General features: G+C 41.3%; 1 protein-coding gene and 1 pseudogene across 1 annotated transcript; both read left to right on the top strand.

The window, feature by feature from the left end:
* The first annotated feature begins 13504 nt into the window (after positions 1-13504).
* LOC136163194 (glycerol kinase pseudogene) lies at positions 13505-15166 on the top strand (annotated as a pseudogene).
* Positions 15167-16851: 1685 nt separating this feature from the next.
* MOGAT1 (monoacylglycerol O-acyltransferase 1) lies at positions 16852-49048 on the top strand. Its single transcript, XM_065930467.1, has 6 exons — positions 16852-17093; positions 27116-27294; positions 27843-28047; positions 34416-34590; positions 35141-35340; positions 43472-49048. The coding sequence occupies exons 1-6, from the start codon at positions 17000-17002 to the stop codon at positions 43624-43626; spliced, it is 1008 nt and encodes a 335-aa protein (XP_065786539.1). The 5' UTR covers positions 16852-16999; the 3' UTR covers positions 43627-49048.
* The last annotated feature ends 23041 nt before the right edge of the window (positions 49049-72089 follow it).

The following is a 72089-nucleotide window of genomic DNA, read 5'->3' as shown; positions in this document are numbered from 1 at the left end:
TGAATTTCTTGTCTGTCCTCTAGTCCATTTCTATTGATTGGGGAAGGCCAAGAACCTTTTCGGCAACAAAAATGTTAAGACAATCTAATGAGAAAGGGAAAACTAGGCTACAAACACGCATAAAAAATGGCATTAGCTGACAGAGAAGAAAGATATTTGGAAAATATTGAAATAGTACATCACAAAATATAGACAGGTGTTTCTCTTGTCTAATTTTAAAGCCAGCCCAAAAGCAAAAATGAGATGGCAGTACTTCTAGGACTGAAAGATGGGCTGGCCAATAAACATGAAAAGTTCTCCAGACAATGGAAATTAGGAAGATGCAAATTAAGGCTTCCCTGGTGGCTCAGCAGTAAAGAATCTGCCCACAATGCAGGATACAAAAGAGATGTGGGTTCAATCCCTGAGTCAGAAAGATTCCCTGGAGAAGGAAATGGCAACCCATTCCAGTATTCTTGCCTGGAAAATCCCTTGGGCAGAGGGACCTTGCAGGCTACAGTCCATGGAGTCCCAAGAGTTGGACACGACTTAGCAACTACATAACATCAACAAACAAGATTAAAATGAAATACATTTTTATACACCCCAGGTTGGCAAAAATGTGAAAGTCTAACAAAATCAGATGTTGGTAAGAAAGTGGGAGTATAAACTGGTACAGCCACTTTGGAAAACAAGACCTTACCTATCTAGCAAGGCAGGGGATGTGCCTGCCCTACTGTCGAGCAGTTAGGAACCCAGAAATATTCCCCAAAGAAACTCTTACCCATGTGCAATGGACTACCAAATAAAAAAGTTCACTTATATTGTTTATTATAGTTAAAAACTGGAGATATCCCAATGTCTATCAATATTAGAACAGGTAAATAATTATAAACTCATACAATGAAGCACCACACAGCTTTGAAAATGAACTACAGCTGCATATATAAACTTGGACAAAAAATAAATAAACCATGGAACCATATATACAGTATGGTGCCATTTATATAAAAATGAAAAACAGGATAACCTAAAGGGTATATTATTTAGCCATACATCAATAAATGGGGCTTCCCTGGTGGCTTAGTGGTAAAGAATACTCCTGCCAATGCAGGAGACACAGGTTTGGTCCCTGGTCTGGGAAGATCCTCTGGAAAAGGAAATGGCAACCCACTCCAGTATTCTTGCCTGGAAAGCCCCATGGACAGGGAAGCCTTATGAGCTACAGTCCATGGGGTCACAAAGAGTTGGATGTGACTTAGCACCTGAATAACGACTTGTCAATAGATGGTAAAACTAAAGGAAAAGGGATGATAAACAGAAAACCTGAGACTAGTCAGTTCTTCTAGTCAACCTTCTCCATGAATAGGTAGAATTGAGACAGGTCTGTGGGATGGAAAGGACAACGCCTACGGCATTGGGATATCCAAAGGGTTGGGAAAATATTAGTAGTGTTCTGCTTTTTCTGGTATACCTTTATGGATGTGTTTTAAGGAAATTAAGATGAAATGAGAAACAAGAGTTGAATTGTGGTCTTCTTTTGGGGGGTGAGGGAAACAAATGCTTGGCGGCCTATAGCTGAGTAGAAACACAATAGGAAAACTTCAAATTTGATTTTAAGTTTTTTTTTCATAAATGGCATTAAAAAAAAATTATTTAAAGGGTCTAATTTATGATTCTTTTCCTTTGTAGATTCTGGATTTTATGTTCTAATAGAACTTTTACCATCCCAAGTTATTTCTTCTAAAAATCACATATTCTTTTCAAAGGACTTGAATGGATTTTTTTCCCTTTCCATTTAAATCTCAGATCATCCCAAAATTAGCTTTGGTTTTGAGACACTGAATGAACCAGCTTTTTTTTTTTTTTTCCAAACAGCTATCCAGTTAGCTCAACAAAATTTATTAAATAAACTTCTTTTTTCCCAGAGATTTGAAATACCTTCTTTAGCACATATTAAATTTCCATATCTATTTGGGTCTATTGCTGAACTATCCCTTTGCTAGTACAAAACTGTTTTAATTATTATAGCTTCATAATACATTTCAATATTTGAAGGAGTGTATAGTGCTTTCTTTTTCAAAAATTTCTTGACTAATCCCTCATATTACTTTTTCCTCCATGAGCTTTAAATTCTGTCAAGTTCTGAAAAACATTCTTTTGATGTTTTACTAGGAATCAAATGTATTTTATGGATTAATTTAGGAACTTTTCTATCTAAGAAACATAGTCTCCATGCAGGTATTTTGACATACCACACACTGGTCCACCTCAGAACTTTTGAATCAGCAGTTTCCTCTGTTAGAGTGTTCTTGACCCCAGACTCCTACAGAGCCAGCTCTCTCAGCTCCAACAAGTCTAAGAGAGACCTATCCCTGACTATACTATTTATTATGGTTATTAGATATAAATGTCTTTTCCTAATAAAACATAAATTTTATAAAGCAGAGACTTTGTGTTTTGTTCCATAATATATGCCAAGAGCCTTAAACAGTGACTGGCACAGAGCAGACCTTAGATAAATATTTGATGGTTTCCTTTAATGATAGGAATATTATATATTTATATCATTAATATTATAATATATATTGTTATATATTATAGAGAGTATTATCTTTTCTTTTTTTAAAATAGACACTTCAATAGAAAAAAAATGGGCAAAGAATTTTAACAACCAATTCAACCAACAGAAACAAAAAACAAAAAGTGAGGAGGGGAGAAGCAATGCAGATTAAAACCACAGTGAAAGCAGAGAGATTTTCTCCAGGGAGACTGGCAAAGATTAAAGAAATAAATTATCTGCCTCATGCTGGCAAAGATTTAGGAAGGTACCACTCTTAGGCACAGCTGTCAGGAATATAAATAGTAGCTTGACAACATGACTCAAACTTTTGGATGTATACTCTTTCATCCTGAAATTCCACACCTAGGATTATTCTAAGGAAATAATGAAGGGAGTATTCTTCTCTTTATAATACAGAGAATTTGGAGACAACTTAAAAGTCCAACAATATGGGACTTGATTAAATAAATTCTGATACCTCCATATAACAGAATACCATGCAAACATTAGAAATGGTGCTACATTTTTCAACATGAAAAAGTCTACAACAGGGACTTCCTTGGTGCTCCAGTGGTTAAGAATCTACCTTGCAATGTGGGGGACGTGAGTTCAATCCCTGGTCGGGGAACTAAGATCCTGCATACCTTGGAGCAACTAGGCCTGTGCCCCACAACTACTGAAGCCCACGTACCGCAACTAGTGTTCACACACTGCAGCAAAAGATTCTACATGACACAGTGAGGATTCCACATGCTGCAACTAAGAACCAAGGCAGCCAAATAAATTAATCATCATAAAATGATTCATTTAAAAAAGTCTACACTGTATTCTATGAAAACAAGTTTCTAAACAACATACTTAAAATAATTTTTCAAGGGCATGTATGTATGTGACTATGAACAAAAGTAAAACAGCTGGTATGGTATACACCAAAGTGTTAACTGGTTATCTTGGTGAGCTCACTTTCTTCACTGTACCTGCTGTATTTTACAGAACTGTAATTAGCAGCATTACTTCTCTTGTGAGGAAAAACCAATTGTGTTCCGTTCTCCTCTTTGCCTAATCAGTGGTACACAACCTAACTCTATCATCGCTACATAGCTTGTGTAGACTTGGGCGATCATGATTGTTTTTGTCCGTAAAACGTGTAACGTCCTCGGAGGAAGTTTCTGAAATGATTGTGCCACTTTCCTGTAATGCTTGAGGGTTGGGCAGCAGCTGGGAAATAGATGTTGTCAGATCTGAAATTCTTCCTACATAGGTCCTGAAAACGCAATGCTGTGTCTGATGACGGCTCACAGTAGAGCAGCATATAAAGGGACACTTTAACAGATCTATTAACAGATGAATGGATAAATAAGGTGTCACACACACACACACACAATGGAACACAACTCAGTCTAAAAAAGCAATGCAATTTTGCCATTTGCAATAACATGGATGACCTTTTAGGGTATATACTAAGTCAGAAAGAGAAAGACAAATACTCTATATATCACTAACGTGGAATATAAAAAGTACAATAAATGAGTAAATATAACAAAAGCAAAACAAACTCACAGATATAGAGAAAAACCTAGTGGTTACCAGTGGGGAAAGCGAAAGGAAGAAAGGCAAGATAGGGGTAGGGGATTAAGAGGTACAAACTACTATGTATAAAAAAATAAGCTATGAGGATATTTTGTACAGCACAGGGAATATAGCCAATATCTAATGACTAGAAATGTAACATAATCTTTAAAACTTGTGAATTATTATGTTTTACACATGAAGCATATAATATTATATATCAACTATACCTCAATTTAAAAAAAGGAAATGCAAAAATTTTATTAGAAAAAAAATAAAGCGGTATGCTGATATTATGTATGTGCTTTCTTCTTCAAAAACAAACGCTGTCCATTCCCAGCCTAATTTAGTCATCCATAAAGTGGACGTAGGACCTCATTGGATGGTTTGGAGACAAAAGTGTGTGGAAACAATTTGAAAGAGGCAAAATACCTTTTGAATACTAGGTATTAATACTCCGGGTGACAACCTAAGTAATCTGAGACTACAAATCCTTTCTGGTATTAAGTCTAGTAAAACTTGAGCTGCTGCCTCCAGGAGTGTGAGACAGGGCTGTAAACTCAGATGATAGATGATACAATTTATAGAAACAATGGCATATTTTCTTTTCTTGGGCTCCAAAATCACTGCAGACGGTAATAGCAGCCATGAAATTAAAAGACACTTGCTCCTGGGGAAGAAATTTACAACAAACCTAAACAGAGTATCAAAAAGCAGAGACATCACTTTCGCAACAAAGGTCTGTATAGTCAAAGCCATAGTTTTTACTGTAGTTATGTAGGTATGTGAGAGTTGGACCAATAGAAGGCTGAGGGCCAAAGAATTGAGGCTTTTGAACTGTGGTGTTGGAGAAGACTCTTTTTTATTTTTCATTTATTTTTATTAGTTGGAGGCTAATTACTTCACAACATTGCAGTGGGTTTTGTCATACACTGACATGATGGAGAAGACTCTTGAGAGTCCCTTGGATCGCAAGGAAACCAAACTAGTCAATCCTAAAGAAAATCAACCCTGAATATTCATTGGAAGGGCTGATGCTGAAACTGAATCTCCAATACTTTGACCTCAAGCTGAAGCTCCAATACTTGGGCCACCTGATGTGAAAAGCAGATTCATTGGAAAAGACCCTGATGCAGGGAAAGACTGAGGGCAAGAGGAGAAGGGGATGACAGAGTATGAGATGGTTGGATAACATTACTGACTCAATGGACATGAGTTTGAGCAAACTCTGGGAGATAGTGGACAAGGAAGCCTGGTGTGCTGCAGCCTATGGGGTTGCACAGAGTCGGACACAACTTAGCAAATGAACAAAACAGCAACAACAACCTTGTTTTAATTGCTATGTATTCAAAACTAGTTCTGTTCTGATGAAAACCTAATATGCCTTTCCTATAATTCTCCTGGAGCTTTTAATCTCTTGTAGGACATGACCAAAATCCGTCTGTCTTCTTGGGTTTCTACTGATGGATTCAACAGAACCAAGAAGGTCTGCTAGACTCTCCGAGCATCGGGTTGAATGTCCTGATTGTCAAGTCACTGGTCAATTTTAATTATATTTTTAAAATAAACTTGTTATATATATATATATATTATATAAAAGTAGACTTTTTATATTATTGACCATTCCCCCATTCTTAAAATTCTCCTTTCTTAATTTTCCTGACTCTCAACTCCTCTATTCAACTCTCTGGATTTTTCTACTATTGTAGGTGAGAAACCATGCAATTTCATATTAAGGGTTCTATAACTAGTCACAGATTTTGATTCTGTATCTACTGCTTACTAACTGAGACCTTAGACCAATTACTGAATACTGATAAGCCTTCGTTTCTTATGAAATGAAGATAATAATAATACCTACTGCATAGGTATACCATAGCATGGTTGTACAAATTTTAATAGAAGCAGATTATGCTACGCACGGGGCTTCCCAGGTGGTGCTACTGGTAAAGAATCTGCATGCCAGCGGAGGTGACACAAGAGATTCAGGTTTGATCCCTGGGTCAGGAAGATCCCTCGGAAGAGAGAATGGTAACCCACTCCAATATTCCTGCTGGAAAATCCCATGGACAGAGGAGCCTGGCAGGCGACAGTCCATGGAACCACAAAGAGGCACAACTGAGTGACTGAGCATAAACATACACACACTTGGCACATTGGGAACACTTGATCAGTGTTAGCGCTCATGGCCTCTTCCTCCTCCTGCACTGCCCTTTCTCTACCTTCGGTGTGGGGTACCCTCCAGAGGTATGTCTTTGGTGATCTTCTTGAAAGATCTCCACTTCCACTATCACCTAAACAGAGATGGTTGTCATTCTAGCCTCCAACCTACCTCCCACCTCTGTGCATATCTCTTGCTGGTTTCTCAACAGGCTGGCATGCCATATTCAAAACCTATACTTTCCACTCACCACAAAATTTGTTCTTCCCCATGTTCTTCCTATCTTTTTCAGAGTCATGAGCATCCACTGAGTCGTCCAAGCCAGAAATACTGAAGACAGTGTAACTCCTCTCTTCTAACCGGTTATGATTGAGGCAACTTGGGATAATCTGCTCAGCATTCCTTGTTTCTCTCCACACAGGGTAAACCTTTGAGTCAACACGATAAAGCAATGGGACACTGTATCTCATGCCAGTGAATTGGTCCAGGGGTAAACAGCTGAAGCAAGCTGAATTTTGGACTTGGAACCACTGGGGACATGAGGTTCATTTTTTCTTTTGTTTTCAATGGTGGAAACAGCAAAATGCAAGGCTAAAGCTATTGGTGTTTCTGTATGTTCTCTGTATGTTTCCCATCATACAGAGAAAATTAATCAGTAACTAGCTAAAATGATATTGACATGAAGATAGTGGAGAGAGACCTAGAAGGACTGAAATCCCTGGATATTCGTAAGACTCAAGTGTCTCCCTCCTCTTCCTGAAACTTGACTGTTCACCTGAACGAAGTTCAGAAGGATGAAAGCCTGGAGTGTAAGGGTCAGAGGAGGATTACAGCTGAGACTTGAGAGGTGAGTGCGTGTGTGTATGTGTGTGTGTGCACGCTCAGTCCTGTCTGACTCTGTGACCCCATGGACTGTAGCCCGCCAGGCTCCTCTGTCCATGGGATTTCCCAGGCAGGAATACTGGAGTGGGTTGCCATTTCCTTCTCCAGGGGATCTTTCTGATCCAGGGATCAAACCCACATCTCCTGAATTTGAAGGCAGATTCTTTTCCACTGAACCATCAGGGAAGCCCCAAGAGGTGAATAGAGGCCCTATAATGCAGGGTCTGAAGCTACTTGAAAGAGTTTGGACTTTAAGAGCAATGGGAAGAAACTGAAAGGTTTTAAGCAGAAAAATGACATGATTAACTTGGTATTTTGTTAAGTTCACTTTGGATACATTGTAGAGAAGGGATTAGGGATGGTAAACCAAGGGGCAGAACTCAAGGCAAGGGAATCACTTAGGAGATTGCAGTAATCCAAGGAGACATGACAACAGCCAGGACCGGGGAAATAGCATATGTTCCGGGGGCGGGGAAGAGGGGGGAGTAACAATATTAACAATAGACCAGAGGAACCAACAGGTAGTATATCCAGGAGCCATGAACAACCAGAAAGATACAAACATGAGTGAAATTCCATCCATTGGATTGGACCTTCTTGGAAACTTAAAGTAAATGATGGAGTTTGCTTTGCCATACCTCCAAGGACACTGTTGTTTGAGTTGCTGACAGCTTCTTTCAAGAGCCTGTCCGGACCCAGATAGTTGCAGTGGGCCTTCCTAGTTGCTTTCTCCTAGGTTCTCCCTTGTTTTGGTTGCTGGGGCCCCAAATAGGTTCCCAGACCACATGCAAACAAAAGTGTGGAGTGGATCATGAGAAGAGAAAGGATATTTAATGAACATTAGTGATTACCATAATAATTTCTAATTCATGGGGCTTCCTCCATACCTCAGTCAGTAAAGAATCTGCTTGCAATGCAGAAGATCTGGGTTCGATTCCTGGACCGGGAAGATTTTCTGGAGAGGGAAATGACAACCCACTCCAATATTCTTGCCTGGAGAATCCCATGGACAGAGGAGCCTGGCGGGCTACAGTCCAAGGGGTTGCAAGAGTAGGACAGGATTTAGTGACTATACCACCATCACCACCAGTTGTTCATAGTATTACATAGTAATTACAATAGTATCACATTGTATTACAATAATTTAAACCATCAACTACAGAAGGGCCTACTTTGTAGAGCAAATCATATACTAACATCATATGTAGAGCAAATCATATACTAACATTAACTAATGGAAAGATAACAATTGAACTTATATCAGTGGGACTTTCAAAGGAGAATGTGAAAGAAAATAGTATATAGAGTCTGAGAACTTGTACATGCCTATAATTTATTATAATGTGCTCAGTTGTATCTGACTCTTTGAGACACATGTGTTCTCTGTCCATGGAATTTTCCAGGCAAGAATACTGGAGTGGGTTACTATTTCTTTCTCCAAGGGATCTTCCCAACCAAGGGCTCAAATCCACATCTCTTACATCTCCAGCATTGGCAGGCAGGTTCTTTACCACTAGCACCATCTGAGAACTTGTATGTGCCTATAACAACAAGAAAATACAGAGAAAGGAAACCTTTGCACCATCATGGGGTGGCTACAAAGTTTCACTCTCTTGGGCAAGACTCCAGAAACTTTGCTCAGAACAAACATACTCCAGCCCTGTTGGACTGATAAAACAATTCATTGAGAAGATAATAAAAAAAACAGAGGGTCCTAAGCTAGTTTCTTGAACTTCATTCAAAAGAGCGTTGAAAATATAACTGCTTAAAGGACACTCCATTGAAATTGCCATAGTGATGGTCCTCTGTTTGACTTTAACCTGAGCTGGTCACTCTCAATGAATTATGGTAACTGTGATAGCTGAGTTTCTTGTGTGTACTGTGTGTATAAATGAGAGAGAAATATTTACCTTTATGATGAATGTACTTTATGAAAACCATAACAGTGACCTAAACTGTCCCCTTTAATGACTCTCAATGACTCTAGAGAAAATGCAGTTTCCTTTCCTAATAATAGGAACATATTACCTTAAATTACAGTAAAATGTCATGTTATAGAAAAACATTGCATCTTCTTGCTAATTCAGTTCAGTTCAGTTGCTCAGTCGTGTCCAACTCTTTGCGACTCCATGAACCACAGCACGCCAGGCCTCCCTGTCCATCACCAACTACAGGAGTCCACCCAAACCCACGTCCATTGAGTGGTGATGCCACCCAACCATCTCATCGTCTGTCATCCCCTTCTCCTCCTGCCCTCAATCTTTCCCAGCATCAGGGTCTTTTCAAGATTTTCTTGCTAGTAGAAGTTAGCTATTGTCAAATGCACAGGAAACAAAACAAAGAAGTGATTTTTAGTTACTCATTTCCAAGGGTAGTCTTTTGTAACCTATGATGCAATCTGAACTGTCACCTTCTCATTCCTTAATTAAAGATAAGACATGGAAAGAGGACCCACACTTGGTTGCTGGAATCTCAGATCTTCAAGTTGGACAGCTGATTTCCAACACAATGGCCACCTCAGGATTTACCGTGGCAAAGCTGCTTTATAAATTTTTGTTGAATTATTGAAAAGTTATGCATGTTTTATTCACTCATGTATACCCAATGCCAAGCACATAGAATATGACTGGCAAACAACTATTGACTGAATGAATAACTAACCATAACCCAAACTATGACAAATTTGACCCTCTGCATTCTTCCACTTGCTCTTCAGTGACTTATTCCTTGGTTTCAACAACATTCTCTTCCTTCCTTGTGATATCGTTTGAGGAGGAGCCTAATATGGTAGTTATTTGCTCAGGCTCTAGAAACAGACAAACCCATTTTCAAACAACAGAAACTCACTTCTACTACCTACTAGGTGAACAATTAGTTTGACTTCTAGCCTCACTTTCTTTACTGGTAAAAGGAATAATAGCATTACCCTGGAGAGTTGTTGTGAGGCTTAAAGCAAACACAGCATATGAAGCATGTAGTTCAGTACTTGGTGAGATACTGGTTCAACGGTAAAGAATCCCCCTGCCAGTGCAGGAGATGCGAGACGCCGGTTTGACCCCTGGGTCAGGAAGATCCCCTGGAGAAGGAAATGGCAACACACTCCAGTATTCTTGCCTGGAGAATCCCTTGGACACAGGAGCCTGGCAAACTACAGTCCATAAGGTCTCAAAGAGTCAGACACGACTGAGCGCACATGCATGACAATGACAGAACCTGGTAGATGGTCAGCACTGAGTCAGTGTGTATTGACTCAATGTATCAATGATGTATTGATACATCACATACAGTTACTTAACTGCAACCCTGTTTAAGCTGTGTATTTCTCCAAATATTAAATGACCCACTACTACCACCCCACCACACACACACACACACACACACACACACACACACACACGCACGCACAAAGTGGTTTTCAACCCATTTTGCCAGTCCCTCAGAGATTCTAAATGAGACAAAGTTGGTGATGAAATAGTTAATCCCATTTGGGTACTGTAAAACAGGAAAAGTGTGGGAGACACCTGTAAGTTAATGATTACTCAAGAAAGCAGGTTTGGGCTTCCATGGTGGCTCAGCAGTAAAGTATACTCCGGCCAATGCAGGAGACATGGGTTGAATCCCTGGTCCAGGAAGATCCCACATGCCTCAGCGCAACCAAGACTGCACTCCACAACAAGAAAAACCACAAAAACGAGAAGACAGCACACCATTACTGGAGAGTAGCTCTCGCTCACCGCAACTAGAGGAAAAGCCTTCACAGCAACGAAGACCCAATGCAGCCAAAAATAAATAACTAAAATTATTAAAGAAAAAAAAAGAGAAAGCAGGTTTGCTTAAGTACAAAATCAAGTAGAGTTGATTCACAACAAGACTATGCAAGAGAAGCACGAGATATGCCCCCAAACAATAAGACGATGGTGACATGAGACCCACATCCTGCCCAGTGAGCTTGGTAAGTTAGGACACACTATCTCTACATATTAAAAACAATAATTGTGAACCTAGCTTGACATGTAGGGACACCAAAACTCCCCTTCTCAGCCTGGAGGAGGAACTGATGATGGAAGCATGATGCCTACTCAAGAAAGACAAAGAAGTTCTTCTCCCCCTCCCCACTTTTCCTTTGATTATAAAACTGTAGCCCAGTAAGTTCTGGGAGGTGTGGCACCCCGCCTCTCCTACCCGCTTGTAAGCCAAGCCTCAGAAGCATTCTATTCTATTAAATCACTTCTTATCCATTCACTTTGCCTCTCGATGAATTCTTTCTGTGCTGAGACATAAAGGACTGTGGTACTAGAATTCTTTGGAGCCCCCCAAAATGACACTGAATGGTTTCAGTTCTGTAACTATTTGATGATATTAGTTTCATTTTGCTAAAGATACAGTTACCTCGGGAAGGAGGAAGATACTGACCAAGTGGCAGTCAGGGTCCCCGTTCATTTTCAATAAGAGCAGTTTCACTTTGATTTCTTTTATAAATTGGAGTTATTTGAAGATTTAAAAGAAAAGACTCCTGCTAAAGTCAAAGTTTGAAACCCATGATCCTACAAGACATCACTTCTCCTCACCTGTTTTAGTGCAATTATAAAGACATCTGGTCTACTCCTTGCCATTAACTAGCTGGGGTGCCATGGACAAATCAACCTCTCTGCCCTAAGCTCCCTAGGCCACAAAATGCGTAGTTTAGAAAGATAATGTCTAAGGTTCATGTTTTCCTATTAGTTTTATTTCTAGAGATCAACAAAACTCATACAGAAAGTTGTTTTGAATAGCTTGATGAATTAAAACTTTCTCACCATTTAACTCCAATAATCATTTAACTCCAATAACCTGGGACACAATACGTACACAATATGTACAAAATAAGTGTGTTGAATGTTAAGTGAATGAATGATTTATTTGCTAATTAAAGTGGTGATAGACCTTCATGGGTCCCTACTTTGCTCAAATGAGTTGTGATGAGATATGACCATTCTTTTCTACCTGCCGAGGGCTCCGGGAAAGTGACAAGAGCATGATTGAGGAGAGCGAACTCCAAACGACTAGGAATAGGAATTCTGGGTATCCCGCTTGCCTTACCTACCGAGAGATTGTGAATCCAATTAACCTGTCAGTCTTTATATCCCTCAAGCTTATTTCAAATCCATCTCTATTTGCTAACACAGTAGGCCAACCAGCATCGTCTATTCTCACAATAGCCTCCTTAGGGTCTCCCTTCTTCCACTCTTGTTACTTCCAATCTCTTCTATTAATAATTAGGTGTTAAAGATGGTAACCAAGACGCTATATGCAAGACAGCAAAAGAGACACGGATATAAAGAACAGACTTCTGGACTCTGTGGGAGAAGGCAAGGGTGGGATGATTTGAGAAAATAGCACTGAAAGATGTATATTACCATATGTGAAAGAAGCAGTCCAAGTTCAATGCATGAAACAGGGCGTCAAAACCGGTGCACTGGGACAACACTGAAGGATGGGATGTGGAGGGAGGTGGGATGGGGAGGGAGGAGGGAGGGGGTTCAGGATGGGGACACATGTACACCCGTAGCTGATTCGTGTCAATGTATGGCAAAAACCACCACAATATTGGAAAGTAATTAGCCTCCAATTAAAATAGATAAATTAATTTAAAAAAATAATTAGGTGTTCAACTTCTATCACTAGAACTTGTGTGTGTCTTTCAGGGCACTAGCACACATTTGGTTTATTTTGTTTCTCTCACTAGACTCTGAGCCCTATGAGGTCAGAGACCTTTCTTACTCATGCCCTCTTATTCAGCCCATCCCCATCCCCCACCTAGTGTTTAGCACGTGGACGCCTTTCCATAAATAGTCAATGAATGAATGCGTGTGAATTCTCAGTCTCAGCGACCCTGTCTTAATTCACCTTTGGATTATCAGGACCGAGGGCTATGCCTAGTGCCAAGCAGGTACTCCATAAAGACTTCTTCCACGTTTGGGTCAACTGAAGAAGGGAGGACTCTCCTCTCTATGTTGTAAACAAAGCTGAATTGTCACTCTGCCAGTTGCTTGACTTTGACCCTGGCCTTCATTAACTGACAAATGAGCTAATTTCACAGGGTTGCTTTACGATGCGCTCTGTTTGGTGAAGGGCTTTGCAGAATGTGTGACATGGTGTATACTCATATAACATTCCCAGTAGCAGTGGTGGGAGGTCCAGCGAAGAAGTCTAGAAGTGGAAGGGGCGGGGCGAGAAGCTTGGAGCAGATAATGCGTTCTGAGGCTGCGCGCCGCTTGGCCCTCTGGGCTCGCCGTCCTCCCCTCCCCCGCCTGCCGCCGTCACCTGGGAAACGGGATGCGTTCGCCCGCCCACCTACCGAAGCTAGTTTCATGGCAGCCACGAAGAAAGCAGTTTTGGGGCCGTTGGTGGGAGCAGTGGACCAGGGCACCAGCTCGACGCGCTTTTTGGTTTTCAATTCAAAAACAGCCGAACTACTTAGTCATCATCAAGTGGAAATAAAACAAGAGTTTCCTAAAGAAGGATGGGTGGAACAAGACCCCAAGGAAATCCTGCTGTCCGTCTATGAGTGTATAGAGAAAACGTGTGAGAAACTTGGACAGCTCAATATTGATATTTCCAGCATAAAAGCTATTGGTGTCAGTAACCAGAGGGAAACCACTGTAGTCTGGGACAAGTTAACTGGAGAACCTCTTTACAATGCTGTGGTGTGGCTCGACCTGAGAACCCAGTCTACCGTTGAGAGTCTTAGTAAAAGCATTCCAGTGAATAACAACTTTGTCAAGACCAAGACGGGCCTTCCACTGAGCACTTACTTCAGCGCAGTGAAACTTCGTTGGCTCCTCGACAACGTGAGAAAAGTTAAAAAGGCAGTTGAAGAAGATAGAGCGCTTTTTGGGACTATTGATTCATGGCTTATTTGGAGCTTGACAGGAGGAGCCCAGGGAGGTGTCCATTGTACAGATGTAACAAATGCAAGCAGGACGATGCTTTTCAACATTCACTCTTTGGAATGGGATAAAGAGCTCTGCGAGTTTTTTGAAGTTCCAATGAAAATTCTCCCAAATATCCGGAGTTCTTCTGAGATCTATGGCCTAATGAAAGCTGGGTCTTTGGAAGGTGTGCCCATATCTGGGTGTCTGGGGGACCAGTCTGCTGCATTGGTGGGACAACTGTGCTTCCAGGATGGACAAGCCAAAAACACGTATGGGACAGGCTGTTTCTTACTATGCAATACAGGCCATAAGTGCGTATTTTCTGAACACGGCCTTCTGACCACAGTGGCTTACAAGCTCGGCAGAGACAAACCAGTATATTATGCACTAGAAGGTTCCGTAGCTATAGCCGGCGCTGCTGTTCGCTGGCTAAGGGACAATCTTGGAATTATAAAGACCTCAGAGGAAATTGAAAAACTTGCCAAAGAAGTAGGTACCTCTTACGGTTGCTATTTCGTCCCAGCCTTTTCAGGCCTATATGCCCCTTATTGGGAGCCCAGTGCCAGAGGGATCATCTGTGGGCTCACTCAGTTCACCAATAAATGCCATATCGCTTTTGCTGCACTAGAAGCTGTTTGTTTCCAAACCCGAGAAATTCTGGATGCCATGAACCGCGACTGTGGAATTCCACTCAGTCACTTGCAGGTGGACGGAGGGATGACCAACAACAAAATTCTGATGCAACTGCAAGCCGACATTCTGTATATCCCGGTAGTGAAGCCCTCGATGCCGGAAACAACTGCCTTGGGAGCTGCCATGGCCGCAGGGGCTGCAGAAGGGGTCGGCGTGTGGAGTCTGGAGCCTGAGGATTTGTCAGCTGTCACGATGGAGCGGTTTGAACCTCAGATCAACGCCAAGGAGAGTGAAATTCGTTATTCCACATGGAAGAAAGCTGTGATGAAGTCCATGGGTTGGGCTACCACTAAGTCTTCAGAAAGTGGTGACACTGGCATCTTTAGTAGTTTACCCTTGGGCTTTTTTGTAGTGAGTAGCATGGTAATGTTAATCGGAGCCAGGTACCTCTCAGGTGTGCCATAAATAATACCAACTCCTGGATCGCAAAGATCTTGACTTAAGGAGAGAAATCAGTGATTCTGTCTCTCAATGTGCTGACACTATTCATACACTCTGATTTTATTTGCAAGCCACTTGCTGCATGACCCTCCAAGTAGACCTGTGGCTTGAAATAAAGAAAATGGGGCAGAAAAAAAAAAGTGATTTCTCAATTAGGAAAAAAAAAAAAAAAACCAGCAAGTTTTGCATACAAAAAGTCACAAACTACTCCCCTGAACTACTTAGGCGTTGTTGTTTTTATCCAACTTTCTATTAAAATGTTGAAGGAGATAGGGGCATGGTGGGGGGATTGGTAGTCAACTATGTTGATTTGCCCTGTTCCAAACTCCCTCTAGCAATGACTTGACAGCTACCTCCTACTTGGTGTTGGTCAACTCTACAGTAAGATTTATGAAGAAAATGTAGTGTGTGCTCACAGGATGAGGCACAATCTGTTGTTGCAAAGTCATGTCTGACTCTTTTGCAACCTCATGGACTATAAGCCCACCAGACTTCTCTCTCCATGGGGTTTCCCAGGCAAGAATATTGGAATGGGTTGTCCTTTCCTTCTCCAGGGGATCTTCCTGACCCAGGGGTCCAACCTGTGTCTACTGTGTTGGCGGGCAGATTCTCTGCCACTGAACCACAAGGGAAGCCAGAGGCACCATTTAGAATTTCTCCATTTATTTAACATATCATAAATGGAATCCTTCCGTGGCAAATCTTAGGGTAAAGACTTGAACCTGCAAGGATCTGATTCTTGGCCTCTGTTTTTTAGTTATTTCACTACAATCTCCTTGTTCCCTGAGTTCCCACTATATTGGTCTTTAGTTTCAGCCACAGGACCTTTGCACATGTGCTTCCCTTTGCTTGAGTTAGATTCACCTTTATAATTAAAGTCAAGGTCACTTCTTCTGAGACTGACCCTCCAGTCTAAGTCCTAGAACCTTCTCATTCATTCATAGTAGGGTTTCACTTTGCAATTACACACCCAATGGTGTTATTTTTTCTTGTTTCTCTCCCCGCCCCACCCTCACCCTCCAACCCCAACTTTTACTGAGAGCAGAATTGATGAATGAGCCAGTATATCCTCAACGCCCAGATTGGTTCCCAGCAAGTGCTAGGTATTCAATAAATGTCCATTGAATGAGTAAGCGAAAGGTTTTCAGGATAGGTGTGGGAATCTGAGACACAAAGGTGAGGAGTCCCCCAGAGTTTGGGGGTGGTTTGGGGACAAGTTTGGGGGACACAGACCAATAAACAGATGGGTACCAAGCTGCAGAGAAGCTAACTCTTGCGCCTACCTCCAGCTGGTGGGAGAGCCTAACTCTTCCCCAGCTGCAGACACTTTAGGAGGAAGAGGTGGGTTTAAGGGCGGATGCTGAAGCCGGGCGCACAGTAATCGATCTCTGAACAGTGGTCAGGGTTCGGTGGAGATCCCCGGGCTTCTAGGCTAATTGCAGGAACACTCGAGTTGCCGGGCTCGGGCAGTTTGCCAGCTGACCCCGCTTGCCGGCGCTTGTGCCCAGCGTTGCGCTCTCTCCTCGGCGCCCTGGCGAGTCAGCCAAAGCGCCCGGGGCGCTGCAGCTGCTCCCGAGCCCCGGCGCTCGTGATTGGCAGCCCCCAGGCTCGGTCCCGGCGCTCCCTCCCACCCAAGACCAAATCCAGTCCGCGCCCAGTGCGGGCGGTCGCCGCCTCCTCTGCTCCCGGGGGGCCGGGCGCTGGCCCGGGCGGCCGCTCACACCCTGCAGGCGCAGCGGAGCCGCGAGGTCCCAGGCGGCCGCGCTCGGCGTCGCTCTCGCTAGCCACGGGCGGGCCATGAAGGTGGAGTTTGCGCCGCTCAACATCCCGCTGGCGCGGCGGCTGCAGACGGCGGCGGTGCTGCAGTGGTTGCTGTCCTTCCTGCTGCTCGGTAAGGACGCCTGGCCGCGCAAGATCCAGGCGAAACCATGCGGTGCTTGGGGCTCCTGCTCCCTCCCGGACCGGCGTTGTCGGAAAGTCCAAGGACGTCCTTAGACCCTCCAGCCCGGCTCCCCTTGTAAACCTAATCTGGCAGGTCACACGGGGCGTGGGTAGCTAATCTGGGGTTCCCCTCTTTGATTCATCTTTTTACGTGAAGCTTGTAGCGAACGACTGAGTGCCGATTTAATTTTCCCCAGTGCTGTTTTTAAAAATAAAGGCGTAACTTTACCCCAAGGAAAAGGCCCAGATTTACGGCTCGATGGGTTTTGACACATGTATACATCCAAATGGAACCACGACCCAAGCGAGCTGGATGGAGGACATGGCACTTAAGCCTCTCGAAGTAGACAAACTCGTTTCTTGAATTACAGTTTCGGAAATGGACTCAATGACCAGGGATTTGAAACTTGATCCCTTCCTTCTCCCCACCCTAAGGACAAATATCTGGGTTAACTTCTCCGTGTTAAAGTTTTCCGGGATGCGGAAAGGTACCTTGCTGCGGATGCACCATACACTGGGCTAGGTGGCCTCTGCCTGTAAATAATTCAACCCCGGAGAGTGTTGTCCTCAGTTCAGTTCAGTTCAGTCGCTCAGTCGTGTCTGACTCTTTGCGACCCCATGAATCGCAGCACGCCAGGCCTCCCTGTCCTAGCCGGCTCTTAAATTAAGGCAGGGGACTTACCTGTGCGCATTTCCTCCGGATGTTTGTTCTGCTCTTAGGAGTAAAGGGGTTGAGGCGGTCAAGGTAAAGGGGGGTGGTTTGAGAGGACAGGAATTATTGGGAACCTAACCGCTCAGACACAACTGAGCAACTAACACACACAGCCGCTTCAGAAGCCTGGTTATTTGTATGCTCTTAGACCATGGGTTGTACACTGGAGCCCACAGTAACAGTAATAACTCATTGCACTGTAGAGGTTTACAGTTTTGAACCGTCTTGCATTTTGAGTGTCTTGGATCGATGGTTCTCAACCCAGGCTGCAATTAAAATGACTGGAGAAATTTCTGAAAAAAATAGGATGCCCATGGTCTCTCCCTAAGAATTGTGAATTCATTTATTGCAGAATGGAACCTGCACATGGGGATTTTTTTTTTTTTTTTAATTCTTCCAAGTGCAGCTGGAGTTTACTAAAAGAGGAAATTGAAAGCCTTAGCTCATTAAGTCCTCCTAGGCCAGACTGTTGAGACAGCATTATATTTTGTTTTGCTCTTGGTCAAAGTACCATTGTGATAATAGATAAGGGCTTGGTGTGTGCCAGTTACTCTTCTGCCAACTACAAATGGACACTTGCTGCCTCCCTCTGCAGTGCTAAGCACCATGCCCTATTAACCATGTAATCTTCACCACAGCCCTATGAGGTAAGGACTGCCTTCTTGCCCTCATTGTATAGATGAAGGAACTAAGGTCGAGTGAATTGTTCACGATCACACGGTTAAGTAGGAGGCGGAGGAGCTGGGGCAGATTCAACTACTCTACCCAGAGTTCCTGCTTTAACCCCTCTGCAGTCCAGTTGAATGTCTTGAACCTGGAGACTGACCTTCTCACTCACCAGTCAGCACATCTCTGATAGCCCGCTGTCTTTTCCTTCCATGGCCCTTGCCGATGCTTGTGTTTGTGTATGTCTGTGCTGCTTGAGAAAGGTCTGTATTGCCATCCATAGGTAAGCAGAATTTGTCACCCTAAAATATGTTTCTTTGGTTTATTAATTGTTTGAAGCTGGTTACTTTCTAAAAAGCAGCAGACAAAACAAAGACAGATAAAACAAAGAACTCTGAAAACCTAGCAGGAGTGACCCTTTTGTTAATGTTTACATTTATAAGGGGAATCTCTATTTGTAGTCACGTGTCCCTTGCTATAGGAAAGCGGATGGCCAAATCTCTAGAAACCTATCAAGTGGAGAAGGGAGGAATTTATACCTGCATAAAATCTGACCCTGTTTTTTCCTGACAAGCTCCCATAACTGATCCTGCATACCTTCAACATCCTCTTTTGTCTTTAGCTGGTGATGGTATTTAAGGTGAGGGTTTCAGCCGAGTTACTTAGTTTTCCTGGGTTCCCCCGTTTCATCCATATTATTAAAATTTTGTTTGATTTTTCTCCCATGAATCTGTCTCCTATCAATTTAATTCTTAGACCAGCCAGAAGAACCTGGGAAGGTAGGGGGAAATGTCTTTCTCCCTGACACATCCTAGCCCATAGGCTCAGTGAGGGAGCACCCAGCGTGTGCCTGGCCCAGGGAAGGCATAAATATACTGGTTGAACACTTTCACTCTGTCACCCATGTCTCCTATTTGTATTAACTCATGTAGGTAAATCCCCACAGCAACCATAGGGGTAGGGGCTACCCTGAGCTCATTTTCCAAAGACAGAGCTTGGAGGTGTAGAAATTGTTCAAGGTCACAAGGTGAGTGCTAGAGCTCCATGTGCCACATGTGAGTGCATTGGACATGGCCCTCCACTCCTAATTTGAATCAGACTACAGTGGCTTGACAGACTTTTTTTTTTAACTTTTTATTTTGTATTGGTGTAGCTGATTAACATAGAGTTTCAAGTGAATAGTGAAGGGACTTAGCCATACACACACTTGTATCCATTCTCTCCCAAGCTCCCCATCCAGGCTGCCACATAACACTGGGCAGAGTTCCATGTGCTATACGGTAGGACCTTGTTGGTTATCCGTTTTAAACATAGCAGGGTGTACATGTCCACCCCAAACTCCCGAATTATCCTTTCACCCTATGGTTCCATCTTCATCCAGCCCCACCCCATAACCAGGTAACCAAACCATAAGCTCCTTCTTGAAGTCTGTAAGTCTTGACAGACCATTTAAATACAGTTATTGCACACATTTGGCATTTGTACTATTCTTTTATATTGTATAGTTTGGAAATTTTATTATGAAAAATTTCAAACACACAGAAAAGTAGAGATAAGTGTGTGAATTCCCATATACCCATTACTTGGATTTACAATTATTTTAACAATATGTTATATTAGTTTTATCTATTTTGCAAAACTATTTTAAAGCAAATCATGTCTTTTAATCCAAAGTACTTTAGTCTACATATTATAAAATTATGTTTTACATGTAGCATAATTAACAGTGATTGCTAAAAATCATCTAAGTCAACTTAATATTCAGCTTTCCTAAAATTGAGCCAGAAATACACTTTGGTGGGTGATTTGTTTGAATCAAACAACCCCCCTGGGTTGCGTTTAGTTTTTAAATGTCCTTTAATTTAGAACAGTGTTGCCCTATTTGTTTTGTCAGCGAAGCACTGAAGAAGTCAGGTTATCTGTTCTGCAACATACCTTCAGGATTCCTCTGCTCTTTTGGAGGGCTCACTCGTTCCTCAATTCTCTGTTGTTGTTCAGTTGCTCAGTTGTGTCCAACTCTTTGCAACCTCACGGATTGCAGCCTGCCAGTCTTCCCCGTCCTTAACCATCTCCCAGAGTTTGCTCAAACCCATGTCCATCGAGTCTGTGATGCCATCCAACCATTTCATCCTCTGTCATCTCCTCCTCCTGCCTTCAATCCCAGCATCAGGATCTTTTCCAATGAATTGGCTCTTCACATCAGGTGGCCAAAGTATTGTAGCTTCAGCATCAGTCTCTGTATTTCTTCTAAAATGGAAGTTGGAACTAAAACCTTGATTAGATTTAGGTGAAATGTTTTTGCCAGTCCTATTCCAAGGTGTTGCTGGATGCTCATGTCACATTATGTCAGATCCATGTAATGTCCATTGACCCAGTGGGTCCAGTGGGTCCAGGGTCAGTGGGTCCAGGTAAGAAGTAATATGAGGGGTGGTAATTGACATGCTGCAGATAAAAGTTCCCCACTGACCGTTGATCTTTCACCTAGTCTCTGTTAATGATCTGTGACTAAATTAACATTTGTTTGGGACTACAAAATGGTAATTTTCATATTATCTCATTCTTTCTTCACATATTAGCTAGAATTTACACGAGGAATAATTTCTCCTAATCATCTATGGCCATTGCTTACCCTACAATTCCTTTCTTACAGGGAAGATAAGGATAAACACTTATTTCTTTCCATTTTACTTATTTTAAAGAGTTGTAATATCTCTTTTCAATGGTGATAGAAATTTTATTAACTATGTCTTTTTTTTTTTTTTTTTAATATTATTTTATTAGTTGGAGGCCAATCACTTTACAACATTTCAGTGGGTTTTGTCATACATTGACATGAATCAGCCATATAGTTACATGTATTCCCTAACTATGTCTTTTAAAATCTCTAAATCAAGGTCTTGGAATGCATTTTTCTTTCCACCATCTGCTGCTGCTGCGGCTAAGTCGCTTCAGTCGTCTCCGACTCTGTGTGACCCCATAGACGGCAGCCCACCAGGCTCCCCCATTCCTGGGATTCTCCAGGCAAGAACACGGGAGTGGGTTGCCATTTCCTTCTCCAATGCATAAAAGTGAAAAGTGAAAGTGAATTCGCTCAATTGTGTCCGACTCTTCACGACCCCATGGACTACAGCCTACCAAGCTTCTCTATCCATGGGATTTTCCAGGCAAGAGTACTGGAGTGGGTTGCCATTTCCTTCTCCGTTCCACCATCAGGAAATGAGTTTAAGCTATTACCAATAGCACTTGAAATATATTTTTTAAAATAGCAAATTGTTTCATTTAGTCATGAAATCAAATACTCTTTCCTTGAGATAAATGTTAAGTGCTTGTCTTTCAATCTTACAACATTGTATTAGTTTTAGGTATACAATGTAATGACTTGATTTCTCTGTTGCAGAATGATTTCCACAAGTTTAGTTCACATCTATTACCACACAGTTCCAATTTTTTTCTCCTATGATGAGATCTTTAAGATTTACTCTGAGCAAATTTCGGATATACAATATTATTAACTATAGTCACTATGCTATACATTGCATCCCCAGAACTTTTGATTTCTAGTTTTGATTTCCATTTTTCTAATGAGAGATGTTGAACATCTTTCCATATGTTTATTAGCTATCTGTCTTCTTTGGACAGGGAGGCCTGGCATGCTGCAGTCCATGGGGTCACAAAGAGTTGGACAGGACTGAGTGACTGAACTGAACTGTCTTCTTTGGAGAAGCGTCTGTTAAGTCTTCTACTCACTTTTTGATCAGGTTGTTTGTTTTTCTGGTATTGAGCTGCATGAGCTACTTGTATATTTGGAAGGCTAATCCTTTGTCAGTTGTTTCATTTGCTATTTTCTCCCATTCTGAGGGTTGTTTTTTCCCCTTGTTTATAGTTTCCTCTGCTGTGAAACAGCTTCTAAGCTTAATTAGGTCCCATTTGTTTATTTTTGTTTTTAATTTCTGTTACTCCAGAGTTCAGTTCAGTCGCTTATTTGTGTCAGACTCTTTGAGACCCCGTGGACCACGGCACGACAGGCCTTGCTGTCCATGCTGTTCTTTACAGCATCAGACTTTACATCCGTCACCAGTCACATCCACAACTGTGCATTGTTTCTGCTTTGGCTCAGCCTCTTCATTCTTTCTGGAGTTATTTCTCCACTCTTCTCCAGTAGCATATTGTGCACCTACCAACCTGGGGAGTTCATCCTTCAGTGTCATATCTTTTTGCCTCTTCATACTGTTCATGGGGTTCTCAAGGCAAGAATGCTGGAGTGGTTTGCCATTCCCCTCTCCAGTGGACCACATTTTGTCAGAACTCTCCACCATGACCCATCTGTCTTGGGTGGCCCTACGTAGCATGGCTCATAGTTTCCTTGAGTTAGATAATACTGTGATCCATGCGATCAGATTGGTTAGTTTTCTGTGATTGTGTCCAAATCCAAAAAATAATGGCGATGCTGTACTGTGACCTGACTGACTCGTTTGAAAAGACCCTGATGCTGGGAAAGATTGAAGGCGGGAAGAGAAGGGGACGACAGAGGATGAGATGATTGGATGGCATCACCAACTCAATGGACATGAGTTTGAGTCAACTCTGGGAGTTGGTGATGGACAGGGAGGCCTGGCGTGCTGCAGTCCATGGGGTCGCAAAGAGTAGGACACGACTGAGCAACTGAACAGAACTATGACCTAATCCAGGGGCCCTATTCATATTTCACCAGTTGCCCCACTAATGTCCTTTATAGCAAAGGAATCTACATGTATTAAATCTTTTTAGTCTCCCTTAATCTAGAAGATTTTGAGGGAGCACGTTTTAATGTTCACTCTAGTCATCTGCACTAGATTCTTGGACTTGCATGAACACTATTTGCCTCTTCTATCATGGATTATCTTTGTGGTTTTTAGTTTGTAACCATACAAATTATTTATGTTTCTTTTTTCCTTCAGCTTGTAAAACTTTCTGAAATAGTATGAAAATGGGACTGGTTTCAACTCAGTCCTTGTTATAATTTGACTTCATTAGGCAAAGAAACAGTTCTAATAATGAATTCATCTTTAACCAAGAAAAGTGTGAATCCTTATAAGTAGATACTTTTTAAAGGCAGTATGGAGCAGACCCACATATGAGGAATATTAGACTGTAAAATTCTTCACGGGATTCCTAGATTTGTGTTTTAGCACCATCCTCATCCTAAGAAACTCTGGAAGTCAATTTTCTTAAGGCAAGAATTTTAAAAATTAGAGGAATGTTAAAATTACAGTCTTATACTCAGCAGATGGCACTGATTGATGTTTTGAAACACAATGCCTCAGGAATAAAAAGGAAAAGAATGTGATGTGCTAAAGGATTTGCTTGCCTCTGAATTCTTTTCTTTCTCTATACTATGTTAAGTGGCTAAAATAAGTATAGAAATAGTTTTTATGGCAGCAAATGAAAACTTCTTAGACACAAGTGGAAATGGTACCCATACAAGTTAAATATTTTAAATAATTTCTTAATATTGGTCCCTGGTCACTATTTAATGCAAATAAATAAACTTCCACAAGTTTTCAGTGTTTTTCTGATGAGATTTGTTCATGGTATTTTAATAAAATCATGTTAAAGATGAAAATATTCTTACATAAGTAGACTTATTTTGCAGTGTTTTGTTTACTTTTTCTTCCTTTAGTGGAATCATTTTATTTAATTTTTAAAAAGTTTTGATTATAAGATAATTCATGCTAGTTATTAGAAAAATTAGAAACTATAGAAGAGCTTTTAGAATAGACTAGAAAGCATTTTCTCATCCAGAGATACCTATTGTAAATGTTTTGTCATAGTCCTTTCCTCTTGTTTACCTGTTTTTAAAATTTTTATCGAAATAATATATGCACTGGGAAATAAATAAAAAACTGAGTTGAGCCATATGAGACTGGTATTTATAAAGGTCTCAAACAGTTAATGGTGGCTGATAACTAACATTTATTTGGGAGTTTCCTATATGCCACTTTTACCAAACCTGGGTTCAGCTGGTAAGCCAGTAATTCAAGAGACAAGTGTCAGTAGAAAGGAAAGGTGCTTTAATAAGGAAAGCCAGCCGCCTGGGAGAAGGTGGATTCATGTCCAGAGACCAGCTCTGAAGACTGTGCTCAGCCATGACAATTTTTAAAGGGGAAAATGTGAGAGGGGGAAGCATCCCAGTGAATCATCCAGGTAGGAGGTTGAGTTCTACATCATTCTCCATGAACACAGGCTGGCTGACTCTTCAGATATTATCTTGCCTGTATGATCTGCCTGCAGTATTTGCTTGGGGGTAGAGAGCTAGTCATTTTGTTAACTGTATAATTCTTCATTTACACTTCTTTTTATCTAGGGAAAGAATCAGCAGGTTAGGCAAAGCATGGTGTGCATTCAGGAGAGCCTAAGTCCAGAGTTCATTTCAATGGCTTAGTGATCTCTTTCCTGTAACTAGGTTCTTTTAAGGTTAGAAGGGAACAGAACTGGGTGAATAGGAAAGGGGCAAAACAGCTGCTCTCACCATCATTGTTCTTTTATTATTCTTGTTGTTCTCCTTATGTTTATTAAATTTTTTTGATCACACTGTGTCAGGGCAAGTGCGGGGCCCCAACCGCTGGGACAAAGTTGAGAATGGATAGGAGCTGGGAGATAGAGTCAGCACGAGATTAGTGACTCAGCACGTAACAAAGAAGAAAGAGTCATGCTACTCCTTAGAGCAATAGTAATGGCTGGCATTTGTTGAGCATTTGCTCTGTGCCAGGCTTTAAGTCTCTGTGCTCTTCCCCATTGATATATTTTTCTTTTTATAATTTTTTAAAAATCTGACACACCGCATAGACACATGGGTTTTCCAGGCGGCACTAGTGGTAAAGAAAACCCACCTGCCAGTGCAGGAGACATAAGAGACACAGGTTTGATCCCTGGGTCGGGAAGATCCCCTGGAGGAGGACATGGCAGCCCATTCCAGTATTCTTGCCTGGATGATTTCATGGACAGAGGAGCCTGATGGACTACAGTCCATGGGGTCACAAAGAATCAGATATGGCTGAAGTGACTTTGCACGCATGTACAGCATCGACATAAAAAGAAAATGTGTAGCTTAGCTTAATGTATTACTTAAAGGCAAATATTCTTGTCACTATTGCCCAGGTCAAGTTTTATCAGTTCCTGCTTCATCTATTTGAGTCTACGTCATTAGGTGCACAAATAATTAGAATTGCTCTGCCGTGAAATGATGCAAGAAGTGGTAGGTGAGCTAAGGCACAGAGTTTCTTCTATTTTATTTCTATCTCTGGCAATAGAGTTCCTGAAAATGAAGTTTCTCAGTGGAATGTGCCCTTTTCATGGGCATATGATGAATAACTGCTCAATCAAGGTGAATACTTGTAGTAGGAACTCTTCTGCATCCGTCTTGTCAGTGACAGTTCCTCTGCACTGGGGATGCAGTGGGGTGGTGATGTAGGGTCATGGGCTTTGAGAATGGACCTTGAATTTAGATGGGTCAGCTACTTACAATTTGTGTGTCTTGAGCAATTCACTTAACCTCCTTAAGCTGCAATTTTCCATACTATAAAAAAGTACATTAGCTCAATATTATGTAATAACCTAAAAGGGAAAAGCATTTGAAAAAGAATAGACACAAGTATTGGGCTTCCTAGGTGGTGCTAGTGGCAAAGAACCTGCCTGCCATTGTGGGAGACATAAGAGATGAGAGTGATCCCTGGGTTGGGAAGATCCCCTGAAGGAGGAAGTGGCAACCCACTCCAGTATTTTTGTCTGGAGAATTGCATGGACAGAGGAGCCTAGTGGGCTATGGTCCATGGGATTGCAAAGAGTCGGACACAACTGAAACAGCTTAGCAAGCACACACAAGCGTGCAGATGCGTATACATATGACTGAATCACTTTACACCTGAAACTAATACAACGTTGTTAATCAACTATATGTGAAAATAAAAAAGCTAAAAAATGTATCTCATTTCTAAATTATACCATTTTGTGAAAAATTACTTTCTAGACTTTTAAAAAACAAAATAAAGAAATTGAAGCCCAGGAGAAAAAGAAACAAATGACATTAGGAATGTTCTGGCTGCTTCAATGATGTTGTGGCTATATGAGGATTAAACTTAAAAATATTTTGGTGACACCCACAATATAGAAGTTGCCATATACTATATATACATCCAAGAGATGTTAAGTCATACTATACCATTGCTGTCTTGTTACATTGCCTCAGTTGAACTGAGGCTCACTTAGACACACTTTGTATATATTACATCCTTCTACCTTGGGCCACCTGATGCAAAGAACCAACTCATTGGAAAAGACTCTGATGCTGGGAAAGATTGAGGGCAAGAGGAGAAGGGAGCAACAGAGGCTGGGATGGTTAGATAGCATCACTGACTCGGTGGACATGAATTTGAACAAACTCTGGGAGATAGTGGAGGACAGAGGAGTCTGGCATGCTACAGTCCATGGGTCGCAGAGAGTTGGATACAACTTAGCAACTGAACAACAACAACGACGACACCTTGAACCAGTGATTGTACGAACAGTGGGCAGATTCTAACGGACCGCAATTCCTGAGGTCTTCCCCTTCCTTACAGCACAGATATGCCTCGGGATTATTGTGTTCCTGATCATACGCAACTACTGGTTCCTCTACCTCCCTTACTTGACATGGCTTTACTTTGACTGGCAAACCCCGGAACAAGGAGGCAGAAGATCCGAGTGGGTCAGAAGCTGGACCATTTGGAGGTACTTTAAGGACTATTTTCCAATTCATGTGAGTAGAATTGTTTTACATAGTATGGTTTTGAGCTGAGAAAAAAATGCAAATGTGTTTTTATCACATATTTTTCAAGCTTTTCCCTTTTTAGAGGAAGACAGCCTGCAATTCAGCCCAACTTACTAAATGGAGTCTAAGCTAAATTGACAAAATTTAGAAGGCTGTGTGCAAAGGGCTCAGGACACAGCTGAAAAATGTGAATACAGCTCTACCCCAGGGAGGGCTTCCCTGGTGGCTCAGATGGTGAAGAAACTGTCTGCAGTGGGAGAGACTTGGGTTCATCCCTAGATCAGGCAGATCCCTTGGAGAAGGGAATGGCAAACCACCCCAGTATTCTTGCATGGATGGAGGAGCCTGGCGGGCTACAATCCATAGGGTAGCAAAAAGTCTGACATGACTGAAAGATTAACACACATTATCCCAGGAAACTAAAACGAGTCAAGCTTTCCATTTCCTCTTGAATGTAGAACTACATCCTTTTGTTTCTTATTGGAAACTAATCTGGCAACATTTTATTTTTTTATGTCAACATAAATGCACCATAGCTCATCAAAACTTGGGATTTGGATCCGAGTCACAACTACATATTTGGGTTTCACCCCCATGGAGTGCTTGTGGTTGGAGCCTTTGGAAACTTTTGTACAAATTATTCCAACTTCAAGGAGCTGTTTCCCGGCTTTACCTCCTATCTTCACGTGCTGCCATATTGGTTCCGGTGTCCATTCTTCCGGGAATATCTGATGAGTAGTGGTAAGTGAAGGCAGATCACTATTTCCACAGTGTTCTGGGGTGGCAGGACCACACAAAATGTTCTCTCTCAAACCAACCAGGTTTATGTTTTCTTAGAGTACAACTCTGTGTCTATCCCCTGTGTCACACTCATATGCCGTTTCGATGGTTCTTGCTTTCCCCCACCAGACTGGAAACACTAGGAAGACAAAAAGAAAGTGAAAGTGTTAGTCACATAGTCGTGCCCAACTCTGCAACCCCATGGACTGTAGTCTGCCAGGCTCCTCTGTCCATGGGTTTCTCCAGGCAAGAATACTGGAGTGGGTTGCCGTTTCCTTATTTCCTTCTCCAGGGGATCTTCCTGACCCAGGGATCCAACCTGGATCTCATGCACTGCAGACAGATTCTTTACTGTCTGAGCCGCAAGACTGTATTTTTCCCCCCATAATTCTCCAAGTGACTAGCATAGTATCTAGCATAGTACCTGGGATTTAGGAATGTCCAATAGATGTTAATTCAATGAAAGTATAAATTAATGAATGCATTTTGTGTACACAGGTGAGAAAGAAAGAATCATGCTTGGAGCAAATAAGTAATAAATGGTACCTTTGGAGAGGTGCTTTGTCTGCTTTTATGAATAGTAGAAATTGAAAATGGCCTCCAATGTGTCTTGGAATAATGGCAATTTATAAACTAAACACACTGAATCTGCTGTCTTTTTCCTTCCAGATTAAGTACAACTTGGCTCAGAAATTTTACTCTGCTACTCTGAACTAGTGGAAGACTTTCAGATTAGGGAAACCATAATTCTCCAAATTCTGAGAATAAAATTCAGTAGAAATGCTGTAAAGATCTTATATGAGTGTATCCAGAAGCCTAAGATTGTGTTAATGGGTCTTATTTCAACTTAAGAGGCTCAGTTTTTTTGGTTTTCCAACTTGACCAATTTGTAACTTACAAAGAGCTTTATGCTTATGACCATTGTGTAGGTTAATTATTATTGTCTTTGCATTTCTTGGACATAATGAAAAATGGATAATCTCTTGGAAAAATTATAATTTCAGGATCAGAGCTTATTCAGAGATAGAATTACTCATGGTCTTTCAGGTTTTTATCACTTCCTATTAATTTCTCAATTCTCTGTTGTCATTAGACAGCTTGTTGGAAATCACTAAACACCAAAGGGCCAGCATCCTTGCCTGGGTTTCCAGGTTCTGTTTATGGACCTTCACACATGTTACCCTGGGCTGTGTCCAACTTAGGCTGTCCCTTCGTCTGGCCACTAGAGGCCGCACTACCCCCCCATCTCCTGAGCTAAGTGGCGGAAAAAAAAAAATCCCTTCTCTTTCCTCTTTTGCAGATGCTGGGTTAGTTTTATAAAAGGAAGAAAGTTAAAAGGAACAGGTTTTTTTTTAATTTCAAAAAATCACAGAGATATATATTTACAAGTCACTCAGTCGTGTCCTACTGTTTGTGACCCCGTGGACTGTGGCCTGCCAGACTCCTCTGTCCATGGGATTTCCCAGGCAAGAATACTGGAGTGGATAGACTTTCCCTTTTTCAGGGGATCCTGACCCAGGGATCAAACCCAGATCTTCTGCATTGCAGGCAAATTCTTTACCGTCTGAGTCACTAGGCAAGCCCCATTTATACTGTTTGCTGATTCGAAGTATAGCCACAGGTGAGTTTGGGTAGTGTATTTGGAAGCAGGTGTAGCAAATTTGTGGCCGGAGAGATGAAGGTATACCCTCTCCAAGGCCATGTCAACTACAAATAACCAATGATAGGTCTTTGTCCACGTGGTGCCACTGTTGTTTTCTAGAACTGGCATTTGAGATGAAGCCGGTCTCCTGTCACTGGCTTATGATATGAGATCTCCCTCGTTGCTGTCACCTCCTATGTCCCAAAGCTAAATGAAAACACCCAAACTTGTAGCCAGGGATGTTTGGACTGTCCTTGTCTCTGAGTTTAGGGAGTTCTCATCACTTCCTACAACTGGCTTCCCAGGACTGCCCCCGGTCAAAAACTGCGCATGTACTGTGCACCTGCCTTGGTGACTGCCTCTCTGGGTGGGAAGGACAGACGTCCATGTGCCCCAGACCTCAGGTAGTAAGGAACCCACTGTCGTTTGGTCGCTAAGTTGTGCTCGACTCTGTGCGACCATATAGACTGCAGCATGCCAGGCTCCTCTGTCCATGGAACTCTCCAGGCAAGAATATTGGAGTGGGTTGCCATTTCCTTCTCCAGGGGATCTTCCCGACCCAGAGATGGAACCCACGTCTCTGACATTGGCAGGTGAATTCTTTACCACTGAGATTCTCTACCTTAGGAAGCTCTAAGTAGCCCACAGTGTTTCAGAAATCCTCTGCTGATGGTGTTTTACTTTTACCAAGATTTCTGTGGCTGCAAGTCTTTGCAAGTCCCACATCCATGCCATTCCACTTGGCCCATTTTGGTGAATCAATACTCAGCGGGTGTTGACTAGAGCCCACACTGTGTTTCAAGGCTCATGTTCCTTTCTGTCTGCTCGTTAAAGGTGAGCAGGCTGTTGAGATCAGATCATAGCAGCCTTCTCTATAATATATACACTTTAGATTTTTTTTCTTATAGATTAGCCATGAGGAACTTGTGAGGGGTTTTGAGCAAAGTAGGGGCCTGATAGGATTTTGTACAGTAAGTCATGCAGGCAGCAGCTTGGAGATAAGTTAGAGGGAGATGAACCTGGAGACTGTGAAGATGAAAGGTCCTATTTCAGTCATCAAGGGACAGATGATAAGGGCTAAACTGGCACAGTGACTGTGGTAGTGGAACTAGAGAACAAGGAATCGATATGAAAAATAGTTGATAGAGTCTACAAAACTTGGGGTTCCCAGGTGGCTCAGTGGTAGAGAATTCACCTGCTGATTGCAGGAGACTCAAGAGATGCAGGTTAGGAAATGGCACCCCACTCCAGGATTCCTGTCTATAAAATCCCACGGGTGGAGGAGTCTGGTGGACTACAGTCCATGGGGTCACAAAGAGTCGGACATGACTGAGCAAACACACAGTGCAACAAAATTTAGTGACTGATTCAGCCTCATGAGGGCAACAATTTTATTTCATTGTCTTATCAGCATCTAGCACGATATCTTACCTGTAGCAGATGTTCAATAAGTGTTTTTGAATGAATGAACAAATGAATGAGTGATGAATGAACATGGTGGATGAAAAGAGGGGGCTGTATATGGAAGGAACCTACATTCTGACTTGGGTGACTGGATAGATGATAGTCCCAATCACTGTGATAAATAATATTGGGAGAGAAACAACTTTGTGGAAGAATTTCATGCACTGGGTTGGGAAACATGGAGTTTGAGGTGTCTCTAAGCTGTTGAGGTAGAGCTGTCCTTTGAGCAACAAGAGGTGTAGGCCTGGAGCCTCAGGAGAAAAACTCCCTATAAGTGGGTTTGGGAGAACTCAGCATATGTGATTGGTGGTTGAATCCTTGTGAAGAGATGAGGTTATAACATCGGCTGCTATAAGAGAACACCGCAGACTGGATAGCTTGAACGATAGAAATTTATTTCTTGCAGTCTGAAGGCTGGGACGATCTGATGTCTGGTGATGGCCCACGTGCTGGTTTGTAGATAGCTGTCTTCTTGTATCTTCACGTGGTGAAAAGAGAGAACAAACTAGGTTTGTCCTCTTCCTATCAGAACATTCATCCTGGGACTTCTCTGGTGGTCCAGTGGCTAAGACTCCACGCTCCCAATGCAGGGGGCCTGGGTTCGATCCCTGGTCAGGGAACAAGATCCCGCATGTTCTCATACCACAACTAAAGATCCTGAGTGCTGCAACTAAGACCCTGAGCAGCCAAATTAATTAATTAGAATATATAAATAAATAATAAAAAAACATTAATCCCATTCAGGAGGCCTCCACTCTTATGAACTAATTATCTCCCAAAGGCCCCACCTCTTAATACCATGCTATTAGGAGTTAGAGTTTCAACATATGAATTTTGGAGGAATATAAACATTTAGTCCCTAATAGCCCTGAGAAATACCAACTTCTAAGCATGGTCTGAAGAAGGGAAGCCTCAGGAGGAAACTGAGAAGTGGACAGAGGCAAGAGAGGACTACCAGGTATCTGAAAATCCAAGGGGCTCTCTTTTCAGTGGAATGATGCCTCCAGCTCTCATTCAGGGCGCGCAGAGCAGAATGGCCATGCCTGGAACTCAACGAGAGTTCACACCCCTCTGTGCCCAGGTTCTCTACCCTCTAACCCATTCTCCTCTGCTGCTTCTTTGCAGAAAGTAGCTGGTTTCTCAGAATCCTGTCCTTATTTTATATTCCCCCAGCAGTAGAAATGCACAGTAAAATGAGCATGTAATTTCCTTCAAGAGATAAAGTGTTATGTCTTGATAAAGCTAGCACATTCTTTTATGACTAAAAAAACAAAAAGGATAAAATAAAAAATGGAAGGAAACAATAAGACATTAAGAAGGGATTATCTCTGAATTATGGGTCATGAGTTGTTTGTGTTTTCTTCTTTATTCTTTTTCTTCAAGAGTTCATAGTATTTTCCTCTAAGAGTACATTGTGCTTTTAAAATCTGAAAAGGAATATTTAAACTTATTTTTACATGGGAAAGCCTCATATAAAGACAGCAGTTATCTAACTTATGTCTTTAATAAACAATTTACCAAAGTCAAACTAGACATTTTGGAACCGTGCACAGATTTAGCAACTGATGTAGGTTATTTGTCAGATGTCTGAGTTTTTTTTTAAACCATTTACATTATAAATCCATGCTTGAGAAATAAAAATCCATGTAGAATACCTGAAAACAGATCATTGGTATACAGAAGATCAGTGCAACCTCTTGGAGGGTATCTTGTTTGGTTCTGAGCAAGGATCTGCCAGGGTAATAATCAAGACTACCACATACAGTTGTGCAGGTTGTGCGTTGAACAACTTCAGGAGACACCTTTTACTTAAAATGCAATATGAGTGGAATCTGTAGAATTCAGCGGTACACAACTTACTCAAACAACTGGTAGACCTAGTAATAATCAAGTGACATTTTAAAGACCTAACCCATCACCTGCCAAAATGTTAGATCTTATTAATGGAATCTTTTATCTAAGATTTGGCTATGGAAAAATTATAAACCCACATAATGCTCCAAATATAAGCCGTGCAGGAAATTTTGTTTAACATTTGCTAGTGCCATAAATCAGGGGTCCCCAAATTCTGGGTCCTAGTGCCTGATGATCGGAAATGGAGCAGATGTAATAATACTAGAAAAGTGCACAATAAATGTTCAGTCACTCAATCGTGTCCGACTCTTTGCAACACCATGGACTGAAGCACACTAGGCCTCCCCGTTCATCACCAGCTCCCGGAGTTTACTCAAACTTATGTCCATTAAGTCGGTGATGCTGTCCAACCATTTCATCCTCTGTTGTCCCCTTCTCCTCCCGCCTTCATTCTTTCCCAGCATCAGGGTCTTTTCAGATGAGTCAGTTCTTCGCATCAGATGGCCAAAGTATTGGAGTTTCAGCTTCAGCATCAGTCCTTCCAGTGAACACTCAGAACTGATCTCCTTTAGGATGGACTGGTTGGATCTCCTTGCAGTCCAAGGGACTCTCGAGAGTCTTCTCCAACACTGCAGTTCAAAAGCATCAATTCTTCGGCGCTCAGCTTTCTTTATAGGCCAACTCTCACATCCATACATAACTGCTGGAAAACCATAGCCTTGACTAGATGGACCTTTGTTGGCAAAGTAATGTCTCTGCTTTTTAATATGCTGCCTAGGTTGGTCAAAACTTTCCTTCCAAGGAGTAAGCGTCTTTTAATTTCATGGCTGCAATCACCATCTGCAGTGATTTTGGAACCCAGAAAAATAAAGTCTTCCACTGTTTCCCATCTATTTGCCATGAAGTGATGGGATCAGATGCCATGATCTTAGTTTTCTGAATGTTGAGCTTTAAGCCAACTTTTTCACTCTCCTCTTTCACTTTCATCAAGAGGCTCTTTAGTTCTTCTTCACTTTCTGCCATAAGGGTGGTGTCATTTGCATATCTGAGGTTACTGATATTTCTCCCGGCAATCCTGAGTCCAGCTTGTGCTTCCTCCAGCCCAGCGTTTCTCATGATGTACTCTGCATATAAGTTAAATAAGCAGGGTGACAATATACAGCCTTGATGTACTCCTTTTCCTATTTGGAACCAGTCTGAATGCACTTGAATCATCCCCAAACCACCCCCCATCGTCCCAGCCCGTGGAAAAATTGCCTTCCATGAAACCAGTCCCTGGTGCCATAAAGGATGCAGACTGTTGCCATAGATTCTTAAGATAAGAATGTTAAAGGGCAATTAGTTAACGCCTTTTGTTTTATTCACTAAGGGCCAGTCTCAGTTTCCAAGAAAAGTGTGTCCCATGTGTTAAGCAAAGAGGGAGGTGGAAACATCTCAGTCATTGTGCTCGGGGGCGCAGAGGAATCACTGGATGCCCATCCTGGAAAGTTCACTCTGTTCATCCGCCAGCGGAAGGGATTTGTGAAAATTGCTTTGACCCATGGGTAAGTGGCTTTTCATTTCAGTCAACTGGGTCAGGGAAGCTAACCCATTATTAAGTGAACTCAAAGAAGTAATTTTTCTGGCCCTTAAAGACAGACCTCATCACTGACCTTCCAATGAATACAGATGTAAATGTTTATGGGAAATAGAAGACAACCTTCCCTCTAAGATAACTCAGTGTCTTGGCATCCAGCCATTCAACTTGTCTATAAGAGCAAAACAAGCAAAATACAAAATTTCATAGGCACAGTATAGATTTCCAACCAAATGAACAAATGAACCATGAACAAAACCATAAATGAAAAAGAAACTTCCTGGAACCTTGATTTTCTATAGAATAAAATTCCACAAATCACTAAGACTGCTGAGGTACCTCCCCAAAGGACTTCAGAAGTAATTTAGTTTCAATACGTGGAACATAAACTTAACACTCCAAGGAGGCTTGGGGACATTAAACAATCGTGTGGAATCTGTTGCAGGTCAGCTGTTCTAAATGAAATATTTAAATCCTTTTCATCGAAAATGCTTATTCTTCCTCCTCGTTATTTCCAGTGCTTATTTGGTGCCAGTGTTTTCTTTTGGTGAAAACGAACTGTTTAAACAAGTTAGCAACCCTGAAGGATCATGGCTTCGAAATGTACAGGAGAAATTACAGAAGATCATGGGATTTGCTTTGCCACTGTTCCACGCCAGAGGAATTTTTCAGTACAATTTTGGCCTAATGCCTTATAGGAAGCCCATTCACACTGTTGGTATGTACATCAAATACTGGAGGCTTGTTAAATTGAGTGAGAGGATTATCTTACTTTGACCAATGTTTACTGTTACTGAAGTAGCTTTGAGTAAGACCTTCCGGTACCTCAGACGATTAAGCATCTGCCTACAGTGTGGGAGACCCGGGTTCGATGCCTGGGTCAGGAAGATCCCCTGGAGAAGGAAATGGCAACCCACTCCAGTGTTCTTGCCTGGAAAATCCCATGGACTGAGGACCCTGGTGGGCTACAGTTCATGAGGTTGCAAAGAGTCGGACACGACTGAGTGACTGAATTGAACTGAATAGATATTATTTGACCTTCCTTTACAGTATGCCTTGTATTTATGAAATGACTATATTTTCCATTTGAATGGGCATCAACTACTTTCAAAAACATTGTTATTGCACTCCAAGTAGAATCCAACTTTACAACTAGAGTTTCTAATACTCTATGATGAATCTATTTCTCTTCCAGAAGATGATAACATAGCAAGTCTTTGAATACATTACTTCAGAGTCTCTTGTGAAAATTTGTGTATAATAAATGTCTTCATCACGTTTAGTTCACACAGGCATCTGTTTCTATCACAAAGCATTTTTTTCCCAACTAGGTATATTTATATGTATTCTAATGTAGGGCTTCCCAGGTGGCTGAGTGGGTGAAGAATCTGCGTGCAGTGTAGGAGATGTGGGTTTAGTCCCTCAGTTGGGAAGGTCTCCTGGAGGAGTGCACGGCAGCCCATTCCAGTATTCTTGCCTGGGGAATCTCAGAGGAGCCTGGCAGGCTACAGTCTAGAGAGACGCAAAGGGTCAGACACGACTAAATCAACTGAGCACTCACTCGCAGACTGATTTTCCTTTTAAAAATGGCCTGTTTGGGTTGGGGGGGCATTGAGATGGGGGAGGAGGGTAAGAACCATGTTAATAGAAGAACGGAGGAGGAAAATAATTGCACCTGAGGTTGAAAAGGGGTTTGGAAAGTGGAAAAGGAGAAAGTGCTGAGTGGATTTCTAATGGCAAGATTAGCCAGACTATATACACATATGAAATGGAAGTAATAATTTCACCGACAATGGCCCATTAAATGAAATTCAAGCATTTTTTTCAACCGATTCCCTTGGAATGGGAGTTTATTGCTGTCAGTTTGTAACAGCTTTGCCTTTCACAGGCAGTCACGTGACATTTTTTAAAATGCTGTTTTTAACTCAAATGGAATATTAACAGTTGATTAATCAGTGTAATAGGAATACTGAGATAAGTTAAGCTTGCAGTTATATTTTTCAAGATAAGTGGTTCTATTTTTTGGTCATAATATTGGTTTTGATCCCTTACGTGCAGAGTATGGTCATTGGTATTTTGGGGGGATATGAGGGAAATTATATGATATGATTTTTCAGGGTCATTCTCATTGGACATAATTTATAAAGAAACTACCATGTGTGGTATACACATATACATTTTCTATATATGTGTCACAAGCAGTATGTCATTTACATATTTTATCTGAGTTATTATCAGTTTATCAAAGTAGAATAAACTGTTCACATAGGTTGTATTTTATTCCATAACAATAGAGAGAAGCTGATTTCAATGTCCCATCTATCATGACAACTGGGAGAGAGAAAGGAAGTGAGTTTAGACTTCAAGAACAGTTGTAAAAAGTCCTAGTTCCTTGCAAGATTGCTGCTTTTTCTTTGTTTCTGCCTCACAGAGCTCCAGGTGACAGGGATTTTGCTCTATTTGTTCTCTGCTGTGTTCCCAAGTGCTCTCAGAGTAGGAGCTCAAGACACGTTTGTGAATCAACAAATTAGTCTTTAGTTAGGCCTGTCTGGCTGTAATTCTCAAGTTTTCAGAAATTGAGCAAGTGCATAGTAACAAAAATTTTAAATCAATTTCCCAGGTGGCTCAGTGGTAAAGACCTGGCTGGCTCATGGAGGAGATGTGAGGTGGATTTCTGGGTCAGGAAGATCCCCTGGAGAAGGAAATGGCAACCCACTCCAGTATTCTTTCTTGGGAAATGCCATGAAGAGAGGAGCCTGGTGGGCTACAGTTCACAAAGAGTCAGACATGACTGAGCATACACACATTTTTTATATTTTTATAAATTTTATATTTTATTTTTTATAAATCTTATATTTTTAAAAAAAATTTTTTTTGATGTGGATCATTTTGAAAATCTTTATTGACTTTGTTCAAATATTGCTTCTGTTTTTTTTCTTTTTGGTTTTTTGGTCGTGAGGCTTGTGGGATCTTAGCGTCCTGACCAGGGATCAAATTCTCACCCCCTACACTGGAAGACAAAGTCTTAACCACTGGGCCACCAGGAAAGTCCCTCAATTTACTACTAAGTTCAAGTTGTAGAGCCAGTACCGGTAATGTGATGGAAAGTTGTTTGGGAAAGAAAGTACACTACAAGGGAAACTTGCTATTTAAAAGAGGAAATTTCATGTGTTGTAGTAGGTGTTGGTTTTAAGTTTTAAAATTTCATGTTGAAAAATTTCAAATGCTCAGAGAAGTCTCTTGAGTAGTAAAATGAACTCCTATGTTCCTTTTTCCTAGACTCACCACTTGTTAACACTTTTGCTACAGTTTTTTTCTCTAATAATATCACAAATACACTTTATACTATTGTTATCACTGAACTATATAAGTGCAGACAACATGACCATTTGTTCCTCATTACTTTTATGTATCTCTCTTAAGAACAAGATTATTCTCTTTCATAGTATCAGTTGGATACAGGAATTTAACATCAATTAAATGCTATTAACTGTGTACACTCCATATTCAAATTTCATCAGTTGCCACAATCACTTTCTTTTTAGTTGTGGGTTCTGGTGAAGGGCAGTATTTTTTCCCAAAGCAGTATCATACATTGCATTTAATTTTCACATTTCATTAGTCTACTTTAAACTAGATTAGTTTTTAAAGTTTTCTTTGTCTTTATGGCATGAGCAGTTTTTCTTTGTCTTTATGGCATGAGCATGATCGAATCAGTGATGCCTATGACTTATTTTCAAATGGTTATACAAAAACAAAAATAATAATACATGTTTATATCTATATATATTACTGTGTATGTGTGTGTGCAAAATGTTTGAAATTGGTGAGTCTAGAGGAAGTATATGCAAGTTCTTATTGTATTATTTTTTCTATAGGTTTGAATTTTTTTTTTTTTTTATAAAAAGTGTCAGGAAAGGGAATGTACCTTATTTAAATAAAACTGATTTGGATCCCACTTGAGGACAAAAGTAGTCCATTTTTTTTCAATTAGTTATTCTACCCTGAGGGATAAAACGACTAAGGGATTTTCCTGAAATATTGGATTGGCCAAAAAGTTCTTTAAGGTTTTCCATAACATTGTAATGAAAAATCTGAACAAACTGTTTGGCCAACCCAATAGAAAGAAAGAAAGAGGAACCTAATTTAGATTTTAATTGTGAAGTAGGGATTGTTGTTGTGCTCAGTCATTCAGTCGTGTCTGACTCTTTGCAACCCCATGGACTGTAGTCCAGCATGCTCCTCTGTCCGTGGAATTTTCCAGCAAGAATACTAGAGTGGGTTGCCATTTCCTCCTCCAGGGGATCTTCCTGACCCAGAAATCAAACCTGCATTTCTTGCTTCTCTTGCATTGGAAAGTAGATTCTTTACCACTGTGCCACCTGAGAGATAGTAACAAGGGGATTGGTATGGTGCCGCATACAACATATTAAGTGCTCAGTAAATGTTCATGAGTGTGTATGTTTATGTATGTGTGTATGTGCCTATGCATACACACACACACACACACACACACACCCCTACGTTGGACATGCAACTCTGTTATAAGCCAGAGGTTGTACTTGAACCCAGGTTTTGACTGTTCCCAACCCCACTCTGCCCAGCTTTCTGCCTGGTCTCTCTCTCTAGTGTATGGCTATGTAGCATCTAAAGAAAAAGGAATTCCTATGTGAGACCGTTAGAGAGAGAAACTCGGCAGAATTTTCATAATCACAGAAAAATAGAACAAAGACTCCTTATTGTAAAAGATCTACTCTTTGCCTCAATGAGAAAAAATAATGGACATCTCCAAGCCCTTTTCCAGTTGAAAATACAACTCATGAAGCTGCTCATTCTTCATCTGGGGAAATACAGCACAGTATCAAAGAAAGTTAGAGCAAGACTATTGCTGCCACATAAGGCAATAAAGACATAACTAATCCTGAACTGTTGGATAGAATCGGAAAATGGAACAAAGGAGCATGCCAGCTATAAAAAGCACCAAAACACAAATGAGAGCTGATTCCCACCTCTGCCACAACTAGATTTTAGCTGATTTTTTCCAGGGCAATGAGTTCTACCTCCAGAATAAACTGATACAACTGGTTTTTCCTTTGTGTTATAAACAGGGATTCATGCAGCAGTCTGCAACTAACCCAGTCTCATGTTGAAACAGCTTTCTTCTCCTTAGTAGTAAAAATCTCCTTTTTCTGGAAAGAGGGAATTCTGATCTTCTAAGGTTCCGAAGGTGCTTCTCAGATTTGCAGGTTTTTCTTTTGTTACCTCTGTTTTTATCCCTAAAAAGTAATTAGAAAGGTTTCTTACTCTCCAATCCAATTTTGGGTTAGTTTAGTAATGAGGGGCAAAAGTGTTGGGTTTAAATCTTAATTCCCTTTGGTTTCTGTTTGTTTGTTTCTGTGTATGTGTGTATGAAGTTTGGAAATGTTCAGCATCTCATTTTTTCTACAGGTTAAATAAGAAAAAGACAATCATAGTTTAAAGGAAAAGTCTTTGGTAAATTCAATGTATGTGGGCATGTTTGAGCTCTTTGAAATATAATAAAACTGTTAGTAGGAAAAGAACAGGATTGAAATGAACTGTAGGCTAGCTCATAGGAAGTAGGACTCAATAATTCAGAATTCACAAGTCCTAATTGAAGTAAGTGCTTCTCAGGTGACTCAGTGGTAAAGAATCTGCCTGCCAATGCAAGAAACATGGGTTTGATCCATCGGTTAGGAAGATCCTCTGGAGAAGGAAATGGTAACCCACTCCAGTATTTTTGCCTGGGAAATCCCATAGACAGAGGAGCCTGGTAGGCTACAGTCCATGGAATCACTAAAAGGGTCTGACACAACTTAGAGACTGAACAACAAAAATCTGAGTAATCTAGGAGCAAAATAAAAGACTTCATCTTCTTAGACCACTTAGACCCTGTATCACTATAAATCCCCCCTCCCACCTGGAATAGTTGCTTTTAATCTCTCTCCATGATAATTTCACAAGAAAACAAACCATTTCTATGAAACCACAAATTTGCTAGTAGATTTACAGGTAAACTTCTCACTATGCATGTAAATTTCTGTTTTGGGGGGAGGGGGATCAAACAACAACAAAGATTAGAGCTAGAAATGTGTGTGTGCTTAGTCATCCAGTCATGTCCGACTCTTTGCCTTCTTATGGACTATTACCTGCCAGGCTACTCTGTCCATGGGGTTCTCTAGGCAAGAATACTGGAGTGGGTAGCCATGCCCTTCTCCAGGCGATCTCCCTGACCCAGGGATTGAACCTGGAACTCCTGCACCGCAGGCAGATTCTTTACTGTCTGAGCCATGAAGGAAGCCTTAGAGCTAGAAGGAAGCCTCAAGATCACCTATTCTTTTATTCTATTGTTGTTGTTCAGTCACTAAGTCACATCTGACTCTGTGTGACCCTAGGGACTGCAGCATGCCAGTTTTCCCTGTCCTTCACTATCTCCTGGAGCTTGCTCCAACTTATGTCCCCTGAGTCAGTGATGCCATCCAACCATCTCATCCTCTGTCCCTCCCCTTCTCCTCCTGCCCTCAGTCTTTCTCAGCATCAGGGTCTTTTCCAATGAGTCAGTTCTTCACATCAAGTGGCCAAAGTATTGGAGTTTCAGCTCCAGCATCAGTCCTTCCAATGAATATTCAGGGTTGATTTCCTTTAGGATTGACTGGTTTGATGCCTTTGCTATCTAAGGGACTCTCAAGAGGCTTTTCTAGCACCACAATTCAAAAGCATCAATTCTTTGGCACTCAGCCTTTATGGTTCAACTCTCACATCCATACATGACTGCTGGAAAAATCATAGCTTTGACTATATGACTTTTATCCTATACATGTGAAAATTAAGGTCAGAGAGGAAGTTACTTACTAGCTGGGTGTACCTGCTGGGGAGTTAGTCCTGGATGTGGTCTAGCCTGGCGCCTCTTGTGCAACACCAGCTCCCGTTTCCATCAATTTTCAGCCTCTCCTAGTCTGTATTTCAACCACAACTGACATAGGAGTTCCCTGGTGGCCCATGGGTTAGGACTTGGTGCTTTCACTGCCCTGGACCTGGGTTCAGTTCCTGGTTGGGGAGCTAAGATCTCACAAACCATGTCGAGGGGAAAAAAGCAACCACAACTGATGGTGATACTGTTATGTTGGATCACAAAGGACTGCTGCCTACTATATATGTTTGACATCCAAGCTTTCGAGGAAAACTCTACATGAGCTTCTTGATGCTATATCTAGTTAAAAATATAGGAATTTGAGAATACTAATGTTGCAGTGAGGATACACACACACACAGGATGGATAGATTATATATAATCTTGTATATAAATATATAGATCTTAATGTATGATGCATTATGATACACATGTGTGTGTGTCTGTATCACTCCCTTCCTTGTGCTCCCTAACCTCCCATACTATTTCACACTTCTTTCTCACGTTATTTATCATTTCTTTCTCTGGTTTCTTTTTAACTAATCCTGTTTTGTTACTGACATGGATTGAGCCTTGGAGGTAGCATGGGGAGACTCCATGCGGGCAAAGGAAGCCCTACGAGTGCCATTCTGTTACTATAGCCCCACTTGACCTCATGCGGAAGCTGACCAAAAGCAATTGCTGCTCAGCCATTGACGTTGACCATCCTCTACATTCGCAACTCTTGGCATCAGTAGCAGCATCAGGCCAGCAGAGGGCGCAATGCACAGCAGAGAGGACTGAAGAGCAGGCGGCAGAGCCCCGTGTATCTAGTCTTTAAAAATCTGAGACAATGGAGGTAAAAGTTATTTATTATATAAATGCTAAGTCTTAAAACATTAGTCCGTTTTTTAATTATACAGGTAATACTAGTGCCTTCTCATTGTAGAAAATTGACACAATGCAGATAAAATATAAGTCCCCCAGCTCTGCCTTCTTCCCTCCATGTAAGGGCTAGCAGTGTCTCTTGGCTGACTTTCTTAGTAGACTAAAAGCTTATAATGCACCTAGATATAGAACATTTTCAATAAATACGATTATGCTATATTATTTTACAACTTTCCCGTTCCTACTGCATTTTAGACTTTTGCATATGTGTGTGAACACATATATATTTCATTTTTTACATTGAGATATATAATTGCATGTAACAGATTAGTTTCAAGTGTTGGTTTGATATTTTGTATGTATTGTAAAAGGATCACCACAGTAAATCTGTTTAATACCAGTCACCATACATGGTTTCCAAAATATTATTTCAGTTTTCAAAAACAAATTGCTGCCTAGAATTCCATTGAATGAATGGTCTGTGATTTGTTTAATGATTTTCTCTATGAAGATTTTTTTGGTTGGTTTTGTTTTCTGCCATTACATACAGTGGAACCCTTGTGATTAGGTGTGTTTTCCAGTCCAGATACTCGGCAGTGAAGATGTATATTCTTTTCATTTTTTAGGATGACGTTACAAAGAGCCCGATTAGAGGGTTGATGGCTCATGAGTCAAGACTTCCCCGGAGCAGTGATAATAGAGCTCTGTGGTCTGGCTGTCAGCTGTACCAGAGGGAGCGAGCTGGTGACGTGCACACACAGCCGTGAGCTTACACCCCACAGCTGCAGCCAGCACAGTAGTTTATTTGACTCCAAGTCAAAACCACCAGTGCCCTGAGAATCCAGCATGTGCGGAGAAGGAAGGCTCTTTATTTGTCACCAGAAGAGGTGGTGTGACCACTGCAGGCAGCCAGTAAAATGAAGAAGGGATGGGAGCTGGCAAGCCTGGCAGTTTCTGATTGGAAGACCTTTCTATGGCTGTCCATTAGAAGTGATAGTCCGTGGTGGAGTGGTTTTGGTTTCTTACTTAATGATGCATTCTTTGTGTTTTGCAGTTGGCCGCCCAATCCCTGTTCATCAGACCCTGCACCCAACCTCAGAGCAGATTGAGGAGTTGCATCAGACCTACATGGAGGAGCTGAGAAAATTATTTGAAGAACACAAAGGGAAGTATGGTATTCCAGAAAATGAAGCTCTCATTTTTAGATAAGTGTTGTCTTAGAAGACATGCAAGAGAGCGAGAGAACATCCCATTGAAAGAAAAGATATTCTAAATAAATTTTTTTCTTTGACAATGGAATCAAATTTGCAACTGTAAAATATTATGTATGGTGACAGATGTTGATGTTTATCTGTGGTAATTAAAAATCCAGTGGGTGACTATAGGGTGAGGCTGGAGGTGATGAATAAGCCTTTTAAGTGTCTTTAAGTAGGAAGGTAAAAATTGTTTTACAAGTTAAGAAAAAGTTTAGAATTATTCGTGTGCTTAAAAACAATGACAGCTTTAAAAGATAATTAGACCCTTTTACTGAATATCGCAATAATTTAATGTGGTGTTTTCACTGAGTATGACAGTTGTTCAGCACAGCTGGGACATTTACAAGACAAGTGTGTAAAATAATTTCCTGTGTAGAGCTGGAGGTGATGATTTTTTTTTTCCTGCTTGAACAGACCATTTGTTAGTGAATAATGTTACTTTTAAGACTTAGATCATTTGATCCTTTAGGTCGTATTCATATCAGCCAACACATTTTTATGTAACACTGCAGAATTCTTATGCCGTTTTGGAAATAAGATGAATCCACCATATGGAAATTCATGTGGATGAGAGCATTTCTTCTCTTTTCTCATCATGCTCAGAAATATTCATCATTGTCATTTGCTTAGAAATATGTTCATTTGCTACAGATGAGGAGGTCTTTTGGAAAACATGCTTTTGATGAGTTTTAAGACTTTGAAGGGCTTCCCTAATGTCTCAGATGGTAAAGAATCTGCCTGCAATGCTGGAAACCTAGGTTTTGATCCCTGGGTCAGGTAGATCCCCTGGAAAAGGGAGTGGCAACCCACTCCAGTATTCTTGCCCGGAGAATCCCATGAACAGAGGAGCCTTGTGGGTTACACTCCATGGGGTGGCAAAGAGTCAGATAAAACTGAGTGACTAACACACACACATGATATTGAAATTCCAAAAGGTTTTCATGGTAATACAAGGGCTTTAATTTTCTCCCCTTATGGCCTCTTCAAGTAAGACAAACTCTGAAAGAAAGCATCTTTTCTGGTGAGATGTTTCCAGTTCAGAGTTGACTCGGGTTGAATGATTCTCCCTAAGCCAAAATGTCAGGTCCAAGAGTGGGAACTTTTCTGTTCATGGATGTCTCCTGTGGGCCTGAGTCAACTTATGACACTTGGTACACATGAAATAAATGCTTGTTTAATGGATGTATTTCTCGGTGAACACACAAACAAACTTTGCCATAATGTGAAGAATTTTTAAAGTTATACCAGAAGATGAAAACTATTTTAAGAAAAGACCCACTTTCAGAAGGAGATAATTTATGTCTGATTGTCCCATGCCGGTAATTGACAATACTGCGGGCTGGTTTGTAAGAAGCAAGTCAGAAGGTAGATTCTGAGAATTAGTTGAAAAGTATTAAGTAGTTATTCATTAAGTAAGAAGACTATCTAGTTTCCAAATGATCTTTGCTGCTACATGTCTTTTATACCTCCTGCTCTCTTAGGGGCAATTTTATTGAGTTGTTCTAACTTATTGTTAATATGTGTTAAAACCCATAATTTTTAAAACAGCAGGTCCTGGGCAAGAGCCTAGATTGGGTTTAGCAACAGCAGAAGACAATCATTCTGGTAATGGCCTGAGTAGAAGACCATTTCATACAGGGAAAAGGGAACCTTCTCAGTTGTTCTATGGAAGACTTTTAGGCCGGCATCCCTTTGACTTCGTGTGGTTGGGCTGTCCAGGAGTCCACTGACCCATGGTCTTAAAATTAGATCAGTTTCTTTGTCAAAACTGGGAATAGGACACATCCTACTTTATCCTCTCTCTCTCCTTTTTTTCTTTTTTTTGGCCTCACTTCATGGTTTGTGGAACCTTAGTTCCCCTGACCAGGGATCAAACCCAGGCCTCAGCAGTGGAAGAAGATTAGAGTCTCAACCACTGGACTGCCAGGGAATTCCCAGGACATATCCTGTTTTAATAGATGCAGATAATTTGACTATAAATTCTTTTTTGTATTACTCAATACCAAACAAATGTAAAAGCAGAACCATTTACATGAAACTACACAACTACCGTCTAGCTGCCTCCAGGTGGCTCAGTGGTAAAGAATTTGCCTGCCAAGCAGGAGACTTGGGTTCCATCCCTGGGTTGGGAAGATCCCCTGGAGAAGGAAATGGCAACCCTTTCCAATATTTTTGCCTGGGCAATCTCATGGACAGAAGAGCCTGGCAGGCTATAGTCTATGGGGTTGCAAAGAGTTGGATACGACTTAGTAACCAAACAACACTCTAGCTGGTCAGGGGTGAGTTTTTGTGAGCAAATTGGTGAGGCCCAAATAACCACAATAACCAAAGCTTTTAAGTATAAAACCCATGAACTTCCTTCCTTTGGAAAAGTTTATGTAAATCTCATGACACAGCTCTTTGCAATTTCACCATGGTATGAATTTTAATCTCACAGTAGTGAGGGACCCGGCTGACCACCAGCTTCCACTGGATTGTCTAGTGAGCAGTTAAAGGCCATCTGTAGTAAGCAGAAGCCCTGAAAAATGGGAAGAGTTCTGCTCTGATTGATTTATCTAGAATTTTGCTATTTAAAAAATCTAGACATCAGTCTCTTTAATTTTAGCACACATAAAATCTTATTTTTAGGTGAGTATTAGGGAGTTTATCTCTTCCTTTCTTAGGGTCTCCAGAGGTCTTAATTCAGCCAGGCCAGAAGTCCTTTCTTAAACTCAAAGCATAGTTTTAAGTCCCATATAGTCCTACAGATGGGAGGGGAATATTTTGATAGGAATTTTTGCTACAACACAATGTGAGCAATATGTTGTATTCATTAGTATGATTTGATGGAGATCTCTTCAATTTTAGAAGTGCTGATCTAATGTGTAATTGCCCATAAAATTTAAATAGCAAAACAACAGCAAAAATAACCCCAGAACACCAGAAGGGCCTATTTCTTTAAGAAAATGGGCATTTATGCTGTTCGATCTGGACATTTCTTTCTCCCGCTTCCTTTGCACACCACATACAGGCTCAGTCATTTCCTTTGTCCTGCAGCTAGAAGTATTGAAATTGTCTATACCCAGTTAGGTCTGTTACACTCATTGAAGGCTGCAGCTTCGGAGCTTATGAAAGCCAGTCAGTTTTGCTCTGTCTCAAGGGGAACCAGGGCGAGGGATGCTCCATGATTTACGCAAACCCTTCACCATGACTGTGAAAACAAAGTCTCTATATAATCACTGATGACGAGTGATCCTTTACTGTGTGTGTAGGGTTAAGAGTAAAATCCCTACTTCCAGTAGAAGTTCCATTTCTGTCATGGGACACATAGAAGGTGGAGTCTAGATTCAGTGTCCTTACTTTTGCAACTTTACATCTCTTCTGAACTACCTCACTGGTGCAGATTGCCAAATTTGTGATAAATCAGAAAACACGTTTGGGGCAAATTATCTGTCTTCTTTTTCTCTGAAACAAGAGACCGTGTTAATGGGATCTGTCAGTTTTTTCCCCAGTAATCCAAGGTTGCTAGTTCTCATGTTTGCTTGTTTTTTAAATTAACTGATAAAATGTCTATTTGTGCGGCTCAGAAGAATTCCTTCTAGTAGAATTTGTATATCTTTTTAAAGGAGAAAAACAAGGCAATTGTCAACATAGCCAAGTAGTTGCTCCTGTTTCTCTGGGATAGCAAATGCAGAAGCAATTCTTTATATTTAATACAAAGGGATTTCTCTCATGACTTGTATTTTCATTATTTTAATTAATCTTTCCCAAATGCCATCAGCTGAGTGCCTTAGTGTATTATATTAGAAGAAGAAGGTTATCTCAATCCACAGATAGGTTTTCCTAGGTGAGGATTTCCTAGGTGGTGGAATCTCTGTGTTGTGTATGTTTTGATCCTGGCCCCAAGAGAGCAGGCTGCTGCTGTTTCTGCATGAATGGTTGAGGCACTGACCTGGAAGTCCGATGGATGGTACCATGGGAGCCAAGTATTAGAGCCAGAAGGGGCTGCAGAGTCTGTCAGTGTCTCTTGCTGCAGATGGAGCAGTTGAACCCCAGTGAGGCTGAATACAGACTGGAATTGACTCCATGTTCTCGATTGAACAGGAGGTACCACCGTCCCGTGACTGTTGATTAGTAAACCCAAGAATCCTTCTACAAAGCAAAAGTGTCCAAAAAAGTAGAGTAGGTTTAAAAATACACGTTTTTAGGCAAGGGATTAACAACTCGGCAGCAAGCTCTGTCTTGTTGGGATGGAGAACATTTTTCTTTCTTGAGGCTGGTACACCGCATTGTTGATTTTTGCATTTTGCAAGAGTTATTTTGGTGATGCGTCTGGGCAAAGTCCAAGTTTCCAGCAATGAGCTTGGCCCCTGGAGCCGCATGTTTCGGAGCTGTAGGATGGGGCAAGGTGTCTCGGGCCCAGGGTGAGTGACGGACCCTGCAAAGATCTTCCCTCTCAGCCGTGTTGTGATTGTTAATGCAGCCAAAGCAAGCTCATTACTCAGAGGTGCAAACAGGGCTTCTGTCACCTCACGGTCAGCTCCAAGCCCTGAGTCCATTCTGGCTCTGGCCTCATCCAGCTGGGTTGTCACAGCTGGGTTTTTTTTTTTTTTTTAATAGCTCTTAAATTCTGGTTAAGAATTATCTTAGGCTCTATTGAGAATAAAGATAAATCTGACTTTCCTTGTATTCCCAAGGGTTTGCATGATTCTCTCTTGTTCCATTTGCAGACCAACTTGTAGCTTCAGGTCTTTTTGATTGGATTTCAAACCCTCATTTACTGAGGTGCAGTCATGTCGAGACAACCAGAGAAAATAACTATCCCACTCTTTTCTACTCTCCAGGCTTCCGTGTTCAAATCACCCTTTAGTCTCTGGCCTTCCACTAATTGACTAAGTGAATTGGGATCATTGAGTTCCTATGTAAATAGAGTTAGGAGTGAATGGTCTCCAAGGTTTCTTCTGGCTCTATCTCTGTGGTCCCTCCCTGGCCATTTTTCTGTCTTCATGATGACATTTAGTTGGAGATGCAGATTTACCTACTGACTTTTCCTGTACTTTCCTCATTCAATTGTGTTCCCCCAAGACATGTGGTGAGTTCAAACAATTGTCTCACTTTCCTGGTATTTATAAAACACAGAGTGCTACCAAAATTTCTCCAGCATTGCAGTGACTTTTACTCATGGTGTTTCTTAAGAAATAATTTAAGTCTGTAAGTAAAAACCAGAAAAATATCTTTGAGACTGCCTCCTCTCTATCATTCAATACTAGGGAGTAAAAGTTTATTACATGTTAAATCTTATAGGAGATGATGAATTTTTATATTTTCTATGTTGGACATGTGACTGTGTGCTTTTTAAAAGTTGTTTGTAAAGTTTTGATCAATAAATGTGTTTCATGTCCAAGTTGTAGTTGTGTGAGTGTGATGTTTCACATGGATGGATTGGTTTTCCTTTGTTCACACCTTGACAATGCTAAATTAACCTGACCTTGAGGCTGAATATAAGCAGGATAATTGTTAACACAACAGTGAGCATTGCAAAGTCTCCTACTGAAGAGTCAGTCCTTCAAATTCACTTGGGATTAAAAAAAAAAAAGGAACTTCCCTGGTGGTCCAGTGGTTAAGACTCTGCACTTCTACTGCAGGGGCCATGGGTTTGATCCCTGGAGGGCTTCCCTGGTGGCTCAGCTGGTGAAGAATCTGCCTGCAATGCCAGAGACCTGGGTTCAGTCCCTGGGTGGGGAAGATCCCCTGAAGAAGGGCATGGCAACCCACTCTAGTATTCTTGCCTGGAGAACTCCGTGGACAGAGGAGCCTGGTGGGCTACAGTATGGGGGATGGCAAAGAGGTGGACACAGCTGGGTGACTTAACACTTTTTGGGGGAACTAAGATGCCCGTGCTGCTACAGGGGCCAAAGAAAAAGCAAAAAGACAAACGAAAAGCTGGGGCAGGTCCAACCGCAAAGTGCAGGTGTGCGGGATGCGGCCAGGGCAGAGGGCCATGAGAGAAGAGGAAAGTGAGGAAACGGCTGTGGTCTCACTCATGGGGCAGGAGTAAGTGTGCAATTCCTCAGATCCAGAAGTATCCAAAAACTAGTCAAGCAGTTTACAGATTCCCAATCAAGTGAATCACCGCTAGTGGGTGCTGGATTTCTCCTTTGGATGATGAAAATGTTCTAAAATTGGATAGTAGTGATTCTTGCACAACTCTGAATATTCTGAAAACCCTTAAACTCTACACATCAAATAGGTAGACTCTATGGTGTGTGAATTATGTCTCAATAAAGATGTTTTGTAAACTCAAGTCAATCAGACATTTACCAAAATAAAGGAAGAAGCTCAAAAATTCCTTTTATTAATGTGTGAGAAATAAAATGGCCTCCCTTTGATGCCAGCACTTTGGATGACAAAATTTATGCCTAGATTTATAAGGCCTGTTGATGTTTCTGGTGTTCCCTATCAAAGGACACACTGTTTTATTATGGTGTAAAATACTGCTTTGACTTTAATTTTTCCAAATATTTTATTAATGCTGTAGCTGAAGACTAAGTAAATATTATCATATAAAGATAACAATATTTATTGATCACATCCAGTGTACCAGATTCAGGGCTAAGTACTTTATGTACATTTAGCTCTTGAAATAGCCCTATGGATTGGTACTATTTTTACCCCACAGGAAACTGGGGCTCAGAGCATGTAAGGGCTTTGCTCAGGCAACCCTGGTGGTGGGTGGAGGAGCTTGGACATGACACCAGGCCCTCTGGCCAGAGCCCGTTCTTCGGGTGTAAGGCTCAAGAGCCCTGGGGTGTGTGCTGCCTCTGTCACTAGCTGGCCGTGTGACTCTGTAGGTGACCTTGTGTTCTTTACCTATGAATGAGAAGGTGGGATTTGACGGTGAAGTTTCCTTATTGGTCTGCCTGGCTGTGATTCTATTCTCAAGCCATCTGTATGTCCAAGCCACTCCCCTAAGCTAGTGGGCATGGAGCCGTTCTCAGCGCTGAGAACAAGCCTGGGGACCCATTGTGAGGTGGAAAATGTGGTGGCTATCGAAAGGACTAAGAAAGGCTTATCAGTGGATTAATATTTGCTGTCAAAGTTTAAAACGTGATATGAAGAATGCTTGTTTAATTAAAAGTCTTGATTTGGGGGGTGGGAAACTACATAGAGCATTAGCTAGGGAAAGGTACTTTTTCAAATTGCATTTTATTTTATTATTTTTTAATTGAAGCATAGTGGATTTACAGTGTTGTATTAGTTCCAGGTGCACAACAAAGTGATTCAGTTATATGTGCCACACACACACACACATACACACATTACATATATATGTTCTTTTTCAGATTCTTTTTCCTTGTAGGTTTTTACAAAATATTGAATATAGTTCCCTGTGTTAGGTAGGAGGTTCTTGTTGGTTATCTATTTTACATGTAGTAGTAGTGTATATATGTTAATCCCAAACTTCTACTTCCCCCTTCCCCCTTCCAAACTGTATTTCTTCCCCCTTCCAAACTGTATTTTAAAATTCACTTTATCATACGTGTATATGTATATGTTTTCCTAAGTAACTTTAAAAATTTTGTTCTTGTTGGTTATCTATTTTACATGTAGTAGTAGTGTATATATGTTAATCCCAAACTTCTACTTCCCCCTTCCCCCTTCCAAACTGTATTTCTTCCCCCTTCCAAACTGTATTTTAAAATTCACTTTATCATACGTGTATATGTATATGTTTTCCTAAGTAACTTTAAAAATTTTGTTCTTGTTGGTTATCTATTTTACATGTAGTAGTAGTGTATATATGTTAATCCCAAACTTCTACTTCCCCCTTCCCCCTTCCAAACTGTATTTCTTCCCCCTTCCAAACTGTATTTTAAAATTCACTTTATCATACGTGTATATGTATATGTTTTCCTAAGTAACTTTAAAAATTTTGTCATGTGTTCCAAATTTAAGAAGTGTCTCTCCTGTTTGACTTCTCCTTCTTTGCCTTTTCCAGCTCACCAACATCTTTAAAAGTTCAAAATGGGAAGGAGGTTTGATTTTAAGTTTGACATTGCATTTTACATGTGATGCTGAAATAAAGGAATGCTCTGATCTTAGATGGACCGATTCTCTAAGAATAGGATCACATAATTTGTAATTTCAAATTCACTTAACTTTAAAATAACATTGTATCCATACATATGAAATGTAAGTCATATTAAATTTAGTGAAACTTGCAGAAGGGCTTATAAAGATAGATAGATATAGAAACAGACATTGATGCATATATATATACATATATATATTTTTCATTACTGCTGTTGAAATAATACTCAGATAAAGGAAATTTTAAATCACTCAGAATAAGAGCAAATGTGATTCATTTGGGAACTAGCTATACTTTTTTAAATGGAGTTGATTGAACTTAGTGTACTTATTATTATGAGTAAATACAGGAGATATGGCACAGTGAGACTCCAATGTTCCTGGAGGAAGCAACACACTCTGTTGTTTCAGGGCAAAAGCATACCTGCAGCTGAATAGCACTGCAGCTCCAGAGGGAGGGGTGACCATCCCAGCCAGGGAAAAACCTTGATCAGACATCTACGCACATGCCTCCCCTTTTTTATCTTCCTCTGTCATTCAGTTTTTCAGCTTTATGGCTTATGGCTTCTACTTTGTCCATAATCCAGGTAAAAGAAAGAGAAGAGAAAGGGAACGGTAAGTTAATTTGCAAGGAGCAACCAAGAAACTGCCTTTTTGTCAGAGGTCAGGTTAAGGACCATGAAACTAAGGAAGAGTCAATAAGAAAGCAAGGAGGACTGCATGGAGGAGGAGTATCTCATGATGATACATTTCACGTTAAAGGACTATTCACATTCCATTTCAAGGCGTGTCCTTGTCCTGGAGGACTTTCAGTAACAGGTGACAGGAACAATGTTATTTCAGAAATGACGCCCCACCAAAAGAAGGTTTATCTTCCTCTTTACCCTTTCCAGGTGATGTCAGGACTGACTCCTTCATTAGCAGTTCACATTTTATTAGCTCTGCCGGACCATCAGGATGAGGATCTTTGCTATTTATTTACCTGATTACTGTTATGAGTCCACTGTCTCTTACTTAGGTATCTAGACAGTTGAAAATCTTAGCTGGAAGTTAGAGGAGACCCTAAAAACCCATTTTTCCCCTCAGTACTATGCCAAGTAGACAGATGATATTAGCAACTAGCCCAAATATCAAATAGTCAAGTGAAAACAGAATAATACAATGCTGTTTAAATCTGCCTAGGCAATGTGAGCATTATGTTATAACACACAGTTATTGTTGAGAGTTTGATGATACAAACCATCAGGGTAATTTGACTGCAACTGCTGAGTTTAGATGTTTAGATGACAGAATGCAAAGCAGTGGTCATTTACCCAAGTGATCATTTGTGGCCCGAGAAACCTGTTTTCATAAGGAGCTATTGGTACTGAACTTTTGAAATACTTTGAAGCTGTTACCACATTCTTTTGGCCTGACTTTATTGCAGATATTATTTTCCTTTCCACATCTTGATAGGCTTAGAAACTGCCCCAGGGCCATTATTTCAAAGGAGAAATTTCTCTTCCATCCTGTCTGTGATTTCTCTTTGCCCTGGGCTCTAGAAACAGAGGGACACAGTCACTTCAGTCTGATCCTCTATCTGGGGTATGTAATGTGTTTTCTGCTAATTTACTGAGTTCCATCAGGGTTATTCTCTGCCAGAATTATTTGGCAAGAATCCGCGGAAGAATTACTTTCAGCTTTGTTTGTAGTTACTAGGTTCAATTGGAATTTCCTGCTTCTCCTGGCAATTCTGAGATTTTCGTGGAGGGCCCAAGGCCCCGGCTGCAAGGTGTGCTTCTGCCAGCAAATGCAAGAAGCCTGGGTACAGCATGGAGGAAGATGCTTGGAGCCCAGATCTGAACATCTTCCCAGTCGATTTGACAATGTTGATCAACCACTGAATCAGTGTAAAGAACTAAAGCCCAAGACATATGTTTTGCCCTCTTGGGGGCTATAATAAGAAAGTATCTTATGGGGAGGAGATCAAACCAGTCTCAAACCAAATCCTAAAGGAAATAAACCCTGAATATTCATTGGAAGGACTGATGCTGAAGCTGAAACTCCAATTCTTTGGCCACCTGATGTGAAGAGCCGACTCATTAGGAAAGACTGGTGCTGGGAAGGATTGAGGGCAAAAGGAGAATGGGGCAACAGAGGATGAGATGGTTTGGTAGCGTCACTGACTCAGTGGACATGAGTTAGCTAACTGGGAGATAGTGAAGGACAGGGAAGTCTGGCGCGCTGCAGTCCCTAGGGTCACAAAGAGTCAGACGTGACTTAGTTTCTGAACAACAACAACAGCAATCTTACAGGAGAGAGAGGGGAGCAGAGGTCACAAGATGAACACCAGCCCAGAGCTTTGGCCATGTAGAGAGATGAGTTGTGGCTGGGGGATCTGGGAGGAGACATGGAGGGGATGGAATTGACTTGGGCTTGCAAGGTTGAGGGCGATCTAGGTGAGCACAACGGGGAGTCTCAGGCACAGCAGTCATGGAAGAGTGGCCAACTTGTCACAGTTTGCTGGGACTTCCCTGGTTTAACAGTGAGAACCCCCCAACCCCAAGCCAAGCAGGTGGCTGGCCACGGTCAGCTGGAAGGCAGAGCTAGTGGTTTCCTTGGCCTGTCAGAGGGACAGTAGGGAGGGCTTTTGTTTTTTAAAACTGCAGAGAGCAACTCTTAAACCAATCTTTGCCTATGGTTATGGTGGGGGTGGGGGGGTAAAGGAAGGGGAGGAGGGATAAACTGGGAGATTTGGCTTGAGATATACACACTACAGTATACAAAATAGGTAACTAAGAAGGACCTACTGTATAGCACAGGTAAATTTACTCAGTACTCTGTAATGGCCTATATGGGGAAAGAATCTAAAAGAGTAGATATGTATATAACTGATTCACTTTTTTTTTTTTTTTTGCTGCGTACTTGAAACTAACACAACATGTTAAATCAACTATACTGCAATAAAAACTATTTTTAAAAAGAAAGTAAAAGTAAACCAATCTTTGGAAAATGAATAATTCTAGCTTAGCTACATAGCTAATGATACTCTGCAATTTCCCATCTACTGGGAGTTCAGTGTGAATAACAGGCTTAAGGCTCTGGAAGGTCACTACGTATCTGAGGAAGATTTTTGTCATGAATTCCCCTTAATTTCCTCTTTTGTCCAAATGGCCTCAAAATTAATGACTGAATATTTGCCCAAAATCTGGGTCCCGTGGAGATGGTTATTCTGTGACTGTGACCATCTTTTCTGAGCTCCAGTTTCTCTTTCTCAGTTCAGTTGCTCAGTCGTGTCCAACTCTTTGTGACCCCATTGACCGCAGCATGCCAGGCTTCCCTGTCCATCACCAACACCTGGAGCTTACTCAAACTCAAGTCCATCGAGTTGGTGATGCCATCCAACCATCTCATCCTCTGTCATCCCCTTCTCCTGCCTTCAGTCTTTCCCAGCATCAGGGTCTTTTCCAATGAGTCATTTCTTCACATCAGGTGGCCAAAATATTGGAACTTCTGCTTTGGCACAAGGATAAATTATTTTCTCTTATTATGGATTTCTAAAATATTTTTAATGAATGGCTGTCTAGACCCTGGGACTTTTGAAACTCAAGATATAGTATACTTAAAGGTCTGAAACATTAGAAAATGCCTAATCTTTACATAACATTTGCTCAGTTTTTATTTTGTTTTGTTCTGCCTTATATGTGTCAAATACATAAATATATTATTTATATTCATTTAAAAAATATTTATTTTATTTAATGTAAATATATATTTCATTCAAATAAATCTTCTATACTTCTTTGTTTTTACCTTGCTCCCAGAAGGACTATGGGTGGAATAACTCTGCTAGAGATTTCATGATCTAAATAGTGACTTATGAAACAATAAAAAGGAGAATTAAATATAAGAATATCAAATTCCAGCTTAGTATTTGCTTATACTATGATGGTTAGATAGCATTACTGACTCAATGGACATGAATTTGAGTGAACTCCAGGAGATAGTGAAGGACAGGGAAGCCTTGTGTGCCGCAGTCCATGGGGTCGTAAAGAGTCGGACATGACTTAGTAACCAAACTACACTTCACTTATAACAATAAAATTATCTCTTCTTTACAGAAGTAGTAGGAATTAGCAGTGGCTGATGCTTTTACAACTTTGCCACTGTTAAACAAACACATTTAATACTGGAACACAGCTTCTTAAACATTTTATATCCTTCCCACTCTAAGTACCTTGGCAGATTTAACTTGGGCTAAAGTTGAACTCCACTCAACTGGTAGTGTGACCACAATCAAATTCATAAAGAAATGAAAAATTTCTCATGGGAAGTATCCATCTAAGTTATTCTTTCCCTTGTGACAGTTGTTGAAACTGGTTTTAGAAAAACTATAGACTGCTTCAAATCAATTCCAATGCCAGAGACTCAAGAAAGCATTAGATTTTTGAACATAAAAAGTAATAGATAAAAAATGCAGTCAACCTCATGCTGGTTTCATCACGGTGACAAAAATGTCATCACAGTTCTAGACATCACATCCATGTTTAAGTCAGAAAGGAGAGAGGTGTCAGCTCTCTTTCTTTTGCTTCATTAGAATCTACACTATCTTTCCACAGTCCCTCTTGCAAACTTTCCTGGCTGTTTCATGGGTCAGAACTAGCTCACATGATCCCCCACCTCCACCCCGCTTCCTTACAAGTATCTCTGGGAAAGTGAGTATTCACTTTCTACTCTCTAGAGTAGGGGTCAGCAAAACTTGAAGACTGAGATAGTAAATATGTTAGGCTTTGCAGGCCATTTGGTCACAATATTCAACTCTGCCATACAATGCAAAAAGCAGCCATAGATAAAGTGTACTTGGATTGTCATGACTATGTTCTAATAAAACTTCATTTGTGAGCAATGAAATTTGAAAATTTCATGTAATATTCCTGACATCTTCTTCTTCTTTTGAGCTTTCTCCAACCATTTAAAGGTGTGGAAATCATCCTTAGCTCCCAGGTTGTGCAAAAACAGGACCCTAGTCCCCTGTGTGACAGGGGGTTATGAATGGCTTTGGAAGGCTTACCATGTGCTATGGCAAACAGGCCCTGTACCGTGAGTATAGATTATTGGAAAAATGCTGTCATGCTCAATCTATCAGGCCAATGTTAATTTTCCTGAGATAACAAAAACACTTGTTTCCCAACCCTGTTCTTTGTCATGAACAGAGTGAAGTTTACCAGATAGTTTTAATTCAGAAAATCTGTATTGCTGATTTCCTGGGTCAGGAAACCTTATGTATTTTACATATTTTGTTTCAAATTGCCCTGCAGTGACTGCAGAACTAGATCAGACTCTACATGAGAAAACTCTAGAACAGTCTGGAACTATAACCAGAAAATTATAGACACCATTCTTTCTTGGAGAACCCCTTGGGCAGAGGAGTCTGTGGGCTACAGTCCATGGGGTTGCAAAGAGTCGGACGTGACTGAGCAACTGACACTTTCTTCTTTTCATAACAAAGATTTTGCCTAATTGCTCAAAGGTCTGTTTGCATCAACTTCATAAAACCTCCGAGATAAAATTACTCTAGATACTAGTTAAAACAAGAGAGTGATGTATTAGCTACCTTGATCTAATGATTATTCTCTAAAATGTTACATGTTCATTTTCTATTCTCTTTTGAACTTCATAGTTAATTTTAAGATTATGTTGCATGTGTGTATTTCTATATAAATATTAAAATATGTATATATAAATTTAATATGAAATAATTCTAATATAATAATATGTACTATTGGTTTTTAGTCTACACTCAGCCCTTAGGGCTTCCCGGATGGCTCAGTGGTAAAGAACCTACCTGCCAATGCAGGAGATGCAGGTTTGATCCCTGGGTCAGAAAGATTCCCTGGAGAAGGAAATGGTAACCTACTTCAGTATTTTTGCCTGAGAAATCCCATGGACTGAGGAGCCTGGCAGGCTACAGTCCATGGGTTCGTGAAAGAGTTGGACATGACTTAGCAACTAAACAACAATACCAATATCATATACACATGTCTAAGTAATCTGATACTTCCTTAAAAATTTTTTTTAAATTTTATTGACTTTTATTTTTGGCCTTGCTGGGTCTTTGTTGCTCTCACAGACTTGTCTAGTTGTGGCGAGTGGGGTTACTCTCTAGTTGAGGTGTGCGGGGCTCTCATTGCAGTGGCTTCTTTTGTTGTGGACAACCGTCTCGAGGGCATGCAGGCTTCAGTAGTTGTTTCCTGGCTCTAGAGCACAGGCTCAGCAGTTGTGGGGCACGGGCTGAGTTGCTCCGTCGCACGTGGGATCCTCCCAGACCAGGGATGGAACCCGTGTCTCCTGCATTGGCAGGCTGATTCTTTACCACCGAGCCACCAGGGAAGCCCAATTCTGTATATTAAAAAAATAAAAACCAGGCAATAGATATGCAGCTTATCCATGGATCTGCTTTGCGAACCAGTCAATGGAATTGCATTAGAGTATAGGCTGCGTGACCATAGGAAAGAGACCTCAAATTACAGAAGCCTCAATATGAAATTAATGTCTTTCTCACATAATGGCCTGGAGGTAAATGGCCTAGGATGCTGGGTCTATTCATTCAAACACCCATGTTGCTTCCATTTGTTTGACCACCATCCCCTAGGGTTTCATCCTTGTCTGCATCATGATGAGGTTGGCTGTTGCTACACCCACATTCTAGCCCATGGGAAAAACAGCAGATAAGCCCAGAGTTGTACGTGAAGGCCAAGACTCAGCTGGACACACATCACTTCCACTTTCATAACATTGGCACAGCAGGCTACAAGGGAAACTGGAAGCTATAGTCTCCCTCTCATGTAAGATAACAGGCATTTATTTTTCTTGTCTCTAAATACACACTGTTGCTGCTTGGTTGCTCAGCCATGTCCAACTCTCTGCGGCCCCACGGACTCTAGCCCGCCAGGCTTCTCTCTCCATGGGATTCTCCAGGCAAGAATACTGGAGTGGGCTACCATTTCCTCCTCCAGGGGATCTTCCTGGCCCTGGGATCGAACCCACGTCTCTTGCATCTCCTGCATTGCAGACGGATTCTTTCCCACTATGCCACCTGGGAAGCACTCCTACATACACACACTCAGATATATACATAAATAGCTAAGTGGGCATATGCCCAGGTGAAATTGGACACCTGAAAATGAAACATTACTTTCGGTTAAATGTAATAAATTGAATGCTTGTGTTAATCTTTATTCTTTCATGAAACCATACCAAAAGAAAAAGAAAGTGAAGTCGCTCAGCTGTGTCTGACTCTTTGAGACCACATGGACTGTAGCCTAACATGTTTCTCCGTCCATGGGATTTTCCAGGCAAGAGTACCAGAGTGGGTTGTCATTTCCTTCTCCAGGGGATCTTCCCAAGCAAAGGATCGAACGCAGCTCTCCTGCATTGTAGGCAGACGCTTTACCCTCTGAGCCACCAGGGAAGCCCCAACCATACTGACATGAGAATTAAAAAAAAAATAAAAATGGTGAAAAGTCAAGAAGTTAAAGAGAACAGGGGAGGAGCAAGGGAGAAAGTGAGGTCAACACTATTTTGCAAGATGGAAAACAGATGGGAAAGTGGTAACTGACTAGGCAGAACAAAAATACCAGAAACTTAATGGCAGAGAGAGTTAAGGAGGAATGCCCGGTTAAGAAACCACCTGATGCCCATTGCAGAATCTTGGAAAGCCCGAAGTATGGAAGGCAGCACCTGTCAAAAGTCGGGTGTGGGGAATTCCCTGGCTGTCCAGTGTTTAGGACTCAGTGCTCTCACTGCCTGGGCCCAGGTTCAATTCTTGGTCGGGGGAACTACGATCCAAAAAGGTGAGTGGTGCAGCCCAAAACAAAACAAACACAAACAACAGAAATTCGGATGTGGAGGAGACCAAAAGCAGAGAGCAGTCAGTCTCTTGAAGAAGCATACTCTCAGATTCCCTGTCCTGGCTCCTGCAGCTTGAGCATCGCTGACCTGAATAGAGCACAGAAGCTTTGCTCTTGGAAATTCTAGAGAAACCCTGAGCTCTGGGGCACCGAGATCACTGGAGGAGATGGGGTGGGGAGATGCCTTTGAAGCAGATGCGTGACAGTCTTCATACTGAGCGGTAATTCCTACAGCGCTATTCCCACACTGGGTTCCCATAATCCTGGACAACCCATTTTCTATCACCCCCAACAGGAGACTGGAGAATTCTTCTTTGGGGAAGTCAGCTAACCCAAGAGAGAAGACCTACAGATTCCAATCCTTGTGGGTCCCCATCTGCCACAATATAATGATGCTAATCACTGAACAAATTCTATTTACACAGAGCTGCTGGTCAGCTTTTTAGTGGCAGCAATGGACATCCAAAAATCAACAAATGTTTTAAGAAAGCCTTGAAAGGAGCAAATATAACAAATGAAGAACATGAGAGACGGAGACAGTGGGAGCAGGCTTACCATAATTTATATCGTTAGATAAGAGAAATTTTTGCAACAATAAAACAAGAACAGAATGCTAAAGTCAAAAAGCATTAAAAGAAAAGAAGGTGACATAACCATATAGTGATGATAGGAAGAGGAGAAAAATAGGTGCAGGAATGAATGAGGGTAAAGAACCTGCCTGCCAATGTAGGAGATGCAAGAGATGAGGGCTCAATCTCTGGGTCAGGAAGATTCCCTGGAGGAGAATATGGCACCAACCCAGTCCAGTATTCTTGCCGGGAGAATCCCATGGACAGAGGAGCCTGACTGGCTATGGTCCATGTGTCACAAAGAGTTGGACATGACTGAAGTGACTTAGCATACACAAGCATGCCTGAATGAGGAAGTCAAATTCTCTCCTATTTTGTAGGAAAGACTCAACAGATGGAGTCTAACATTAAAAAGTAAAAAAAAAAAAAATCAATTTAAGAATGTCATTTAGAGTATAGATATAAACACACAAAGAAAGCTAAATGAGTAGAAAATTACTGACTGGAAGTAGGAATTGAGGTTGGCAAAGGTGGGGCAGGAAACTCCTGCTTTTTATTGTACTTGATTTATGAAACCATGTATGTAACCTTAAAATATGTTTTTAATAAACTAAGAAACATTTTTATTAGTTTTAACATTATTTTAAAATATTTTTATATCTACTTTAAAATAATAAAACATTAATATCTCATTTCTTGAAGACTAATTCCCAATAAGATATTGAGCTATAAATGTACCAGAAGTCTCTGTGTGAATCAGTTAGGAAAAAGAGCAGCAAGATGGAACAGGGGGTAGAAGCAGTTTTTCAGGGACCTCATGGCCTTAAGATATGAAGGCATTTGAAAGAACCCTGGAGCATTCAGGTGGGAAAGTGGGAATTCCAATTTTAAGAAATCTGAGCAAATCATTATGGACCAAGCTGCCAAATATTGACAGGATTGGCAGATGTAGAAATACAGATGCTCTGTTATTAAAAAAAATTTTTTCTGTTGATATATTTTAATAATAGGCTTGGAGGAGAAGGCAATGGCACCCCACTCCAGTACTCTTGCCTGGAAAATCCCATGGACAGGGGAGCCTGGTAGGCTGCAGTCCATGGGGTTGTAAAGAGTCAGACATGACTGAGCCACTTCACTTTCACTTTTCACTTTTATGCATTGGAGAAGGAAATGGCAACCCACTCCAGTGTTCTTGACTGGAGAATCCCAGGGATGGGGTGGCACAGAGTCGGACATGACTGAAGTGACTTAGCAGTTTGCTTGGATAATACTGGGAAATGAAGACTGGCTTTTCCTTTTAAGTTATAAGCAGAAATGCTCTGCATGACAAGCCAGACACTACTAACTGACTTTTCATAGCCTCTTCATCCTGACTGGCTTCCTAGTAAACAGGCTGGATATTTGCTTTCTCAGTCTTGCTCTCAGCAGAGGTTGCCCATGTGTCCCAGTTTGGGCTAATGACATATAAGGGAAACTGCTTAGGGCCTCTGGAAAGTTTTGTCCTTCTTGATGAGGAGCTGGAGCAGTGGAAAAGAGATTCTGTAGACTGGCTTGGAACAGGGTGTTAATATCATTTTCCAGCTTTCTGTGGCCATCTTGCAACCACAAGGGAAAGGCCAAGGGAATTTCTAAAGACTCCAGTCCAAAGCTCTGGCATCAACAAACCAATACCAGTAACTGTGTAACTCAAATCTCCCCCTTGTGTGTGACCAAAAGCAAGTCTACTTCCACCATTGGTTCAAATATGTCCTTGTACTACTTTATAAATAATATAATCTAGGCAATGTCCCCTGTGGCAACTGTCGAAGGAAGGCAAAAGGATTCACCCATATCAACATGACCATTCATCACATTTGTCCATTTGTATGAAAGTTCAAAACAGCTCTTCAAGAAGTGGACCTTGGGGGACTTCCCTGGTGGTCCAGTGGCTAAGACTGTGCTCCCAATGTTGGAGGCCCAGGTTTGATCCCTGGTCAGGGAACAAGATTCCACAAGGTGCAACTAAGACTCGGTGCAGACAAATAAATATTTTTTTAAAAAACTATAAAAAAAGAAGTGAACCTTGGGACACAGATGTTGTAGGTGTGATGACCTAATGAGCCCCTCACCCCTGGAGGCTGCTTCAAGGGGACTGGGCAGCAGGAGTCTTTAGGACACTGGAGCCCCTGGGGAAGTGAGGATGCCCTCTGGCTGCCTTGTCTGTTTATCCTCAACGCACAGTGCGAACAGCATCCTTTACTCTGAGTGCCATCAAGAAAAATGTGCCCGGAAGCCATGCTTTGGGACTCACTCAAGGCTTCCCCAGTAGCTCGGCTGGTAAAGAATATGCGTGCAAAAAAAAAAAAAAGAATATGTGTGCAATGCAAGAGAGGAGGGTTCAATCCCTGGGTCAGCAAGATTCCCTGGAGGAGGATATGGCTACCCACTCCAGTGTTCTTGCTTGAAGGATTCCATGGACAGAAGAGCCCGGCAGGCTGTAGTCCATGGGGTCACAAAGAGTCAGACATGACTGAGCAACTAAGCACGCCGAGGCTTTTATGTGCAAACAACCGACTCATTGGAAAAGTCCCTTATGGTGGGAAAGATTGAAGGCAAAAGGAGAAGGGGGCGACAGAGGATGAGATGGTTGAATGACATCACTGACTCAATGGACAGGAGTTGGAGCAAACTCTGGGAGCGAGTCGGGGAGAAAGGAGCCTGGCATGCTGCAGTCCCTGGGGTGGCCACAAGCTAGACAAGACTTAGCTACTGAACAACAACAAGGCTTGATGCTGTGCTGTTCTACAGGTTTAAAGTCTACTCTAGGGGACCCTTGGCAGTCCAGGGGTTAGGACTCTGTGCTTCCACTGCAGGGCACTTGGGTTCAGTCCCTGGTGGGAGAACTCAGGTCCCTCAAGCCCCCCGACAAGGTCAGAAACAAGAAGCTGCTCTAAAGTACGAGGCACAGAGAAGCACAAGGTGTAGAATGATCAGGAAGAAACAATACTCTTCCCCAGATGTTGGAGTTCAACATCAACACCCCAAAGAGAAACAAACTATTACAGAGGAAATAGTTTACTTCCTGACTTCAGCCCCCTTTTTAAAAACAGCAATTAAAATACATAATAGATACTGGGGTGCCCCAGTGCACAGCCATTGGGTGGCAGAGTCAGAATTCAAAAGTGGGTCTCCTGACTCACGACTGAAGCCAAGGAAAGAGGCACACACGACTTCCAACTCTCCAGACTCCTGTTCCCCCTTCCCTCGGAGGTGACTGGGCAATAACGAACTTTCATAGCTGAGAGAGGGACGTGGGGGCAGGCAGCTACTGGGGTGATGTGCCGGAGGATGGTTTGGCAACCACAGAACTGAGAACTGAAAGAATGAGGGTGGCTCGGCCAACTCCAACCCCTTTATTCGTGGTCTGTGAAGATGTGACAAGACCAGAGAAGCCAGGGCAGAGGACAGGGGCCCGATTGTTCTGCTGGGCTGAGGCCTAATGGACTTCCTCACCATTTGTTTCTCTGACCTCCCGACCTCCGCTAGATGGCACTGCCCTTGCCCCGTGCCAACTGCAGATGACGAGGAAACCAGATTGGCTTGGGTGCAGACTGGGCTCCGTCCACGCGTGTGTGGCTTTATTACTTGTTTCTTTAACTTCTGAGGTTGCTCTCTGAGACTGTCAACCCTGGGGCTACTGCTGGTCAGATGTTTTACTTCCGCTTGTGATCCAAGATGGTGGGGCTCTCTGTGATGAGGAAGCAATGACTTCCGGGGGACCAGAAAACTAGTAGGACCTTCTCCTTATGCAAATGAGAAAAGTCCTAAAAGGCTGAAGAGAATTCCGCAAATCTCAAAACAACTCAGTGACAGAAGCAGGAATTTCTCCCTGCTTGGGAGCCTGCCACCTCCTGAATAGGTAACCTTGGCCAAGCTGCAGTTTTCTCATCTATAGAGACTCGTAAAAGACTATTTCACATAGAGATGGGAGAAGGAGCTGAGATTATGCATATAAAGGGCATCCCCCACTGCCTGAGTACACAGCACATGTGGAGATGTTTGCTTTGTATTGTCGTTGATTCCTAGCTTGTTTCTCTCCATTCAGTTCTGGGGCTCTTAACTGTGCTAATTGCTAACTGTAGGAATCACAAGAAAAGCATCCCATTTGTGGATACCCTTGGTGCTATACACCTAAAAAGTGTGAATTTTCCTATATCTAAATTATATACAAACCAACCTGAGGGTGTTTTTTAAAAAGACATTTATTCCATTGCAAACTATCGAGTCTCATTAAGCTCATGTAACACTGTCATTTGAAAAGGTTCTTAAATGGTTATGGTGGCCAGCTTAAAATATGACGGCTAATGTTTAGAAAGAACTGAATTTTCTAAGTACGTTTATCTTATTCTAAGTGCATTCACAATTGAGGTCATCTTGGAGGCAGTTATAGGTATTTGCCCAGAGTATTGGTTAAGCATTCTAAAAGTTTCAGCAGTCAATGAAAACAAGAGTGTCCCTTGGTTAAATAAAGACGGCTTATCTGGGTACTTTTCAGGAAATTGCTGATTTCCCCTTGTAGTTTTATGGGTTTTGTGTTGCCCGAAGACTTGAACGCTTTCCATGAGCTCCAGAAGTTCTTTCTGAAGCTTTGCAAAGTCAGAAGATGTTTTCGTGATTTCCTTTCTCCCAAGCAGACAAGACTGCTTCTCTGGAATTTCATGACACTTTGTAGCATCAGACAGAGTTATCAAGATCTAGCTGATGTCCTAATTACTTGTGAAAGTGTCTTATTTTCTCCTCTAGATGTTTAGCTTTTTGAGGTCAAGGGCTACAACTGAATGATATTCCTATTCTTAACGATGCCAAATTAATGAAAAAAAGATGTCTTTACTGTTAACCGATAAAACAATTAAGAAGCAATGTTTTGTTTCCCAGAGAACTTGAATAAATGAAAAAAATCAGGAAACAAAATACTGTTTCATTGTTGTTAATGAGTGGAGGCAGAACAAAGAAGCCATATATTGTTTCAGAGGGAACTTTAGGTCCTTGATTTAGTATAAAGAGACAATCTTTCATCAGCATATCATTTGTTTTTAAATGAATGCTTCTGACTGGATTCAGAATTAGGGCACCTGAACTGTGATCCCAGCTCTGTGACTAGTCTAAACTGTGGAAATTTGCCTAAGTCACTTGAGCCTCTGAATATCAGTTTCCTCCTCTAGACATTGAAGGCACTGAAGTCGTTATTAGATCATCTCCAAGATTCCTTTCGATTTTAGCATCCACCAGGTGTGGGCCTACCTGTCTGTCTCAATGCCTCCGTCGCAGTGGACTGTGAGGAAATGCCGGAGTTAACAGAGGAAGTTAGCTAAGTGGTTTCCCTTTAATATTGTTACCAATATTTTACAAACTCTTTATTGATAATATAAACTAAATCTGAGCTAAGCTCTTCTTCCATCAGCACAAATTCCAGATTGGCAGGTTCCGAATCACTGACATTGTATTGAATTTGGAGTGATCAGCACATGTACTCTCGTATGTAATACTTGTCCATGTATTACAATTTTTTTTTTAAATAAAAGTAATGTTTTGAGATTAAGTTGTCCAGGGCATCTGAATTTGGGGTCTCTAAACCCATGAGCTTAAGGGCTCCATGAACCCCTAAAATGTAGCCTTCAGAATTCTGTCGCTCTTTATTCTTTTATTTATCTTCTTTTCAGTAAAAACACTTACCACTATGCTCAGTCACTCAGTCATGTCTGACTCTTGGTCTGTAGACTCCAAGACTTGGACTCTTGACTCTTGCGACCCGATAGACTGTAGCCCTTCAGGCTCCTCTGTCCATGGGATTTTCCAGGCAAGAATACTGGAGTGGGTTACCATTTTCTACTCCAGGAGATCTTTCCGACCCAGGGATCGAACCCACATCTCTTGTTCCTCCTGCATTGGCAGGCAGATTCTTTACCACTGAGCCACCTGGGAAGCTGGATAGGTAGAATATGGTGGTTGCATACTGTGGAGTATCACTCAGTGGTTAGATTCTACAGAGTAACATAGCACGTAGTGAAAAAAGTAAGAAAAGTAAACACTTATCACTGCTTGAAATTAATCATTTTTACTTGTTTCATGAAGTCTGTGCTTGAGCTTCTGTTTCTGCTTTTGCTCTACACACACACACACACACACACACACACACACACACACACACGCACACATGCCCACATTCACACACGCACACACACACATGTACACACGCACACATGCACACATTCACACACACATGCACTCACACACGCGCACACATGCCCACACTCACACACGCACACACACACATGCACACATGCACACACTCACACACACACTCACACAAGCACACACGCTACTAACCCGCAAGCTCCAGGAGGCCAGCATCTCCTCTTGTCTTGTCCACCAGTGTGCCTGGCACTCAGTAGTTGCTCCATAAACATGTGTTGACTGAATGAATGTGTACACCAAAAATAAATGGATTATATAGAACCATAATAAATGGATTAGATAGAACAAGTTTAAATTCAATAACCCATCCCCCAAACCCACAAATTCAGTTTCAATATTCTTCAAAAAAGTGTGTCATTTCTAAAGTTTCTGGGAGGTGGATATATACCCCAATACATATCAAAAATCCTCGTCCTAAAGATCCTCTTTACCCATCCATCTTTCCCGTATCTCTTATGAGGCAGGTACCTTGAACTTTCCTCTTTCTTCCTTCCTTCCTCAAATTCCCACCCAAACTGCCTCCCTTCTTCATTCTCTCTGTCCATCCACCCCCAGATCTATCATCTTACAAATCAGTGGGTTTTAGTGTATTCACAAGTTTCTGGAACCATCACCTCTAGTTTCAGAACATTTGCATCACCCTGTAAAGAAACTGGTACCCATTAGCTGTCACTTCCACTTACTCCTTCCTCCATCCCCTGACAACCACTACTCTGCTGCCTGTGGGTTTGCCCATTCTGGACATTTTACACAAATGGAATTCTATAATATGTGACCTTTTTTGGGTCTGGCTTCTTTCATTTAGCATAATGTTTTCAAGGTTCATCCATGTTACAGTATGTATCAATACCTCATTCCTTTGTATGGCTGACTAATATTCCATTGGGTAGATATACCACTTGTTGCTTATCTGTTCATGAGTTGATGGACATTTGTTTCTTTTCCCACATTTTGCTTATTATGAATAATGTTGCTAAGAATATTCATACACAGCTTTTTTTGTGAAATGTGTTTTCAGTTCTTTTGGATATAAACCTAAGAGTCGAATTTCTGGTCATATGAGAACTCTATGTTTAACTTCCTGAGGAATTTCCAAATTGTTTTCCACTTTTACCAGAAAAGTATGAGGCTTCCAATTTTTTCACATCCTCACCAACACTCGCTAGTGTCCACCTTTGTTTCTACTATAGCCAGTCTAGTGGGTGCCAAGTAGTATCTCATTGTGGTTTTGACTTGCATTTCCTCAATGACTAATGAGATTAGTGACATTGAGCATCTTCCCATTTTATTGGCAGTTTGTATACCTTCATTGGTGTTATGTGTGTTCAAGTCCCCCCCCCCCTTTTAATTTATTCATATTTAATGTTGGCTGTGCTGGGTCTTCATTGCTGTGTGCAGGCTTTTTGCTAGTTGGGGGAGAGTGTGGGCTACTCTTCAGCTGTGTTGTGGGGCCTTCTCACTGTGATTACTTCTCTTGTGGGGCACGGGCTCTAGACACTTGGGCTTCAGTAGTTGTGGAACACAGGCTTAGCTGCTCTATGGCTTGTGAGAATCTCTCTGGACCTGGGATCAAACCTGTGTCCCCTGTACTGGCAGGCGAATTCTTAACCACTGGACCACCAGTGACGTCCTTGCCCATTTTTTAAATGGATTATTTGTCATTTCACTGTTGAATTGTAAGAGTTCTTCATATATCCTGGATATAAGTCCCTTGCTGGATACATGATTTGCAAATATTTTCTCTCGTCCCATGGGTTGTTTTTCACTTTCTTGATGATACCCTTGGAAGCATGAAGGTTTTTTATTTTGATAAAGTGCACATTATCTATCCTAGATCTATTCTGACTCACTTTCTACATTAGTGCTCTAACCCTTAGGTAAATCAACCCAGCTTCTCTTCTTACCTCCGATTCTCCTTTCTACACAGTACCCTGAGCAGTATAACAAAGGCCCTGAGGAAAGTAGAGCAGATACAGTATCTTCTTTAGGACGTGAAACAAAGAGGAAAGTCTGTGATCTCCTATAATTTTATGTTTTTACCCTTTCAGCTACACACAAAAATTTAGGCAAATTGTACACTTTTCTGGGAGTATGGATCTCTACAATTATTTCATCAGATTTTCAAAGATCTCTTTCATGCCAAAAATATTAAGAAATATACATCTAGCTTCATCCTCTTATTTTATAGAAATATGAAAACCTAAAGCAGCTGAGTGACCTGACCAAGGTTACCAAACCTATTAGTGACAGGTCTAAAGACATTCAGCTTTCCTTAGCTCCCTGCCCCTCTCCCATCAACACCATTCTGCCTATAAGGACTCTCATATTGCAGATGAATTCTTCTTGGAGCAGCATATTCATTTAGTACCAACATTTTTGAGACTAAGGCCAGGCAAGACTGACATGAAAGGGTATGTGGGAAGTGGGAAACAGGGGACCATGGGGGTTGCAGAAGCATCCGTCTGAGGATCCTGAGAAAGCTGTTTGCCTGGATGGAGGGTAAATCAGAAAGTAACAGAATCAAAGGTCGGGGGAGGGACAGTGATATGTAAGCCCACATCACCTTTTTGCTTGGGATCAGCGGGAAATTAACCCAAGTTTAAATCATGGAAGTGCTTTGCTGAGCAAGAACAGGAATCAGAATCTAGCTGTTAGCAAAGTGGGGAAACAAGAAAATTGCCTTGATCCTTTCCTCCATCTAGACCATCAAAGGCATTTCTATGGGTGCTACATTGAAAAAAAAAAAAAGAGCATTTTAGAAACTTGTCAATTTTTTACTTCTAGACCTTTTTTTTTTTGCAGTCAGCAAGAAATTTCTAAACGTTTTTATGGTTGTATGGGCAGCAAGGTTAACATCAGTACTTTGACTGCAAGTTCTATTTAGTTTAGTTAGTGATACTGTACCAATGTTGATTTCCTGGTGTTGGTACTATATTTATGTACAAAATATTAATGTAAGAGGAAGCTGGGTGAAGGGTATATGGGAATTCCGTCATTTTGGGGGAACTTTTCTGTAAGTTTAAAATTATCTCAAAATAAAAAGTAAAGAAAAAAAGAAAAAAAATGTTGGCTCCTTTGTTTGTTTTCGTATCCAGAAATGTATGTTTTAGCAAAACATTCTTTATGGGATCCTAATTAAAAATATTAACTATTATCTAAACATGGGAAATCTTATTGAATTTACATATTTATTTTATATCATGCACAAGTGGTGTATTTCTACCATTTGAAATTTTTAAATATTGGAGGATATGCAGTGAAAACCTGATCTCTACTTTCAGTCACAAACTCACCCAGTTCTACTTGCCAGCAATGATTTTTGCTTTTCCAGACAGATTTTATGCACATATATATAAATATACTGGCATCTATCTATATATAAATATACTGATATATACCTGTATCTATATATAGATATACTGGTATATACTTTTAGCTATATGGAGATACACTGGGATACACCTACAGCTATGTATAGATACACTGGTATATCAGAGTATAGTTACTTTGCAATGTTGTGTTAGTTTCTGCTATACACAAGGTGAATCAGCCCCACGTAGACATCCATCCATCCCCTTTTTTGGATTTCCTTCCCGTTTAGGTCCCACAGAACACTGAGTCGAATGCCCTGTGCTCCACAATAGGTTCTCTTCGTTCCCTATTTTATGCACAGTCGTGTATACATGTCAATCCCAGTCTCTCAATTCATTCCACCCCTCCCCCCGACTCCTGCACTGTTTTCGTTAATCACAATCACAATTTCCCCCAAATGTTTTCACTGATTAGATATTCCGTTGAAGACTCCCCTCCCTTCCCCCCCGCAAGCACCTCCTTCCGTGGCCCTCACTCCATCCTTCTGTTCCAATCATGACTAATCGGCTCAGCTCTACTTCTAAAGCCACCCTTCACCCCTTGGTTGGACACTCTTATTATTTTTTGAATTCTCTGCTTGCTTTGTTTGTTCATTTTGCTGGAGCACTTCTTCAAGGAACCTTCTAAGAAAGAGTGTTGTATCTGCTCTCAGATTAAGAGTCTCTCTTTCTGTCACTTTCAAACCAGCTCAATTGACTTCTCTCTATGAATTTGCTCAAAGTAAAAATAATGCCCTAACCACCTATCACTTAGTTTAAGGATTACTTTACGTTCATACAAAAATAATTTGTGTCATGGGGCAGACATCTCCACCATCCAAGCCTCAAAATATAGACACTGGGGTTTTCCTTTACTACTGCGGCTCCTCCAGGTATCAAAAATCCCTCTTCTCTCTTTAAGAGTTATTGTGCTTTATTGCTGTTGTTCAATCGCTAAGTCATGTCTGACTCTATGCAACCCCATGGACTGCAGCATGCCGGGCTTCCCTGTCCTTCACCATCTCTGGGAGTTTGCTCAAAATCACGTCCATTGAGTCGAAGAAGCTATCTAACCACATCATCTTCTGTCGCCACCTTCTCCTTTTGCTGTGTGTGTGTGTGTGTGAGAGAGAGAGTTGCTCAGTCGTGTCCGCCTCTTTGTAACGCCAATGACTGTAGCTTGCCAGGCTCCTCTGTCCATGGGACTCTCCAGGCAAGAATACTGGAGTGGGTTGCCACTCCCTTCTTCAAGGGATCTTCACAACCCGGGAATCAAACCCAGGTCTCCAGCATTGCAAGCAGATCCTTTACGGTCTGAGCCCCCAGGGAAGCCCTCTCCTTTTGCTAGTGATGCATTTTTCCCCTGACATGTTTCCCATCTCCCATTTTGCTAAGTTCTAAAGTCTCATAAATGGTTTATTTCCAGGATTATCTGTTACTTTTTTATATGGCATGTTTTCCTTTTTATTTATTTGGTAATGTCACACTCTTCTTCCAGACCATACCCAGGAAAGTATTTCTCTTCTCTATCCGTAAGGCACAAAGGATAGGTTCTCTAGTGGGAAACATAACTTTCATCTTTTGAAGGCATTCTCCCTGATTGCAATGCAGAAGTTAATCTTGATGAATAAGATATCAGTCTAGATAAGTAAGCTCTTTTAGTTGACTCATAGCGGTCTCTTGCAGGAGCAAGTATATATTTCCTGGAGCAAGTAAATGAGATAATTTCACTTCTTGTGTAACATAAGAGCAATGTGCCCTATTTCAGCAGTTTAACACTGCCAGCACAAGAGATTATGTTTGTTTCTATTCTCATAGGTGAGGAGGGAAGAACCTTACCTTTACTTTAATAGCATACTTTCATTGAATGAGAGCCACGGCAGAAAAAGGAGAGACGGTGGAACCAACAACGTTAGAACTGGGATGAGCAGTCAGATGGGAACTGTAGCCCCTCAGGCCAGTTCTCTGAACTTAGATCAAGTCACCTTCTGGACTCTTCACCTGACTTCTAACATGTGAATATTTTGTTTTTGTGTTGCAAAAAGTGTATATCCAAGAGGAGGTTTCCTTATGTTCTCAATCTTGTGAGGCCTGGAAGTAACTGTTCTCACCTCCTTTCCTCAAACTAACACACACACACACACACACACACACACACAGAGTTTCTCCTTTCTCCCCACATCTCCTTTAACACAACCTTCATTTAGTCAAAAATTGACAAAGAGCAGTGAGAAAAACTAGGCCAGCTTCACAACACTCTGCATTGTTTTGGGAAACAGGAAAAAAACAGCACATTTGTCAGCT

The sequence above is a fragment of the Muntiacus reevesi genome, chromosome 3, assembly GCF_963930625.1.
Source record: "Muntiacus reevesi chromosome 3, mMunRee1.1, whole genome shotgun sequence".
In the NCBI taxonomy this organism is placed as follows: Eukaryota; Metazoa; Chordata; class Mammalia; order Artiodactyla; family Cervidae; genus Muntiacus; species Muntiacus reevesi.
This window is presented reverse-complemented; position numbering and strand designations above follow the sequence as displayed.

Bases quoted from the DNA above. Each gene is read 5' to 3' on its own strand.
- MOGAT1 (XM_065930467.1), top strand. From the start codon at position 17,000: ATGAAGGTGGAGTTTGCGCCGCTCAACATCCCGCTGGCGCGGCGGCTG. The intron at 17,094-27,115 runs GTAAGGACGCCT...CCTTCCTTACAG, and splicing joins GCTGTCCTTCCTGCTGCTCG to CACAGATATGCCTCGGGATT. The intron at 27,295-27,842 runs GTGAGTAGAATT...AATGCACCATAG, and splicing joins AGGACTATTTTCCAATTCAT to CTCATCAAAACTTGGGATTT.